General features: G+C 43.1%; 1 protein-coding gene across 1 annotated transcript; it reads left to right on the forward strand.

Moving 5' to 3' along the window:
- Window positions 1-22,231: 22,231 nt before the first annotated feature.
- LOC141083075 (receptor-interacting serine/threonine-protein kinase 3-like) lies at window positions 22,232-52,600 on the forward strand. Its single transcript, XM_073567246.1, has 10 exons — window positions 22,232-22,455; window positions 30,760-31,090; window positions 36,721-36,860; window positions 44,431-44,480; window positions 44,603-44,761; window positions 46,333-46,439; window positions 46,822-46,882; window positions 47,498-47,592; window positions 48,764-48,818; window positions 49,968-52,600. The coding sequence occupies exons 1-10, from the start codon at window positions 22,322-22,324 to the stop codon at window positions 50,186-50,188; spliced, it is 1,353 nt and encodes a 450-aa protein (XP_073423347.1). The 5' UTR covers window positions 22,232-22,321; the 3' UTR covers window positions 50,189-52,600.
- Window positions 52,601-72,089: the final 19,489 nt, after the last annotated feature.

Genomic DNA, 72,089 nt, shown 5'->3' on the forward strand with positions numbered 1-72,089 from the left:
CTCCAGCCCTGTCCTCATCAACACCCACACCTGTGTTAATGGAGCAATCACTGAAACGATGTTAGCTGGTCCTTTTAAGGCAGGGCTGCAATGATGTTGAAATGTGTTTTGGGGGATAAAGTTCATTTTCTAGGCAAATATTGATTTTGCAAGTAATTGCTGTTAAGCTGATCACTCTTTATAGCATTCTGGAGTATATGCAAATTGCCATTAGAAAAAATGAAGCAGTAGACTTTGTAAAAATTAATATTTGTGTCATTCTCAAAACTTTTGGCCATGACTGTAGTTTTTGTACTGTATCTGTGTTGTAGGCTTGGTGCTCTTACTGCTTCTATGTAGTGTGACAGAGTCACTGGAACAGTGTATGAAGGGAGATACGTGTCACTGCGTTTACTACAGTCAGTGATGTAGAACCAGATTGCTTTTGCCTCCAGCACGCTGTGCTGAGAGGGTTAGTTTTAGGCCGGGGTCACACTAGCGAGGAATACGGACGAGTGAGAGGCGCTAAAAGCACGCATTACACACGGACAAATTATTCTCTATGGGTTTGCTCCCAACAGCTGTATATTTCTCGTCTGTATTCTACGGTCCGTGCCAATCGCAGCATGCTGCGATTGTCAGTGTACTACGCCCGTAATACGCCAATGCAAGTCTATGGGTGCGCTAAAAATATGGATTACACACGGACCACACATGTGACTTGCGAGAAATACGCACCCGGTGTCCTTTAGAAAAGCCGGCAATTCAGTGCGCTATACAGTAAACTCACACTGACAGGTTTAATAAAGAAAGAAAGAATAGATATAGACACACATATATATATACATACATGTCATTGTGACAAACATATATATATTTATATTTCGCAGAGTTCTTCATAGCAGAATAGCCGCTAATTAAATTGCCGGCTTCTATCAAATCCTTCCCCACCCGACATGAAATGACACATGGTTTACATTTAGTAAAGCATTTCATTTCATGTTTTTTAATATGTCCCTGACTAATAATTAGATGAGGGTTTGTGTGCAAAATTTGGGAGATGTAGTTGTTATTTAAAGGGGTTAATTCATTGTTAAAAAATGCGTGGGCTTCCCTTTGCCCTATATTGGTGGCGAGTGGGTTAATCTAACAAAGGGTTAATGTCACCATTCGATTGTAAGGTGACATTAAACCTTTGTTAGATTAACCCATTCGCCACCGCTACAGGGCAATGGGAAGCCCACGCATTTTTTATAAACGAATTAACCCCTTTAAATAACAACTACAACTCCCAAATTTTGCACACAATCCCTCATCTAATTATTAGTCAGGGACATATAAAAAAACATGAAATGAAATGCTTTACTGAATGTAAACCATGTGTCATTTCATGTCGGGTTGGGGAATGATTTGATAGAAGCCGGCAATTTAATTAGCGGCTATTCAGCTATGAAGAACTCTGTGAAATATAAATATATATATTGATATATGTTTATCTCAATGACTTGTGGGTATATATATATATATATTTATATGCATTCTATGTGTCTATATCTATTATTTCATTTCTGTTATAAACCCTGTCATAGGGCTCCATCATATGTCCATTTTGCAAGGCGGCGAGAAAATCTCGCCATACGGATTACATACGGATGCAGACATGCGCAAAATACGCAACCACACCTTGCTTACGGATGACCTACGGAGCACTATTTAGGGGTCATTCATCCGTATTACGCCTGTAAACTACGGACCGTATTTTGCACCGGTTAGTGTGACCCTGGCCTTAAAGTTACAATGGGCTGGTTTTAATGGAGCATAGTGTGGGAGGAAGGGTGCTCACCATATCCCCTCTTGCAGAGCCAACACCGGCATATGTACTAGCAGGAACTGTGGTGATGTCAATGTCATGTAATCATCACATAGTCTTGGTTCAATACCTGGACATGAGAGACAGTCTGTGTGTGTGTTGGGAGAGGGAACACTCTCAGGTGGCTCTAGGAGGAGCGAAGGACATTGCCAGGTGTCTGCAGGTGGAACCTGCAGAGAAAAGGATTCTGTTGCACTTTATTTTTTTTGTTTGTTTTCCGTTAAGCCAGGAAATCTCTACTTTTCTTTTCTGAACCCTGCCTTGGTCTATGCTGACTTTAATAAACCAGCAGGTGTTTCACTATCAAAGTGTTTCTGTGTCTACCTGAAGAGGCAGCTAAGCGTATCAACCTCTCACAGTAGTTACGGTAGTTTGGTTCTCTCTTTGTAATGACCATCAGTCCTGATATAGTAAGCTCGCCTTAATGATGAATTTCATAGTGTAAACTCAATAAGGATAGGATGCTGCTCATGGGCCACTGCTGTGTGCTTACCCCCAGGCCAAAATTTGCCAGCCATCCTCTGAGGGTTGGAGTTAGAATTGGGGGGTTTCCACTGTTTGGGCACATCAGGTGCTCTCCAAACGCAACATGGCGTCTGATCTCAATTCTAGCCAATTCTGCATTGAAAAAGTCAAACGGTGCTCTGCTATGCACCCAAACAGTGTTTTACCCCCACATATGGGGTATCAGCCTACTCAGGACAAATTGCAAAACAACTTTTGGGTCCAGTTTCTCCTGTTACCGTTAGGAAAATAAAAAATTGGGGGAAAAAATATCATTTTTGTGGAAAAAAATATGATTTTTTAATTTTCACGCCCGGGCATTATAAACTTCTGTGAAGCACTTGGGGGTTCAAAGTGCTCACTACACATCTAGATAAGTTCCGTGGGGGGTCTAGTTTCCAAAATGGGGTCAATTCTGGGGAGTTTCAACAGTTTAGGCACATCAGAGGCTCTCCAAACGCGACATGACACGCGCAGACCATTCCATCAAAGTCTGCATTCCAAAATGTCACTACTTCCCTTCCGAGCCCCGACGTGTGCCCCATACAGTAGTTTTCTCCCACATATGGGGTATCAGCATACTCAAGACAGATTGGAAAACAACTATTGGGGTCCAATTTCTCCTGTTACCCTTGGGAAAATAAAAAAAAATTGGGGACTAAAAGATAATGTTTGTGGAAAAAATATGATTTTTTTTATTTTCCCCCCCGGGCGTTATAAACTTCTGTGGAGCACTTGGTGGTTCAAAGTGCTCACCACACATCTAGATAAGTTCCATAGGGGGTCTAGTTTCCAAAATGGAGTCACTTGTGGGGGTTTTCCACTGTTTAAGTACATCAGGGACTCTCCAAAGGCAACATGACACCAACTGTTGTGAATTCTCTCTCTGGCTTCCCTCTGGTGATTATTGAAGATAGTGGAGCTGGTCAGATTGAGAGTTCTTTTTCTGGGCTCCCTCTGGTGGTTAAATGCAAAACACCTTGGTGGCAAAAGCAATGCCAATTGGCAAAATGCCAAAAATCCCCAGCAAGGGAAACAAAATACCCACTCAAACAAGACGTGTATAAGGAGAAAAAAGAGCTAGTAGGCAAAAAAGTCTAAAAATATATCATTTTATTAGGTGAATGATCAGGACTTACAATAATTACATGTATAAAAATAATGAGAAAGGGGAGAAAGCGGTGCGGTGTGCACGCGAAACGTGTGTTGGGGTTCTTTACCCGGCCCTGGGGTCTTGTCTACTGCCCTTTACATCACTGGTGAGTCTCTTTTTTCGGTCTCCTATTTTGGCATTGGCTTTTATGAGACGTTTTCAGCGCAGTTAGCTCATTATAGCTTTTACTTGCACATGCATACTGCTACCAGCCTACGCCTCATATGCCAATTGCCACAGACATCTAAATTATCTACCGTTCTGAGTTCTCTCCTTGCATTTATACCTCCTTGTAATGTTATATACTGGTTATTAACCCCTTATTAGGCTTTTGGCATTAAATGCATTTTTGGGCATTGACATCCTCCCAGTGACGCACCTGGATTATCCTGCTATGGTCTCATTATTTTTATACATGTAATTATTGTAAGTCCTGATCATTCACCTAATAAAATGATATTTTTTAAGACTTTTTTGCCTACTAGCTCTTTTTTCTCCTTATACACATCCCTCTGGTGGTTACTGGAGGTAGTGGAGCTGATCTGATTGACAGAGGCTTGCCACCTGATAATGAGGAAGACGATTGGAGATCTGGGGTTTCTGATTGGGATTTAAGACAGCCAACTCCCTCTATCCCTGCTTGTGATTTTCTTCCTGTGCCTCCTGAGGTCTGATGTCTCCTGCTCTTTCCCTGCATGTTCAGCTAAGTGGTTCATTTGCTATTCTATTTGCATTTGATCTGGTTTTGTTTATCTCTGCTTTGTGCGGGTCAGCTAGCTCCGGCTGGGGCTGTGCTGAATCACCACACATATGTTACTGCATGTGCCAGTTTGTTTTGTCCCCTTGTATATTGGTCTCTTTTTGCTTTGCTTTCAGAATATACCAGAGTGCTGATATAGTGGGGGCGAAGTCGTGCGACATCAGTGTATTTGTGCATCAGACGTGTTGGACTTTTTGCAGGGTTTTTTGCGTGATTGCAGACAGTGTCTTTCCTTTCCTGTCCTGTCTAGTCAGTGTGGGCCCCATCGTTTGCTCAGTCTATTTTTCTGCCTGCGTTTGTGTTTTCATCTTGTCTCACCGACAATATATGTTTCGGGGCTATCTATTCCTTTAGGATCTGCTCCGGGGCAGTTTAGATTTCCCCTTTCTTGCTTTAGGCTTAGTTAGCTCTCCGGCTGTGCCGAGGCGTCTAGGATCATCGTAGGTAGGCTCCATGGCTACTGCTAGTTGTGTGGACAGGATCAGAGGTCTGCATCTGCTTAGGTACCAACCTCTCTGGTTTTCTGTGGCTTAGCCTGGCCTGCTATCCTCCTCAGTGACCCATTCATAACACCCACAGTCTGCATTCCAAAATGTCACTACTTCCCTTCCGAGCCCCGACGTGTGCCCATACGGTAGTGTTCTCCCACATATGGGGTATCAGCGTACTCAGGACAAATTGGACAACAACCTTCGGGGTCCAATTTCTCTTGTTACCCTTAGGAAAATAAAAAAATTGGGGACTAAAAGATCATGTTTGTGTAAAAAATATGATTCTTTTATTTTCACGCCCGGGCGTTATAAACTTCTGTGAAGCACTGGGGGGTTCAAAGTGCTCACCACACATCTAGATAAGTTCCTTAAGGGGTCTAGTTTCCAAAATGGGGTCACTTGTGGGGGTTTCCACTGTTTAGGTACATCAGGGGCTCTCCAAAGGCATACATTAACTTACTTTTCTCAGTTCAGATTTGTTTTTTATTCATTTCATTGTGCATTCAGTGCATATATGGGTGTGACCGCCCTCTTTCTGAGCTGGGAAAGCCATCCAGTCTGGCTTAAGCTGTTACAAGTGGTTCAGCCGCTCGACCCTTATTCACATTCACGCCACTTGGCAAGTGAAAAGGTTTTAAATACTAGAGTAGGGACTGTCCCACAAGGGTTGCCGTGACGTGGCGGGATGGCTTGTACATTATTTTGATCAAAATTATGTTTACTAAATACCCTTATTATTATTATTACCTTTATGCATTATTTGCAGTATATTTTTTACTTTTAGTTCAGGATATTTGTGTTTTTTGCTTTTTGTTTTCTCTGGTTAATGGTCATGTGTTAATATGCACTTACATTGTGCATACACATTAGCTTACTTTTCTCAGTTCAGATTTGTTTTTTATTCATTTCATTGTGCATTCAGTGCATATATGGGTGTGACCGCCCTCTTTCTGAGCTGGGAAAGCCATCCAGTCTGGCCTACACTGTTACTAGTGGTTCAGCCGCTCGACCCTTATTCACATTCACGCCACTTGGCAAGTGAAAAGGTTTTAAATACTAGAGTAGGGACTGTCCCACAAGGGTTGCCGTGACGTGGCGGGATGGCTTGTACATTATTTTGATCAAAATTATGTTTACTAAATACCCTTATTATTATTATTATTACCTTTATGCATTATTTGCAGTATATTTTTTACTTTTAGTTCAGGATATTTGTGTTTTTTGCTTTTTGTTTTCTCTGGTTAATGGTCATGTGTTAATATGCACTTACATTGTGCATACACATTAGCTTACTTTTCTCAGTTCAGATTTGTTTTTTATTCATTTCATTGTGCATTCAGTGCATATATGGGTGTGACCGCCCTCTTTCTGAGCTGGGAAAGCCATCCAGTCTGGCCTACACTGTTACTAGTGGTTCAGCCGCTCGACCCTTATTCACATTCACGCCACTTGGCAAGTGAAAAGGTTTTAAATACTAGAGTAGGGACTGTCCCACAAGGGTTGCCGTGACGTGGCGGGATGGCTTGTACATTATTTTGATCAAAATTATGTTTACTAAATACCCTTATTATTATTATTATTACCTTTATGCATTATTTGCAGTATATTTTTTACTTTTAGTTCAGGATATTTGTGTTTTTTGCTTTTTGTTTTCTCTGGTTAATGGTCATGTGTTAATATGCACTTACATTGTGCATACACATTAACATACTTTTCTCAGTTCAGATTTGTTTTTTATTCATTTCATTGTGCATTCAGTGCATATAGGGGTGTGACCGCCCTCTTTCTGAGCTGGGAAAGCCATCCAGTCTGGCCTAAGCTGTTACAAGTGGTTCAGCCGCTCGACCCTTATTCACATTCACGCCACTTGGCAAGTGAAAAGGTTTTAAATACTAGAGTAGGGACTGTCCCACAAGGGTTGCCGTGACGTGGCGGGATGGCTTGTACATTATTTTGATCAAAATTATGTTTACTAAATACCCTTATTATTATTATTATTACCTTTATGCATTATTTGCAGTATATTTTTTACTTTTAGTTCAGGATATTTGTGTTTTTTGCTTTTTGTTTGCTCTCCAAAGGCAACATGACACCGCAGACCATTCCATCAAAGTCTGCATTCCTAAATGTCACTACTTCCCTTTCGAGCCCCAACGTGTACCCATACAGTAGTTTTCTCCCACATATGGGGTATCAGCGTACTCAGGACAAATTGGACAACAACTTTTGGGGTCCAATTTCTCCTGTTATCCTTGGAAAAATAAAAATTGTGGACTAAAAGATCATGTTTGTGGAAAAAATATGATATTTTATTTTCACGCCTGGGCGTTATAAACTTCTGTGAATCCCTTGGGGGTTCAAAGTGCTCACCAGACATCTAGATAAGTTCCTTGGGGGGTCTAGTTTCCAAAATGGTGTTATTTGTGGGGGGTTACCACTGTTTAAGCACATCAGGGGCTTTCTAAACACGGCATGGCGTCCAATCCCAATTCCAGCCAAAAAAGTCAAATGGCGCTGCTTCCCTTCCGAGCTCTGCCATGCGCCCAAATAGTGGTTTACCACCACATATGGGGTATCAGCGTACTCAGGACAAATTGCACAAAACCTTTTAGGGTCCTGTTACCCTTGGGAAAATAAAAATTGGGGGTGAAAAGATCATTTTTGTGGAAAAAATGTGATTTTTTTTAATTTTACGACTGTACATTATATACTTATGTGAAGCCCTGGGAGGTTCAAAGTTCTCACCACACATCTAGATAAGTTCCTTGGGGGGTCTAGTTTCCAAAACGGTGTCATTTTTGGGGGGCTTCCACTGTTTTGGCACATCAGGAGCTCTCCAAATGCGACATGGTGTCCGATCTCAATTCCAGCCAATTTTGCATTGAAAAAGTCAAACAGCGCTCCTTCCCTTCTGTGCTCTGCCATGCACCGAAACAGTGGTTCCCCCCCATATGTCAGGTATCAGCGTACTCAGGAGAAATTGCACAATAACTTTTGCAGACCAATTTCTCCTGTTACCCTTGGTAAAATAAAAAAAATTGGACCTGAACTAATTTTTTTGTGAAAAAAAGTTAAATGTTCATTTTTTTTTAACATTCAAAAAATTCCCGTGAAGCACCTGAAGGATTAATAAACTTCTTGAATGTGGTTTTGAGCACCTTGAGGGGTGCAGTTTTTAGAATGGTGTCACTTTTGGGTATTTTCTATCATAGACCCCTCAAAGTGACTTCAAATGTGATGTGGTCCATAAAAATAAAATGGTGTTGTAAAAATGAGAAATCGCTGGTGAACTTTTAACCCTTATAACTTCCTAACAAAAAAAATTTTGGCTCCAAAATTGTGCTTATGTAAAGTAAACATATGTGAAAAGTTACTTATTACGTTTTTTGTGTGCCATATCTCTGTGATTTAAGGGCATAAAAATTGAAAGTTGGAAAATTGTGAAATTTTCAAAATTTTCACCAAATTTCTGTTTTTTTCACAAATAAACGCAAGTTATTTGATTGAAGTTTTACCACTAACATGAAGTACAATATGTCACGAGAAAACAGTGTCAGAATCAGTGGGATCCATGGAAGCGTTTCAGAGTTATTACCTCATAAAGGGACAGTGGTCAGAATTGTAAAAATTGGCCCTGTCATGATCGTGCAAACCACCCTTGGTGGTAAAGGGGTTAAAAACATGTAAGCTGTACACACACTGATTGTATTTGTCACTGACATCTATGTATCTACCTATTCTATTTGTATTTACTGTATGTAATCCATCTCTTCTATCTTCTCTTCTATCTATGTATTGCTGGCTTTTCTTCTATCTGTCTAAGCTATATATATACATATTGTACAGTCATGGCCAAAAGTTTTGAGAATGACACAAATATTATATTTTCACATGATCTGCTGCCCTCTGGTTTTTCTGTGTGTTTGTCAGATGTTTTTATCACATACAGAAATATAATTGCAATCATATTATGAGTAACAAAAGGTTATATTGACAGTTAGAATGAGTTAATGCAGCAAGTCAATATTTGCAGTTAGAGTTGAGCGAAACGGATCGAACAATTTCAAAAGTCGCCTACTTTTGGCAAAGTCGGGTTTCATGAAACGAAACCCGACCCTAGGATGAGGTCGGCCACGAGGTCGGCGACTTACGCGCCAAAGTCGCGTTTCAAAAGTTTGTTTTGCGCTCTTTTTCAGCCAATCAGGATCCACGGACACTGTGGGCAACGTGATGACATAGGCAGGGGTCACCACCATCTTTCAGAAGGTCATGCAAGTGATTGGCTTGCTTTGGTGGGCGTCACAGGGGTTATAAAAGGGCGTGCACGCCGACCGCCATCTTACTTCTGCCGATCTTAGCATAGGGAGAGGTTGCTGATTCTGTAGGGGGAGCATTAGGCAGGGAAGAAGAAAAAAAAACTGCTTCTGCTGCTAGCGATTTTGCCTGTGCAACACACCAGTCACTGTGTGTGCAGTGCAAGGGGATGCTATATTGTGGTAGATCATTGGTATTGGTTGTTAGGCTGCCTTCTAAGGCTTCCTGACAGCTGCATTGCTGTTTCCCCACTGCTCTGCAAACTGCTTTTTTAAAAGCAATCCCAATTTTTTTTTTTGTCATGCTGAGGTACTGAGCGTGCATTTATTCACACCATACAGCGGTGTACGCTCCTCACACAGTACCGTGTAACGGCTGTTATCACAGCCACAGTGAAGCTATCTGTGTGTCACTGTGGAAGGATAAGTGGAGGACTTGTTCCATTCTTACAGACCTACACTCTAGGGAGATTCCTATTCTGCCCAATTCTACAATTCACTTTTTTCACACCTGTGCCATCGAGCCTGTGACATAGCGCTCTGATATTCAGTGGGCCTCACACAATCCAAAAGTGTCCAGTGTCCACAAGTGTGTGCAGAAATTCAAAATCTCCCTTATCCTGTAGTCACTTTTTTCACACCTGCTGCATCGAGCCTGTGACATAGCGCTCTGATATTCAGTGGGCCTCACACAATCCAAGTGTCCAGTGTCCACAAGTGTCTGCAGAAATTCAAAATCTCCCTTATCCTGTAGTCACTTTTTTCACACCTGTGCCATCGAGCCTGTGACATAGCGCTCTGATATTCAATGGGCCTCACCCAATCCAAAAGTGTCCAGTGTCCACAAGTGTCTGCAGAAATTCAAAATCTCCCTTATCCTGTAGTCACTTTTTTCACACCTGCTGCATCGAGCCTGTGACATAGCGCTCTGATATTCAGTGGGCCTCACACAATCCAAGTGTCCAGTGTCCACAAGTGTCTGCAGAAATTCAAAATCTCCCTTATCCTGTAGTCACTTTTTTCACACCTGTGCCATCGAGCCTGTGACATAGCGCTCTGATATTCAGTGGGCCTCACACAATCCAAGTGTCCAGTGTCCACAAGTGTCTGCAGAAATTCAAAATCTCCCTTATCCTGTAGTCACTTTTTTCACACCTGTGCCATCGAGCCTGTGACATAGCGCTCTGATATTCAGTGGGCCTCACACAATCCAAAAGTGTCCAGTGTCCACAAGTGTCTGCAGAAATTCAAAATCTCCCTTATCCTGTAGTCACTTTTTTCACACCTGTGCCATCGAGCCTGTGACATAGCGCTCTGATATTCAGTGGGCCTCACACAATCCAAAAGTGTCCAGTGTCCACAAGTGTCTGCAGAAATTCAAAATCTCCCTTATCCTGTAGTCACTTTTTTCACACCTGCTGCATCGAGCCTGTGACATAGCGCTCTGATATTCAGTGGGCCTCACACAATCCAAGTGTCCAGTGTCCACAAGTGTCTGCAGAAATTCAAAATCTCCCTTATCCTGTAGTCACTTTTTTCACACCTGTGCCATCGAGCCTGTGACATAGCGCTCTGATATTCAGTGGGCCTCACACAATCCAAAAGTGTCCAGTGTCTGCAGAAATTCAAAATCTCCCTTATCCTGTAGTCACTTTTTTCACACCTGCTGCATCGAGCCTGTGACATAGCGCTCTGATATTCAGTGGGCCTCACACAATCCAAGTGTCCAGTGTCCACAAGTGTCTGCAGAAATTCAAAATCTCCCTTATCCTGTAGTCACTTTTTTCACACCTGTGCCATCGAGCCTGTGACATAGCGCTCTGACATTCAGTGGGCCTCACACAATCCAAAAGTGTCCAGTGTCCACAAGTGTCTGCAGAAATTCAAAATCTCCCTTATCCTGTAGTCACTTTTTTCACACCTGTGCCATCGAGCCTGTGACATAGCGCTCTGATATTCAGTGGGCCTCACACAATCCAAAAGTGTCCAGTGTCCACAAGTGTCTGCAGAAATTCAAAATCTCCCTTATCCTGTAGTCACTTTTTTCAAACCTGCTGCATCGAGCCTGTGACATAGCGCTCTGATATTCAGTGGGCCTCACACAATCCAAGTGTCCAGTGTCCACAAGTGTCTGCAGAAATTCAAAATCTCCCTTATCCTGTAGTCACTTTTTTCACACCTGCTGCATTGAGCCTGTGACATAGCGCTCTGATATTCAGTGGGCCTCACACAATCCAAGTGTCCAGTGTCCACAAGTGTCTGCAGAAATTCAAAATCTCCCTTATCCTGTAGTCACTTTTTTCACACCTGTGCCATCGAGCCTGTGACATAGCGCTCTGATATTCAGTGGGCCTCACACAATCCAAAAGTGTCCAGTGTCCACAAGTGTCTGCAGAAATTCAAAATCTCCCTTATCCTGTAGTCACTTTTTTCACACCTGTGCCATCGAGCCTGTGACATAGCGCTCTGATATTCAGTGGGCCTCACACAATCCAAAAGTGTCCAGTGTCCACAAGTGTCTGCAGAAATTCAAAATCTCCCTTATCCTGTAGTCACTTTTTTCACACCTGTGCCATCGAGCCTGTGACATAGCGCTCTGATATTCAGTGGGCCTCACACAATCCAAAAGTGTCCAGTGTCCACAAGTGTCTGCAGAAATTCAAAATCTCCCTTATCCTGTAGTCACTTTTTTCACACCTGCTGCATCGAGCCTGTGACATAGCGCTCTGATATTCAGTGGGCCTCACACAATCCAAGTGTCCAGTGTCCACAAGTGTCTGCAGAAATTCAAAATCTCCCTTATCCTGTAGTCACTTTTTTCACACCTGTGCCATCGAGCCTGTGACATAGCGCTCTGATATTCAGTGGGCCTCACACAATCCAAAAGTGTCCAGTGTCTGCAGAAATTCAAAATCTCCCTTATCCTGTAGTCACTTTTTTCACACCTGCTGCATCGAGCCTGTGACATAGCGCTCTGATATTCAGTGGGCCTCACACAATCCAAGTGTCCAGTGTCCACAAGTGTCTGCAGAAATTCAAAATCTCCCTTATCCTGTAGTCACTTTTTTCACACCTGTGCCATCGAGCCTGTGACATAGCGCTCTGATATTCAGTGGGCCTCACACAATCCAAAAGTGTCCAGTGTCCACAAGTGTCTGCAGAAATTCAAAATCTCCCTTATCCTGTAGTCACTTTTTTCACACCTGTGCCATCGAGCCTGTGACATAGCGCTCTGATATTCAGTGGGCCTCACACAATCCAAAAGTGTCCAGTGTCCACAAGTGTCTGCAGAAATTCAAAATCTCCCTTATCCTGTAGTCACTTTTTTCAAACCTGCTGCATCGAGCCTGTGACATAGCGCTCTGATATTCAGTGGGCCTCACACAATCCAAGTGTCCAGTGTCCACAAGTGTCTGCAGAAATTCAAAATCTCCCTTATCCTGTAGTCACTTTTTTCACACCTGCTGCATTGAGCCTGTGACATAGCGCTCTGATATTCAGTGGGCCTCACACAATCCAAGTGTCCAGTGTCCACAAGTGTCTGCAGTAATTCAAAATCTCCCTTATCCTGTAGTCACTTTTTTCACACCTGTGCCATCGAGCCTGTGACATAGCGCTCTGATATTCAGTGGGCCTCACACAATCCAAAAGTGTCCAGTGTCCACAAGTGTCTGCAGAAATTCAAAATCTCCCTTATCCTGTAGTCACTTTTTTCACACCTGTGCCATCGAGCCTGTGACATAGCGCTCTGATATTCAGTGGGCCTCACACAATCCAAAAGTGTCCAGTGTCCACAAGTGCCTGCAGAAATTCAAAATCTCCCTTATCCTGTAGTCACTTTTTTCACACCTGCTGCATCGAGCCTGTGACATAGCGCTCTGATATTCAGTGGGCCTCACACAATCCAAGTGTCCAGTGTCCACAAGTGTCTGCAGAAATTCAAAATCTCCCTTATCCTGTAGTCACTTTTTTCACACCTGCTGCATCGAGCCTGTGACATAGCACTCTGATATTCAGTGGGCCTCACACAATCCAAGTGTCCAGTGTCCACAAGTGTCTGCAGAAATTCAAAATCTCCCTTATCCTGTAGTCACTTTTTTCACACCTGCTGCATCGAGCCTGTGACATAGCACTCTGATATTCAATGGGCCTCACACAATCCAAGTGTCCAGTGTCCACAAGTGTCTGCAGAAAATCTAAATCTCCCCTGTTCTATAGACACCTTGTACCTTGTTTTACATTACTATATAGTTTGTTGGATTTTGTCTACATTTCTACCAAAAATGAGGAAGGCTGGTGGAAGAGGCCGTGGAATTGGGCGGGGGTTGGCAGCTGGTAATGATGGTGTTGGTGGTGGATCTGATGGTAGTGGCAAAAGCAAAATAGGACCGAATGCAGGAGGTGTTGAGCCTGCGTCATCGTCTGGCTCCATAAGGCTTCGAAGGCTTAGTTTTCTAGGAGTTGGCAAACTGCTTTTAACGCCAGAGCATCAGGAAAAAGTTTTGTCTTACATTGCTGACTCAGCCTCCAGCTCTATCGCCTCCTCTTCTGAAGTTGTAAAAAGTAAAAGCACTGAGTCGTCAATGGAGGCTCATGTTCATGAACCACACCTTTCCTTGTGTCCTTCACCCCAACCAAGATTGAAGGATGACGCAGGCCATACTACTGATTACTCCATGGAGCTGTTTTCACATACCATGCCTGGATTATCAAGTGAAATGGTGAATTACCCAGGCCAAGATGAATCTGACATGGAGTGCACTGATGCACAGCCGCTGATAGATGATTCTGCTGGTACATTCACTCAGAGCACTACATTGTCCTCGCAGTGTACAGAGCCAGATTCTGACCCTGATGAGACTCAGGTGCCCCTTCCCGCACACTATACCACCATACACGGTGACACAGAGGAAGGTGCACATGACATTGAAGAGGAGGTGATGGATGACCCAGTTGTTGACCCAGATTGGCATCCATTGGGGGAAGAGGGTGCTGCTTCCAATAGCTCAGATGAGGAGCATCCACAGCAGACATCAACATCGCAACAGCTGTTATCTGGCAGGCCCGGAGCACTCCAAAGACAGGTTCCAAAAATCAAAAGAGTTGCTGGACAGCTTGTCCAGAGGGTCAAAACATCACAGCGTGCTAGGCCGCAAAATGTCTGCCAAAGTAGGAAGAGTGCAGTGTGGCACTTTTTTGAACAAAATCCTCATGATCAGGCCAAGGTTATCTGTAAGAAGTGCGCAAAGACCTTTAGCCGAGGGAAAAATCTGAAAAATTTGAATACCAGTTGCATGCTTAGACATTTAACCAGCATGCACTTGCAAGCGTGGACACAACACCAAACCTCAAGTGCCACATGTGCAACTGATCAAAAGAAGGTAGTCAGCAACGCTACATTGTTTCCCCCACTGTAAGCCCACCGGTTAGCACAGCAGCAAATGTTGAGGTGTCGTTGCAAGGCCACAGCAGTCAGGGAATCCCACTGTTATATCAACGAAATACTGAATCTAGGCCATCAGAAAGAACACCAACTCCATCACCATCATCAACCCTCTCTCAGTCCGCCCTGTCCACCGCTACTTCCACCATATGCAGCTCTCAAGTCCAGCTCACCCTCCCAGACACTATGAGTAGGTCAAGAAAGTACTCAGTCTCTCATCCACGTACACTGGGTTTGAACGCCCACATTGCCAAACAAATCTCGTTTGAGATGATGCCCTATCGGTTGGTGGAAAGCGCAGCTTTCCGCGAACTCATGGCCTATGCAGTACCACGCTATGACCTACCCAGTCGCCACTTCTTCTCTCGCAAAGCCATCCCAGCCCTCCACCATCATGTGAAAGACCGCATTGTCCATGCACTCAAGCAGTCAGTGAGTGGAAAGGTGCACCTCACAACTGATGCATAGTCCAGTCGGCATGGCCAGGGCCGTTACGTGTCCATCACTGCGCACTGGGTTAATGTGGTGGATGCAGGGTCCACAGGGGACAGCGGTGGTGGGACAGTGCTGCCTAGCCCATGGTATAGGAAACAGTTGGCTGTAGGCGTTCCACCCTCCTCCTCCTCCTCCTCCTCCTCCAGAAGCGAAAGCTCGTCCACAGAGCGCAGTCATACGAGCACTCCATCTGCAGCTGCCACTGTTGCACACGAGGTGTCCACCTATCGAGCAGCTAGTGGAAAGCGTCAGCAGGCTGTGTTGCAGATGATGTGTTTGGGAGACAGACACACCGCCGAGGTGCTGGCCGAGTACTTGAAGCGACAAACTGAGTCATGGCTGGGCAGTGTACATCTTGAGGCAGGCAAGGTAGTTAGTGATAACGGCCGTAATTTTGTGGCAGCCATAGCCCTTTCAAAACTCAGCCACATACCTTGCTTGGCTCACACCTTGAACCTGGTGGTGCAGTGCTTCCTCAAAAATTATCCGGAGTTAACAGCCCTGCTCCATAAGGTGCGAAGACACCTGTACACTCCGTTCGTATGCAGAAGCTGCAGCGATTGCTCCACCTTCCCAACTACCGCCTCATTATCGACATTGCAACAAGGTGGAACTCCACCCTACACATGGTGGAGCGGCTGTGCGAGCAGAGGCAGGCCATAATGCATTTGTGGGAGGATACACGGCCAGGCACTTTGAGAGCAGACATGGAGTTGACAGGTGTGCAGTGGTCGAAGCTGAAAGACCTCTGTAAAGTCCTTCAGTGTTTTGAGGAATGCACACGGCTGGTAAGCGCAGACGACGCCATCCTAAGCATGAGCATCCCACTTATGCGTCTGCTCATGCAAACTTTGATGCACCTTAAGGAGCAGGCGTCTGCAGCCAATGTTGACGAGGAGGAAGAGGTGGAGGGAATCCTTGATGACATTCAGCCATTTTCTGCTCAGGGACCTCTCCTGGACGAGTTGGAGGAAGAAGAGGAGGAGGAGGAGGATGATGATGGGGATGATTACTTAGGGGAGGAGGATGCATCTCGTGGGGCAAGTGAAAATGTTGGCGTGGCAAGGTCTGGTACAGGGTTTGTGCGTGACTGGAGGGATGTGGATTTGCCAGAAAGTGCTCCTCCAACGAGCACTCGCAGTGCATCATTGACACCGGTAACATTGGCCCACATGTCAGATTATGCCTTGCGGATCCTAAAAAGGGACCCCCGCATTGCCAAAATGATGAACGATGACGACTACTGGTTGGCCAGCATCCTGGATCCACGCTATAAAGGCAAATTACAAAACATCATGCCACAGGAGAACCTTGACCTAATATTGGCTAATAAACAAGCAACTCTGGTAAATCGGTTGCTTGAGGCATTCCCAGCACACAGCAGCGGTGATGGTTCTCACATGAGCCGTACGGGCCGGGGGCAGCTTGGCAGAGGTGTTCATGGTGCACACAGCAGAAGTGGCGTTGGAGACAGGGGTTTCATGACAATGTTGTGGACTGATTTTTCAAGTACCGCTCACACAACTGGTAATACAGCATCGATGGAAAGTGACAGGAGACAGCAGTTGTCAACTATGGTTACAAACTACTTTTCCTCCCATATCGATGTTCTCCCACACAGGTCATTCCCCTTTGACTATTGGGCCGCTAAACTGGACACCTGGCCTGAATTGGCACAATATGCCTTACAGGAGCTCGCTTGCCCAGCTGCAAGTATGCTATCGGAAAGAGTCTTCAGTGCAGCTGGATCAATCTTGACAGAAAAAAGGACCCGTCTGTCAACCCAAAATGTGGATGATCTAACCTTCATTAAAATGAACCATGCATGGGTTTCCAAGGATTTTGTCCCACCTTCCCCTGATGACACATAGGGTGACAGAAAAATGGCTTGCTTTGGTCCACCTCTTCCTGGGACTTGACCTATTTCGCCTTTTGCATCAGCTGAATGTCCAACATCAACATATGCCACTTTCTAAAACTCCCTAACTGTGCTACCTCCCCCCCCATGGCCGGGGTCACCACCTGGCGCACGACACCGAGTGCCGTTGCCCTGGACAGGTGGGTAGGCCGACTCTTGGATGCGGGCACTGGCACAGGGTCCCTCATAGTGCAATCAAGTGTCTCTGACGGTGGTGGTGCACACCCGCCGTCAGACACACCGCCGTACTATGAGGGGCCCAGTGCCAGTACCGACGCCCACGAGTGGGCCCCCCTTGCTTGGGCAGGGCCCCGGCATTTGCAATCTTTACCTCTCCCTGCTCCTCCGCTGTGTAGTCTGGGCCGTCAAATCCATACTGTGCCTGACACCGTCTGAGCCTGCCTCCTGATGTATAGACATATCTTTTGAATGTGTACGCTATCCATACATGTAATCCGGGGATACGGTACCCTTTCTCACCTTTGTGCAATCACTTGCAAGCCATACTGGGCCTAACACCGTCTGAGCCTGCCTCCTGATGTATAGACATATCTTTTGAATGTGTACGCTATCCATACATGTTATCCGGGGATACGGTACCCTTTCTCACCTTTGTGCAATCACTTGCAAGCCATACTGGGCCTAACGCCGTCTGAGCCTGCCTCCTGATGTATAGACATATCTTTTGAATGTGTACGCTATCCATACATGTTATCCGGGGATACGGTACCCTTTCTCACCTTTGTGCAATCACTTGCAAGTCATACTGGGCCTAACACCGTCTGAGCCTGCCTCCTGATGTATAGACATATCTTTTGAATGTGTACGCTATCCATACATGTTATCCGGGGATACGGTACCCTTTCTCACCTTTGTGCAATCACTTGCAAGCCATACTGGGCCTAACACCGTCTGAGCCTGCCTCCTGATGTATAGACATATCTTTTGAATGTGTACGCTATCCATACATGTTATCCGGGGATACGGTACCCTTTCTCACCTTTGTGCAATCACTTGCAAGCCATACTGGGTCTTACACCGTCTGAGCCTGCCTCCTGATGTATAGACATATCTTTTGAATGTGTACGCTATCCATACATGTTATCTGGGGATACGGTACCCTTTCTCACCTTTGTGCAATCACTTGCAAGCCATACTGGGCCTAACGCCATCTGAGCCTGCCTCCTGATGTATAGACATATCTTTTGAATGTGTACGCTATCCATACATGTTATCCGGGGATACGGTACCCTTTCTCACCTTTGTGCAATCACGTGTAATCCATACTGGGCGTGAGAACGGCTGGCGAGCTGTTAAGCAAGCTACAGCACCTGTGGTTTGCACACGTAAGTTTTTCATTTTTTCAGGAATGACGGTTAGGCCTAATTACGGAACTGCGGTTGACCTGCACTTACTGGGAAATCATCGTTCGCGAGTAATAATTGTAATCAGTGATCCCCATCACTAACGTTGTTCAGCGGGTTATCTGCACCTGTAAGCGACAAACGCTGGCCTTTTCAGTGTAGCGCACATGCAGCCACGGATATGTAAGGGCATGACACACCAGATATTGGCCAATATCATGTGCCAGAGCCTCACGTGTCCCTCTAGTAAGCCGGACTCGGACAGCGGGGCATGACGGAGTCTCGTTCGTTAACGGAATTAAGCTTGCAATGTGTGCATCTGTTCTGTAGCTGGCATGGTTGAGGTTGCCCGTGTTGAGTCAAATTACGCCGTAGGCTCCACTCCTGGTGGTGCCCTTCTGGACATTCCTTTAAGGTTCAGCTTTGCAACCATACTGCCCACGTAAAACAAACACTTTGCCTTCATGAACGCTGTTTGGAGGGTCATGACTCGTGGGAATAACGCCGCCCAATCAGTTAACCTGCTAGAGAGATCCTTCGTTGCTCCCAAGCATGACATCACACTCCCTAGGAGGAAGGTAATGCCACTATGGCGACCGTACTCCTGGGGGCGACACAAGTGCACTGATGCCCAGCCACTGCTCGATGAATCTGCTGGTACATTGACCCAGACCACTACATTCCCCTCGCACGCTACACGGCCTGAATCTGACCCTGATGAAACTCAGGTTACCCTTCCCATATACAGTTCCATCTTACACGGTGACAAAGAGGAAGCTGCAGATGAAAGTGCAGGTTCGGCCCAGCCGCCATCAGACACACCACCGTACTATCAGGGGCCCTGTGCCAGTGCCGTCGCCAACGAGTGGGCCCCCCCTGCTTGCTCAGGATCACAGCACTTGCAAGGTTGAAATACTGTGCAGTGAGATGGAAGATGGGGACGACGAGGAGTCCAGACTAGTACAGGGATTCCTTAGCGAGGAGACTTATTTGATTGTTTTCAATGTTGGGACAGCAATTTTTGCGGAGCACTATACTCTGGAGAATGAAAGATGGGGCCCACCATATACTGGAACATTCCAAAGGTGGACATCAGACACTGGAGCAGCATTTACAGGGCCCATTATACACTAGAGCATTAGAAATGGGGCCCATTATGTTTGGAGCATTATTTGGGCCCATAAGACAGTGGAGCTTCATCCATGGGGACCAACATATACTGTAGCATTATGTGGAGCGCATCATATACTGTTTCAAACATTATATGGGACCAATGATTCTGTATGGAGAAATAGATGGGCCTCGTCATGAGATGTAAAAAGTGAAGTATTTTTCATTGTACTATACCGCTATTTCTCTGCCGTATCGGAGCATGATGAGTTGTGGTATGTGTTAAAGGGGCGCTCTTTCGCCCAGGGCACATGAAAACCTGGAGCCAGCCCTACCCCCCCCCACAACTTTAGCCAAATAACCCCCATTTTTCAGTGCGTAACTTGTATTATAAAGTTAATTAAGGTTGACCAGCTTAAGTAAGAAGAATTGATGCTTTTGGCATTCAAATGAGCACTGTAGGTGTGTTTCCTGTCCTCCTCTCACTGCCGACTTTTGTTCCCCATTGACTTACATTGGGTTTCGTGTTTCGGGACGACCCCGACTTTTCCCTATAATCGGCCGATCTTGCTCGACCCGACTTTTGGAAAAGTCGGGTTTCACGAAACGAAACTCGACCATAAAAAAACAAAAGTTCCTCAACTCTATTTGCAGTGTTGACCCTTCTTCTTCAGGACCTCTGCAATTCTCCCTGGCATGCTCTCAATCAACTTCTGGATCAAATCCTAACTGATAGCAGTCCATTCTTGCAAAATCAATGCTTTTATTTTGTCTGAATTTGAAGGTTTTTGTTTGTCCACCCGTCTCTTGATGATTGACCACAAGTTCTCAATGGGATTAAGATCTGGGGAGTTTCCGGCCATGGTCCCAAAATCTCTATGTTTTGTTCCCTGAGCCATTTAGTTATCACCTTTGCTTTATGGCAAGGTGCTCCATCATGTTGAAAAAGGCATTGTTGATCGCCAAACTGCTCTTGGACGGTTGGGAGAAGTTGCTCTGGGAGGACATTCTGGTACCATTCTTTATTCATGGCTGTGTTTTTAGGCAAGACTGAGAGAGAGCCCATTCCCTTGGCTGAGAAGCAACCCCACACATGAATGGTTTCAGGATGCTTGACAGTTGGCATGAGACAAGACTGGTGGTAGTGCTCACCTGGTCTTCTCCGAATAAGCCGTTTTCCAGATGTCCCAAACAATCGAAAAGGGGATTCATCAGAGAAAATGCACTCACACCTGCCTGCTGCCATTTCTGAGCAAGCTCTGCACTGCTGGTAGCCCGATCCCGCAGCTGAAACACTTTTAAGAGACGGTCCTGGTGCCGGCTGGTCTTTCTTGGGCGCCCTGGAGCCTTTTTGGCAACAAGGGAACCTCTCTCCTTGAAGTTCTTGATGATGCGATAGATTGTTGACTGAGGTGCAATCTTTCTAGCTGCAATACTCTTCCCTGTTAGGCCATTTTTGTGCAGTGCAATGATGACTGCACGTGTTTCTTAAGAGATAACCATGGTTAACAGAAGAGAAACAATGATGCCAAGCACCAGCCTCCTTTTAAAGTGTCCAGTGGTGTCATTCTTACTTAATCATGACAGATTGATCTCCAGCCCTGTCCTCATCAACACCCACACCTGTGTTAATGGAGCAATCACTGAAACGATGTTAGCTGGTCCTTTTAAGGCAGGGCTGCAATGATGTTGAAATGTGTTTTGGGGGATAAAGTTCATTTTCTAGGCAAATATTGACTTTGCAAGTAATTGCTGTTAAGCTGATCACTCTTTATAACATTCTGGAGTATATGCAAATTGCCATTAGAAAAAATGAAGCAGTAGACTTTGTAAAAATTAATATTTGTGTCATTCTCAAAACTTTTGGCCATGACTGTACTGGCTTTGTAAAGGAAGAGAGGTACGTTGTCACTACGCATGCAGTGGTCAGTGATATGAAACTGGAGTGCTTTGTGTTTCCAGCACACTATGTGCGGAGAAGCCATGTACAGAGTTTAATGGGCTGGTTTTATGTGAGTACCTGCAGTGTGGGAGGGAGGGTGCTCACCATACCCTTCTTCCCTGCAGGACCTGCAGATGTTTGAGGGTCTGCAGTGAAGTTACGATCACGTGACCAACCCATGTGATAATATACCTGGACCTGTGGTTAAGTGTTCGTGTGGTGCTGTGGGGAGAGGCTGTACTTCCCACAGAATTAAGGACTGGGAGTGGTTTTCCCTAACAGTGTGCGGGAGGACCCCACACCAAGGAGGACTATATGCTATCATTTTTGTTTTGTTTTTCTGTCGTGCCCGGAGGGTTGTGTTTTGTTTTCAACACCACTGTTTATGCTGCACACAATAAACCCACTGGTGTTTTATTTGTACATGCTCCTGAGTCTACCTGAAAGCTTCTACCGAGCGTGACAAGCCCTCACAATATATATATATTGGGTTTTGACAAATATTTCCTATGAAAACGATGTGAAAATGACTTAGAGAATTGCTCTATGTAAAATGTAAAAGCTCATGTTAAAATTGCGGGAACAAAATTGGACTGACTTTGAAATCGCTAGTGTAGCTCCAGCCTTAAAATAGCTGTTTCGACGGAAAATAAAAAAAAGTAATCGCTCTTGGAATAAGGGGACGAAAAAATGAAAACGAAAAAAACTGAAAATTGCCTGGTGCTTAAGAGGTTAATTATATCCCTTCAGTTATTATTATGATCCCAATGAGCAGACAGGACTAAACAGGAGATGGGAAAATTCCTGGGATTTCCCAGGTTATCACTACTTTGTTGCACACAGTTCATTACTCGGCAGCTGCCACTTTCATTATGACATCTTACACAATAAGAGGGTTGGAAAACCCAGAGAGGCTCCGTCACAGAATCAGACACGTTGTGCTCTCGTGCGGGTGACACATCCTCCAGACTCATGTAAGATGCATCTTCTACCAACTGGAGATGTGGAGCGGTGGCAGCTGGTGGGTGCCGGGGGGTTTGGAGTTGTATATCGAGGATGGAGTAAGAGGCTGAACATGGAAGTAGCGCTAAAGATGGTCCAGGGCTCACGAAGGTGGGTAACATTAATATTACTACTGTCTTGTATCATGGATATTAATCATTACTGTTTGGTGGCCACATCTAATAATGGAATCGGGACTAACCGTAGTCTTCTTCGGATCTGTTGAACTCTTCCCTTATGTTACATGCATAAAGGATGGTGAATGGTGATAGCCAACGATCACAAAACCTTGAAGTGGTTACCAGAAGTGACATAAGCCAGAATATATGAATAGTGATATCATTTTCACATTGCTGTGCACTATGACTTTTTTTTGCCGTGGTTTCGCAGTGCTTTTTCAGGTAGATTCTGGACTACAGCACCTGAAAAAGACCTTATGTGCTCACACTCTTGGAATATTTTCTACTCCATAAACTCAGAAAGTAAAACTTACACCAAAAATCTTCAAAATCGCTCTAGTGAAAAGAATAAACTCCTCCAGCCTTCACCTACCATCCTGCCAAAAAGAATTTCTGTTTCAGCTTGAAAAGTACGTCGCCTTTGAAAAACTCAAAAAGCACTGTGTTGGCATTGCCATGCAGAGAGGAAAACATATGACTGTGCTGGTAATCTTCAGAAAAGACAATGTATTGTATGATTTCCGGCATCACGACTGCTGTGTTACTGGTGCAAACTCAGCTCTGCTACATCTGTGAAGACTGTGTGGAGAAGCGCTTGACCTTGTGCAATAACAGGAAATTCCTGCCTGAAATAGGGCGGAGCATTGCTTTTTTACAAGCTGTTTTTGGGTTTTCAGGAAGAAGAAAGGCGCTGGCACAAGATACTTTCACTTTCGAGCATGAGGGAAGAGATGAGAAAAAACACATGGCAAAAAGTGCTTGAAAGAAGGAATGCTGCTTTTGCATTGTGCCTTCAGGGCATCGTTCATATTCCGTACACTGCTCTTCTGAAAGTGAAAACTAACAAATATCAATTCTGAGACATTTTTCTTTTCAAAACTTTTATTTTGTTCCTCCGTCGTTCCTCCTGGAAATGTATTAATAAGTTGACATCTCGGTACTACCGTTACCCCTACCGTAAGGGCACATCTTTATGCCATCTGACAACACAGAATTACTAAAAGAAATCCATATTTCAAAAGAGTTTTTTTTTTCTCATGGGAAATCTATGGAAACAGAGGAGAGGTGACAGGTCCTCTTTTAACCCCTTCCTTCACTATGCTATCATTGTACAGTGAGGTAATGGTTAAACAAAAATATATAGCTGCAAAGGCCAGAATCAGAGTTAAAGGGGTATTCTCAATTCTGAAAGTATCCCCCTATATGCAGGATGGAGGATAACTTACCAATCGCCGAGGTGAAACCTACAATGATCCTGAGGACTGGCAGACAAGGAGAAAACGGAGTCCAAATATGCCAAAAATTATTAAAGTTTATTGATTTACACAAATTGATAACAATCCAAAAAATCACAAAAGAATACATGGGTAAATTTTATTTGGGTAAAGTGTGATTAAATCCGTGGGTGAAAAGAGAGGCCAGAGTGTAGGGCAGGACTAAATAATAGAGTGCAAACAAACTAGGATTTTATCCAATTTAAACGTTCATAAGAGACATTCATATAAATACCCCTACATTCAATTGTCATTTTATATAAATTAGTAGTAAAGAGATTATCAATTATGGGGGCAAAACTCCGGTGTCTAAGGCAAAAACTTTCACCATGTAGTACAATGCATAACATTAAACCTGTGGACATAGTCAGATAGTACTCACCAGTGGAATCTGAGAATAATAATATTAATGAGGTTGCTGCAATATGGTGCTGGTGTGTATGACCGCATAGATATCTTAAATATGGTGTCCGGGGACCACATGAAACAAAGAGCGAAAAATGTAAAGGGGTCTGCATACTTTCCGTACCCACTGTATCTGGGAATAATGTCAGACTATTGTGCCGGTTTTACGGATTTTTAAAAAGACCTACTAAACCAAACCAAAATTATTTTTAAAGGGAAAAATGCTAAGAAACATTTTTTCCTTCATAAATACATGCATATAACGCTAAATAAAAATAAAATAAAAAAAAATTATATATCCCCTTTAGAATATGTTCTCACAGAGCGTTTTGGCTTTAGTTTTTCCATTAACATTTATGAGGGATCTCACTCCTACATTTGAGAGGTCCCTCCCTCATGCAAAATAGTTAGCAAATAGTGGAATACATATTCCCTATCAATTTATAATGCAATTTAAAACATGTCCATTTGAATTTTGGGCTTCGCCCACCACCACACCACCACCATGTCCACCATCATGTTATTATGCGGCCCTCGCTTACAATTTGCAGAGTGCCAGCAGGTGCCATGAAACCTGAGTTTGGTAAGGGCCCTCAGGTGGCCCTATATCATACATTTGGGAGAGCTCTCACACCTACATTTGGGAGGTCCCTCCCTCATGCCAAATAGTTAGGAAGATAGTGGAATACATATTCCCCATTACTTTACATTGATATTTTAAACATGCCCTTTTGAATTTTGGTCTTTGCCCGCCAGCACCACGTCCACCACCATCTCATCATTATGCGGCCCTCGCTTCACATTTTCATAGGGCTAGCAGGGGCTGTGAAACCTGCCTCCGACATTAGAGAAGCAAATTTCGCCTTTTATGGTGGGTCAAGAAAGGTGCACAGCCAGAATTTCATGGTGGATATAATGGTTGATATAACGATAATGTAAAGTGTCATGTATTTTTTCCTATTATCACACCTTCCAGACCATTCCAGAATCTGCTATTCACATAATGAACTCTGCTATGCCAGTGGTGAGGGTTGACCCCCCTGTTCTTTTCCCTTTTGCCTGTCATGCCTGCAAATTTCTGCTCACTCACAGCCTGACACTGTCCACCCCCTTGCGTCCCCCCAGCCTGCACACACACTCAGTGTAACCTGAGATACCAGTGAGTGATTTCCCTCCTCCCAGCAGGGAGCCACTTTGTCTTTCCACCATGTGAGGACTTCTCATAGACAATAATGAGAATCTAATCATTTGGTCATAAAGCAATGTGAGGTTGTGATAGAAAAATAAAAACTACATATCCTGGATGTTCTTCGACGGGGACTATTTACCCTGTGTTTTTCCAAATTCTGGCTCCTCCCACCAGCATGGTTTTGCCTGAAATGATCTAAGTAACATGTGAGTGCCTCTTTTCTTCTGTTAATCCTCTTTTTATTTGTAATTGCTGTGTACATAATTTAATTGTCTCATATTGTAAAATCTTGTTATTTCTTCTGTAAGCACTGCCTATGTTTTGTGAGTAAAATATAAAATTATTATTTGCGTCTCCATGTTCTACACCGAACTTTTACGTGCCTGAAGTAATTACGCTACTAATTTGGGTTGCCTTCGTACCCTTTTATTAATTTAAATATTGATAGAGAAATCGGAAGCTGGTGGTAGCGAAGTGTGCTCTCGGTTAGGTGGTCTAGCTGGCAGTGACAGAAGGGGTTTTATAAGCTGATTACCTGGCTGAGACCAGAGCCTTTATAATTCCCTCGCTGCGGCGGGCCTAATAGCCATTGCACAAGTAGCCCGTCTGGCGACTAATTATCCTAGGTGCAGTTCCCTGACTGACCTGAGGGTAAAGGGGGTGCCAGAGAGCTGCAAGTTCCAAAGCGGAACTGGAAAGTGGGATATACATAAATCCCAGAATTTTATAACTCATTGTTGGCAGCGGTGGGATAACTAAAATAAGCCCCCATGCGGTAAATTGATAGGTTGAGACTAGCTTGCTTGTTTTTCTTCACATTGGGCAGTGGTGGGATAACTAAGATAAGCCCCCTGTGATAGCCGTGTGTCACACCCCTTTTCCTGACAGTGGACAAAATCTCTTTCATGCGAGGGTCTTAGGAATGGCATCTGGACATGAACTCTGCCATGTGTGGCAGGCTACAAACAGTCATCGTTCAGTGTCCTCACCAGGAAGAACAATAACCATTCTCTCTTCCTCACGACACATAGCCTCTTCCTCCTCCTCTTCAGGCCATCCATGCTGGGCAGGCATGAAGCTAGGATTGGGAGTCCCTGCTGTAGCGCAGAGCAAAAATTCATGTTCCTCCTGCTGCTCCTCCTCCTCCTATTCCTCATTATCACCCAGTGTGGCCTGAGAATACTGTGTGAGGTTGTGCTCTGGCATTCAAAGCCTCCTCTTTCAGATTCTGCAGCGAACGTTTTAATAGACATAGAAGCAGGATAGTTACACTCATAATAGCCTCATCAGCGTTCACCATCTTGGTGCAGTACTCAAAGTTTTGAAAAACCTCACATAGGTCAGCAATCCACACCCACTCTGCAGTTGTGATGTGTGGGGGATGAGTGTTACTTTGATGGGCATTGAGAATCTGGAATTGAGAGACTGCCCTCTGTTTGCCAACATATGGAAGGTCAAATTAAAGCGTGTGGACAGGTCACAAATCAGTCTTTGATGAGGCAAATTAAAAGAGCTGCTGCAGCGAAGTTAGACCATTGAATGTCTGAGATGACTTTCGAAAACGGCGTACCTTGGCAAGAAGGTCAGATAAGTCAGGGTATGTTTTAAAAAAATGCTTTACAACCAAGTTCAGTACGTGGGCCATGCTTGGATCGTGTACCAGCTTGCTGAGCTTTAAAACCGCCACCAAGTTACACTCATTATCACACACAACCAGACCTGGTTGGAGGTTCAGCAGGGAGAGCCACGGATTGGTCTGTTCTTTGGCTGCGTTGTGAGCTTTATCACCTAAACAATTGAGCTTCAGCAGAGCGTGCTGCCACTTCGTCAAGGCAGTGCTGCAGATTTCACAGCTGGGGAGTGACGGTTAGGCTAATTCTGCTGAGGATGACAAGGAGGAGGAGAGATAGGAAGTGGAATACGAGGACACTGATACCCTGATGGAAGTTGGGCCCCCTATTCTTGGTGTGTGTCACGGGGTCCTTCTCCGATACCACACAATCAACAGAGTGAGGGAAGCGTGAACAATCCCAAGACGTTTATTACAGGCAAAACTAAAAGGTCCATAAACAATCCATCACGCTGAGGATACAATAGTCCAGAACACGAATGCAGTTCAGTAACAGGATGAATGTCCAAGGAGATAAGAGTCCAAAAATCCAGCAGACAGAGGATAAAATGGGTCCATATGCTTCCCCTTCTCTCTGACGTGCCGTCTTCACACGATCATCACCACACAGGGTTTGACTTGAGCAGCTCCTGTCTTCCCCAGCACCCTCCTTCTGTTCAGGGTTAGTCAGACAGGCTGGGGCGGTTTTCAGGCCTCCCAGATCTGAAAAAGGTGCTTTGGGGATTAAGGCACCACAGGGGGTCATCAAGAGGCATAGATACAGTCAGGCTGCAGACAGTAAGTGAGGTAATTCAATTATCAGACTTTTGGAAGGTAATTGAGACTCTAGACAATATGGGGAATACACAGAATGATACAGGGCAACAAGAGAACACTATGGAAATGCATAAAATATAAATATACACAAATGATACCCACATTACATATCACATCACAGTGTGTGTAAGATGTGTGATGTCCCAGCCAGACTCTGTCCCAGACTCCACCAGGTTAACCCAGTGTGCCATCAGGGAAACGTATCATCCCTGTCCACAAGAACTTGTCCATATGTCTGTTGTTAGGTGCCCCTTCCCTATGCGTTGGCCAGAGCATGGCTGATATTGTGTAACGCATGCTTATGTAACGCGGGGACGGCACACCCACCGGGAAAAAGTGTCGACTGGGAATCGAGAAACATGGGGCTGCCACCGCCAAGAGGTCGCAGAAAGACTCACTTCCCACAAGTCAAAACGGCAACATTTCCAGGGCTAGAAACCTGGCAATGTGACTGTTTAGTATTTGGACCTGTGGGTGGGTGGCTGGATATTTCTGTTTTCTGGTAAATGTATGGGGCAGAGACAACTGAACTCTGCGTTGGGACAATGAACTGGATGTGGTTGCTGACTGTTGTGTGTGTTCAACCGCTGGTTGTGGGCAGGAGGCATCAGCGTCTGCTTCATGGTAAGCAGATTCAGAAGACCGTAACACAGGGGAAGGGGCAGTGGTTTCATCCTCAGACACAGATTTAGTACCCAGGCATTCTGCCCACCTACTGAGGTGCTTGGCTGCCATGTGCTTTTGCTGGTGGTGCTCAGGTTGGCAGTGTTCTTAGCTTGGTTAGGCAGATGCTGCAAATTACAGTTGTTTTATCTGAAGGAATGTCAGAAAAAACTGCCATAACAGTGGAACAATGCACCCTTGGCCTGTTATCTAGCCGAGTGGGAGGGGCTCAGAAGAACAGTTGACCGAGTTCTACCTCTGGTCAAACCACAACCTCTTCATGCTTGTTTTCTTGCTACAGATCCATCCCTTTCTGCACTCTGCATGCCAGGTTGGATCAGTGGCCTCATCATCGACCACTTCGTCTTCAATTCCTCAATCTGAGTTGCGATTTGAGGCTGACCTAAAGGCAACTGTGTGTCATGGTTATCCTCCACCTCTTCAGACATGAATTGACCTTCCCCAGCATGGCTTTCTCCTGGCCTTGGGTGCTCAAATGTTTGGGCATCAGTGCATTCCACCTCCTCATGACCCTCTTTAATGGTGCACGTTGAGAGGCCTGACAAATTACAAGGAAACGTAAATAGTTCCTAGAGTTGCTAGCATTGAGGTCATATGTCTCCTGGGACTCTTGATGGTGTGAGGAAGGAGGATCAGGTTGAGGATTCAGAGGTCAAGCCTCTTGGCTACTGAGACAGGACCATGTGGAAGACTTTGTGGTGCTGCTAGTCAACACACCGCAGCCTTTGTCTGCCAATCAACCCACAACATCTTCGCACTTCTCTGACTTCTCTGAAATCGTTAGTGGTGTAGCGCGCTGACCAAATTTTAACAGGAACCTATATCGAGATACAGTCACCTTCTGATCTGTCACACAGCCTTGGCGGGCACCACCCCATCCATGTCTCTTAACATCACCCTTTCTCATCTTGAATGTGTTATGCTTATGAAACAAAAATACTGGCTTTATTTTTTACAAGTACCCTTAGAAAGGTCTTATGTACAAATTCACTGTATCTAGCAATGTGTGGCTATTTTTTTGGAGATCATAGCTTGTTTATTCACGGCAACAGCAGACTGACGTAAATTTCAGGTAAATAGTCACATTTGCATATCTTTACATACCTTGCACAAGTCGCACAACTGCTAGATATAGATAGATTATTTTTCAAACCAATAGAAAATTAGGATTTTTTTTAGATTGCATTGCTGACACACCCCAAATGCAGAGTAATGAAGATTATTGCCCCTGCTAAATTGTCACGTAAGATTACCGGTACCCGGATTGCAGCAGCCGCACAACTGCTAGATAAAGATATGCTATTTTTTAAACAAATATATTTTTATGGGGATTTTTTTACATCGCCTTTATGAGACACACCAACAGCAGACTCAGGGAAATTTATGATAAAAGGCTGCGGTCCGTGATATTTCAGTTTTTCTTTTTTAATAAATTTGCAAAAATTTCTACATTTCTGTTTTTTTCAGTCAAGATGGAGTGCAGAGTGTACATTAATGAGAAATAAAAATGAACTCTTTTTACATTTACCAAATGGCTGCAATGAAACAAAGCGTGAAAAATTGAAAGGGCTCTGAATACTTTCCATACCCACTGTACCATATGTGAGTCAGAAAGGCACACAGGCATCTTCTTCATGCTGTTCCCATTTAGTTTTAGCTCTTTTCCACCCATTTCAACTTTTTTCTCCTGCCCCCATACCTGATTGTTGGGTCCAGCAGAAAAATATTCGGCTTTCCCATTGTCTTGCATTGGATTCGTTATTCAGTATGAATACATGGATATTAGAAATTATTCGTGCCGATTTTCCCAAATCCAAATATTTCAAGATTTTCTTATCACTATTCTTCATTCCTTTACTTTTTTCTACAATTTTAATGTTGTAGAGTTTCAATGGTATTGATGATTTGCAATGACCTGTGGAAAGACATTAACATGTTCTTTACACCACGTGAACGATGTAAAAAACAATCTATAGACATGTCGGCATATGACCCTTTGTTTAAGGGATGGCTATTTGGCTCCGGTCAATAGCTATGTCAGCCCCTTCCTCTGTTTCTGCATCAGCTGTAATGGAGAAGGAGGCATGCACAGCTACTGAACTGAGCTAGAAAGCCCTCATTATTTGCATTACTACTCACTTACAGACAGGGGTTTGATTTTGGGGCAGCGATCATAATGAAAGTATAATTGTACAATTCCAATATGTATTACTATATGCACTATTTGCTTTTATCCAGGTCCAATTGGAATAAACTTATAAAGGATCTAAAAAAGGAACAATGCATAATGCAGAAGGCGAGCAGCAACCCTCACATACTCCAACTTATTGGTGTGTATGGGAATCCTGAAGATGATCTTCCTGAATATGGACTGGTCATGAAGTACATGCCTAATGGCTCTTTACTGTCGCTCTTTGAGAAAATCCCTGAAGTCCCCTGGGCCTTGAGGTTTCAAATTTTTCACCAGGTGGCTCTGGGTATGAACTGCCTCCACAGCCTTGACCCACCAATCATCCATCGAGACCTGAAACCGAGCAATGTACTGTTGGACAAGCACTTAGATGTACAGGTAATTAAGGTCATTACTCAACTACAAAGCATTATTGGCATAGAAAAATATACATTAGCCAAATTAATGCATCTGAACTGGAAGTACTCATACAAGTAACCAATTAGAAAATTGCTGAGTATACACCTCAAATGCTTGGTTTCTTTGAGCTTAAAACACATAATAAAATTTGCAAAGGTTTGGGAAAATAGATAGACTTTCCATATTCTCAGTTAACAAATCTCCTGAGAAGCCTCTTGTGCTCTGCCAGAAAGGGAGGTGGTTGTGTAGACAAACTCAACTATATAATAAGGATAGATATATTGTACTTTTCGGATTATAAGACACTTCGGATTATAAGATGCACCCCAAATTTTGAGAAGAAAAATAGGAATTTTTTTTAATAAAATGGTGGCACTTCTTATAATCCATACATCTTATTGCTTACCGGGGGTGGTGGCTGCGGTGAAGTGGGGTCCCAGGGTCACTGCTGGAGGAGGTAGGAGTGGGGTGCTGCTGCAGGCCACAGGCTGGGAAGAGGGGGTGTTCTGATGTGCGGCACACCGCTGCGGGTGTCTGGTGCTGCTGTGGGTGTCCAGCGCTGCTGCGGGTGTCTGGCGCTGCTGCCCGATTAAGCTGCAGGTGCCCCGCGGTGCTACGTGGATGTCCGGTGGTGCTGCTGCGGGTGTCTCCAGTGCTGCTGTTGCCCGGCAGTGCTACGGGTGTGTCCGGCGCTGTCGCCTTGTGCTGCGGGAGTCTCCGGTGCTGCCGAGGCACTGCCGACATTTTGTGAAAGGCCAGAGCCCCGGCAGCTCCATGGTTTCCTGTGAGGAGGACTCCGGGAAAATGGCCACCGGGGGTGGCACTTGCATAGATGGAGATATCGGCACCAAGATCTCGGGAGATGAGATTTCAGTGTTGAAATCTCATCTCCATTTGGAGCCGTGTAGAGAGAAGAGGGCCAAGGTCTGAAACCTGAGGTGCCTCAACAGTGAGAGGAAGCGGAGATGAAGTGGAGCCAGCAAACAAAACACTGAAGGAGCGATCAGAAAGATAGGAAGAGAACCAGGAGAGGGCAGTGTCCTGAAAGTGAGCCTGTCACCCCCCGCAGGCCTTTTTAAGTAAAAGAGCCACCTTGTGCAGCACTAATGCTGCATTCTGTCAAGGTGGCTCTTTTATTTAGGGTACCTTGCACCGCCAAAATAATGGTTTTTAAAATTGGTCAGACATACCATACATGTATTCTTGGTTACCGTCGCCCTCCTCTGTCATGACGCCGGCAGGCCAAAGATCCGGCCCCACAGTCGCTTATGGTTTATTCACACTGCGGGGCTGGGAATCTCGGGCGCAGATAACTACTGCGCATGCCCGGATCTCAGGCCTGCCGAAGTCATGACAGAGGATGGGTGACGGTAACCAAGAATACATAGTACAGCCAACGCAGGCGCCAGGATTTGAAAATAAAGATTTGGAGGTGGAGACACAATGCAGGAATACATGACTCACGTATGTGAGGCATCTTTGTCAGATGGGGAAAGGCCTGCCCCCCTGACAAATATCAGGTATGTCTGACCTATTTTAAAAATCGATTATTTCGGCGGTGCAAGGTAGCCTAAATAAAAGACCCACCTTGACAGAATGCAGCATTAGTGCTGCACAAGGTGGCTCTTTAACTTAAAAACGCCTGCGGGGGTGACAGGTTCCGTTTAATGCCTAGTGACTGGAGCCTAGAGAGTAGGAGATAAGGGTCAACAGTGTAGAAAGCTGCAGAAAGGTCAAGAAGAATGAGCAGAGAGTGGTCACCATTACATTTTGCTGTCAGAAGGTCACTTTGATGAGTGCAGTTTCTGTCAAATGTAGGGGGCGGAAGCCTGACTGTGAAGGGTCTAGGAGTAAATGAGTGGAGATGTAACGGGTAAGGCAGGAGTAGACAAGGCACTCCAAGATTTTAGCGATGAAGGGGAGATTGGAGACTGGTCTGTAGTTATTTGTGCAGGATGGATCGAGAGCGGGTTTCTTTAATAATGGAGTAAAGATAAAGTGTTTGAAGGAGGATGGGAAAATGCCCGAGGATAGGAAGAGATTAAAGATTGTAGTAAGGTGAGAAGTGACTACTGGAGAGAGAGACTTCGTCTTCAGTGATGGGATCAAATGTGGAGAGTGAGCCAGGGGAAATGCAGGGAGGGATGGGAGTCACGGTACCTGGTGGCTGGGAGGCCAGGTCATCAGCACAAATGTCTGTAATAGGGGCTTGTTTTTTTGGAATGAGGAGGGAGTGAAAGGTGTCAAAAAGTTTCTTGGGATTGTTGGATAGTAAGGAGATCAGGTTGGTGTAGTAGGTCTGTTTGGCGAGGTGAAGGGCAGAGTCATAGATTCTTAACATAAATTTAAAGTGGATGAAGTCTTCTGGTGTGCGACTTTTCCTCCATAAGCGTCAGCACTCCTAGAGCATCGCTGGAGAAATAGAGTTTGTGATGTGAGCCAGGGCTGTTTTACTCTATGCTTGGAGGTTGTGATGGTGAAGAACGCTATTGGGTCAAGGGTGCTTCTGAGAGTGTCATTGTAGTGGTGTACAGCAAGATCAGGGCAGGAAAAAGAGGAGATTGGGGACAGTGATGAGTGTAGGGTGTTGTGAACTCATTTTCTGGTTTACCTCTGGCTTCTAGTGAGGGTGGTGGAGCTGGCTGTGTGGACAGAGGAGTCGTGAGTTCTCCATCCGGGCTCCCTCTGGTGGTGACAGTAGGTAATGAAGCTGATCTAAATGGCAGAAACCTGCCTCCTGAGGAGGACTGTGGTTGGACATCAGGAGTCTCCGACTGGATTTAAGACAGCCGACTCCCTAATTCTGTGCTGGTGATTTTCCTGCTCTGGGGTTCTAGTTTCCAGTTCTGTTCCTGCCTTCTCAAGCTAAGTGTGCTCTGCTATTTTTCACTTGAGATTTGGTCTGGTTTACTCGGTTTTTGTGGTCAGCCAGCCCCCGCTGGGGCTGTGCTGAATTTCCATTCTTATGTCTCTGTTTATGCCAGTTTGCTTTTTGTCCTTGATCAGATTTGTCTCTTCTTTGCTCTGTCTTCAGACTATACCAGAGTGCTGATATAGGGAATTGAAGTCTAGCGACTTCAGGGTTTTTGTTATCAGAAAGTGTTGGACATTTTTTGGCAGGGTTTTTGTGCGTGATTGCAGACAGCATCTTTCCTTTCCTGTCCTTTCTAGTTAGTGTGGGCCCCATCGTTTGCTCAGCCTATTTTTCTATCTGTGTTTGTGTTTTCATCTTGTCTCACCGACAATACATGTTTGGGGGCTGTCTATTGCTTTGGGGTCTGCTCTGGGGCAGGTCATAGAATCATAGAATCATAGAATCGTAGAGTTGGAAGGGACCTCCTGGGCCATCTGGTCCAACCCCCTGCTCAAAGCAGGATTCGCTAAATCATCCCAGTCAGATGTCTGTCCAGCCTCTGTTTGAAGACTTCCATTGAAGGAGAACTCACCACTTCTCGTGGCAGCCTGTTCCACTCATTGATCACTCTAACTGTCAAAAAGTTTTTTCTAATATCTAATCTGTGTCTCCTCCCATTCAGTTTCATCCCATTGCTTCTAGTCTTTCCTTGTGCAAATGAGAATAAAGTTGATCCTTCTACAATGTGACAGCCCTTTAGATATTTGTAGACAGCTATTAAGTCTCCTCTCAGTCTTCTCATTTGCAAACTAAACATTCCCAAATCCTGCAACCTTTCCTCATAAGACAGGGTTTGCAGACCGGTCACCATTCTGGTCGCTCTTTTCTGAACTTGCTCCAGTTTGTTGATGTCTTTTTTAAAATGTGGTGCCCAAAACTGGACACAATATTCCAGATGAGGTCTGACCAAAGAGGAGTAGAGGGAAATAATGACTTCACGTGATCTAGACTGTATGCTTCTGTTAATACATCCTAGAATTGCATTTGCCTTTTTTGCTGCTGCATCACACTGTTGACTCATATTCAGTCTGTGATCTATTAGTATACCCAAGTCTTTTTCACATGTGCTGTCACTTAGCCCTATTCCTCCCATTCTATATATGCTTTTTCCATTTTTATTGCCCAGATGTAGTACTTTGCATTTCTCCCTGTTAAAAACCATTCTGTTAGTTGCTGCCCACTTCTCCAGTTTATTTAAATCTTTTTGAATCCTCTCTCTCTCTTCTCTAGTATTAGCTATCCCTCCTAGCTTTGTGTCATCAGCAAATTTAATCAGTTTACCCTCAATTCCTTCATCTAAATCGTTGATAAAGATGTTGAACAATACAGGGCCCAGGACAGAGCCCTGCGGTACCCCACTTGAGACATTCTTCCAACTGGATGTGCAGCCATTTACGACCACTCTTTGGGTCCGATCACTAAGCCAGTTATGAATCCACCTAACAGTTGCCTTGTCCATTCCATCCAGATTTCCCCTTTTCTTGCGTTAGGCTTATTCAGTTCTCCGGCTGTGATGAGGCGTCTAGGATCATCGTAGGTACGCTCCACGGCTACTGCTAGTTGTGTGGATAGGATCAGGGGTCTGCAATCCGCTTATTTACCAACCTCTCTGGTTTTCTGTGGCTTAGCTTGTTTTTGTTTTTCCTCCTCGGTGACTCATTCATAACAGTAGGGAATCTGAAAGTGTATGAGGGTTAATGGTTTGTAGATTTCTGAATGTGTGATAGGTAGGAGTGTGCTGGGATGGGCCAGGATTTGTGAGAGTGAAGAATAGAATGTTGTGGTCAGAGAGGGGAAGAGGTGAATTATCTAGGTAGGAGATTGAACAGAGAAGGTCAAAGACCAGGTCAAGGGTGTTACCGTCTTTGTGTGTCTCGGAGGTTGAGAGCAGTGAGAGGCCTAGAGAAGTGGTTAGTGATAGAAGCTGGGATGCAGATGTGGAAGTTGGGCTGTTAATGGGGATGTTGAAGTGTCCCAGGATAAGGGTTATTAGTTCTGAGGACATGAAGTGCGACAGCCAAGCCGAGAAATGGTCAAGGAAGTGGGTGGTTGAGCTTGGGGGCTGATATATGACCGCTACTCTGAGGGAGTATTGTAAGCATTATAAGACACACACCCATTTTCCCCCAAAATTTTTTGGGAAAAAAGTGATTCTTATAATCTGAAAAATACAGTATATACAAGGTAATATTAAACATACAGAATATCAAAAGAAGCATGACATCATTAAAAAACAATAAAAGTAAACTTGCATATCTGCTGTAGGTCCTCGTTGTCTAGACCCAGGTGGACATGAGAGAGTAGATGTGTTATAGTTTCAGTTGGAGCCCACTGAATCATTTTGACATTCCCTTTTGTAGCCTCTTTGTAAACAGTTGGACAAGCCTTACCAGTGATCTTGAGATCAACGTTTTTAAATGTCTTTGTCCAAGAAGAACTGCCTATGTCCTGTGCCACTCCTTAGTCTCACTAGTATCAAAAGGCTAGATCAGAGCTCAAAATAAGACTTTTAAAATGGTAGAAAAACCCCCCGTAAAATGCTCCCATTTCAATACAACTATCCTCAAAAAATAATATCATATTGTTTTGATATGTCTCACTTGATGATCAGTATTTGGGATATGGAATCCTTACTAACCCTAGCACCAAATATTTTCTGTTGGATACAGCTTGTAAATTTATCTTTTTTCTTAAGATCACAGATTTTGGATTGTCCAAGATTGTTGGGGTTACTAGTTCTGCAACTCCATCGTTTGCTGGAACCTGGTCATACATGGCACCAGAAGCTCTGAAGGACATCAATTATCGTCCAACTAAATCTTATGATGTTTACAGGTGAGAGATCAATGATTTCCTGACTGTTAAAAAACACATCCTTTCAATCTTTGCTTTTTCACATTAAATTTACACATTTGGCATCTTTAAGAGGTGCTTACAAAAACTAAAAACTCGACTTAGCATTAAAATGTTTCCTTATAGTTTTTCTCTTGTACATTTACATGCTTAGGGTCAAAGATTTTTCAGTTTTTGAGACAAGAATAATAATTCTTACCATTACACTCTCTCCAATGGTTTTGTATTTTTTCTCACTGGATCATAAGCATTTATGTCAAAATTTTCAAAAATAAGTCAATAGATATTGAAATGCCCCTTTCATTGGATTCTATAGGAAGTATAGGAAGAAGTGCCTCGAAAAAGTATTCATACCCAGTAAACGTTTCCACATAAAAAAATAGTCCAAGCTCTGAATATCTCATGGAGCACTGTTGAATCCACCATCGAAAAATGAAAGGCGTATGTCGCAACCTCAAAACTACCAAGACATGGCCGTCCACCTAAACTAACACTACAATGAAATAGAACACTAAGGGCTCATTCTCACTGTAGATAAAAACTGACGAGTGCAATCCGATACAAAATCGGATTGCACTCAGACCAAAGTTATTCAATCGTTGACATCTCATTTGCGATTTTTTCTCAGCTGAAATCGGACTGAGAAAAAAATCGCAGCATGCCAATACAAGTCAGTATGTGCGATAAAAAATCGGACAGCACTCACACCATGTGATTGCTGTCCGATTTATACGCACCGGTGTCCTTTGAAAAGCCGACAATTCATGTCCGGCTATTGTAAAATCACAATGACAGCTCAGGAAAGAATAGATAGAATATATGTATACACATAAAATACATAGATATATACATGACATAAACACATATATATATATATTTATAATAGCTAGATAGATAGATAGATAGATAGATAGATAGATAGATAGATAGATAGGCAGCACTCAAATTAAATGTGAAAAAAGTGGATTCTTTACTGATCCTCAGATGGCAACGTTTCAACGGTGACCCGTCTTTGTCAAGCCATAGACAAAAACATAGATAGATAGATGGATAGATAGATAGATGGATAGATAGAAGAAAAGCCGGTAATTCATATGCAGCTATACAGTAAAATCACACTGACATGTTAGAATGCAAAAGATATAATACATGTATACACATAGAATTAATTCATTCAGCAGTGGTTTACAGAGGGGCCGGTCGCATTAGCACCACTTCCCTTTGTAAACCAGTTAACCCCTTCTGATGGACATGTATTTAATTAATAAATGATTATTTCTATGAACAAAATGGCGTAGGGTCCCCCTATAATTTATAGATAGCAACAATATACTATGGTAATTGCATTTGTCGCTGACTATTGTCACTCCGAGCAGCCTCACTGACGTCCCTGGCTGACCTGCGGTGAACAGATGAGCATGGGAAAAAATGCAGAAACTTTCCCACGCTCATTAGTTCATCTCCGGTCAGCCGGGGAGGCTGCGCAGAGATGAATTAATTCATTCAGCAGTGGTTTACAGAGGGGCCGGTCGCATTAGGACCGGTCCCCTTTGTAAACCAGTTAACCCCTTCTGATGGATTGCAGCTGAGGATCTGACTGACCAGCGGAGAGGTAAGGATATTGTTGTTTTTTATTTTCTTGTTTTTTACAGATCCATGGTTTATTTTATTGGACTAGTAGATGAATAAAAATGTGGTCAAAAACTTGGTGTGTTTATTTCATTAGAATAATTTTTAATTAAAGTGTGTGTGTATTTTTTTTTTATCCTTTCCTATTCTAGGGTTAATAATGGATCTGTGTCTTATTGACACCTCTCCATTATTAATTGGCTTAATGTCACCTTCCAATAGCAAGGTGACATTAACCCACTAATATTAACCCATTAGCCACCGCTACAGGGCAATGGGAATAGAGAGGCTAAGTGCCAGAAAAGGCGCATCTTATAGACCAAATGGTCAGTACTTTAACACTAGGACTACTGGTTTAGTCATTTTGACTACTTGCACTTTTTATTTCTCTTCTGTGACTATATTTTTCTGAATTCCGGCTTGAGACTCGGTGACTTTTCCTCAAATAGGATGTGAAAAAAGATTTTGTGACAATAAATAATTTTGGTGAAAAAATTGCGCTTTTTTCAAAATTTACCTTTAACTACTAAAGGTAGTCATTTTGACTACCTACTATATTTTGCTGTCCTTTTGTCACTAAATGTTGCGGTAAAGTTTTGTGTATAATTTTTTCACTGTATCTTATTTACCCTGATGTTCATATAGATGTAGTTCAATTCAGATGTCAACTTTTCACATTTTCCTTGTGTTACCTGGTTCTATTACTGTGTAATGCTGAACCGAAAAGAGCTTGTTTGTAATACTGTAGGCTCTTATCTTATGCTAAAGAAGGGTGTTGTTTTTCTCTGGTCCTAGCAGTAGACAGTAGTTTGGATAGTAAGTTTACTTTCAGTTCAGCTGAAGAGACAAAGAGAACACATGCAGACATAAGAGCTCAAAAAACTCATACAAGTATATAGCAGATACAACATTTTATTGTCATATTATTCGATTATTTTGTACTGTATAGTGTGAAGCAGCAATTTTTTTGGGGGAAAAACTATATTTGCATATGGCTTGATGTTATTAGTTATAGTTTACAGCTAGAAAGAATATTTGTTTATCTGCAAATGGGCAATATGCATGAATATAGCAATAATGCAATGTAATGGTTTATGACGCGAAAACGATAAAAATTACGTGTTTTTTTTCATTTTTCTTTTGTTTATGATCAACCATGTTCACATGCAGTAAAATTCTGGGAAAAAATGTATAAATTAGCTAAAACATCAAGACTTTTATAGGTCCAGTCAAAAATGAACGAACATTATATTTGTATAGTGATAGCGAACAGAACAGCAGGGATATGTTACTGGTGATTCTCATTGTAGGCTGTGTTATATGAATATATACTGTATATATGTCCAGGACTGCTATTTTCTGTTGTAGTTTTACAATGATCCTAGCAATCAAAAGTTGTAAAGGACCCCCTGCAAATACACCACAAGAACATGTACTAGGAGATGGCCTGTTCACGCATTTGAAAATACCTTAGACTTAGCGGGTATAAATGCTTGGATAGTATACAAGGAGATGACCCCCAAAAAAATGTCACGCAAGGCATTTTTGCAAAAGCTTGTTACAGATTTGAGTGGTCCTTATGTTATATCTAGGGGAAAGGGTGGCATGTCCCAAGTTGCTACATCTTCAGATGGGATGCTTCAAAAAAAATTTTGCCAGATAAAAGAAAAATGCAAAAATAATAGATCTGTTGGCTATTGTATGACTTGCCGTAAGTCTTTGTGTGGGCAATGTACCGCCGTAAATGAAAGACTATGCCTGAAATGTGAATCAACAAATGTTTAGAAGGTCAATTATGCCGTACTTTTTAGGAGGAGAAGGAAAATGTAGAATTTGAGCTGAATCTCAATAAAACTTTATTATGAAGTACAACCGGTATCGACCCAATGGCCTTCTTCAGGTACTGAGGAGAAGGAGCACTGACAGACCTAGTAGTCATTTTCTCTGCTTGTTGTTCTTGAGTTGTTGTTTATATGTGTGCACTTTAACCCCTTAACGACCGCCGATACACCTTTTAACGGCGGTAATTAGGGGTACTAAAACCACAGCGCCGTTAATTCACGGCGCTGTGATTTAAGTGAATAGCGCCCCCCAGTGTCGGATTTTCTCCGGGGTCTCGGCTGCCAGGGGTAGCCGAGACCCCAGAGAACATGAATCGGTCGGTTTTTACCGACCCCCGCTTTTGCGATCGCCGTTATTAACCCTATAACGGCGACCGCAAAAACAAAAAAAAAGCCGCGATTTTACATTTAATTTCTCTCTCCTCTGATGTGATCGCACATCAGAGGAGAGAGAAATAGGGTCCCCGATCCCCCCCCGGTACCTCTCCGTGGCCCTCGTCCCCTCCCAGTGGTCCCACGTCCCGCCGGCATCCTCCGATGGGCACCGCGATCTTGAAAATGGCGGGCGCATGCGCAGTGCGCCCGCCGGGAATCTGCCGGCTCCGGCTCGCAGATTCCATTCATTATTTTGATCACTATGATAAACGATCATAGTGATCAAAATAAAAAAATAGTACATAACCCCCCCGTTTATCACTCCCTTATATAGGCCAATATAATGAAATAAAGAAAATATTTTTTTTTTCAGTTTTCCATTAGGGTTAGGGTTAGGGTTAGGGTAGGGTAGGGTTAGGGCTAGGGTTAGGGTTAGGGCTAGGGCTAGGGTTAGGGTTAGGGTTGGGCTAGGGTTAGGGTTAGGGTTGGGCTAGGGGTAGGGTTGGGCTAAGGTTAGGGTTGGGCTAGGGTTAGGATTGGGCTAGGGGTAGGGTTGGGCTAGGGTTAGGGTTAGGGTTGGGCTAGGGTTAGGGCTAGGGTTAGGCTAGGGTTAGGGTTAGGGTTGTGCTAGGGTTGGGCTAGGGTTAGGGCTCGGGTCACGACTAGGGTTAGAATTAGGGTTAGGGCGAACTAGAATTAGGGTTAGAATTAGGATTAGGGATTAGGGTTGGGATTAGGGTTAGGGTTGGGATTAGGATTATGGGTGTGTTGGGGTTAGGGTTGGAGCAAGAATTGAGGGGTTTCCACTATTTGCCAACTTTGGGGGTCTAAAAATTGGGGCCTAAAAAATCACTTTTGTGGAAATAAAAAAAGACTTTTTATTTTCACGGCTCTGCGTTTATAAACTTTTGTGAAGCGCTTGGGGGTTCAAAGTGCTCACCACACATCTAGATAAGTTCCTTAGGGGGTCTAATTTCCAAAATGGGGTCACTTGTGGGGGGTTTCCACTGTTTAGGCCCATCAGGGGCTCTGCAAGCGCAACATGATGCCCGCAGACCATTCCATCAAAGTCTGCATTCCAAAATGGCACTCCTTCCCTTCCGAGCTCTCCCATGCGCCCAAACAGTGGTTCCCCCCCACATATGGGGTATCGGCGTACTCAGGACAAATCGCATAACAACTGTGCGGGTATGATTTCTCCTGTTACCCTTGTAAAAATAAAAATTTGGGGGAAAAAAGATCATTTTTGTGGAAAAAAAATGGATTTTTTATTTTCACGGCTCTACGTTATAAACTTCTGTGAAGCACTTGAAGGTTCAAAGTGCTCACCACACATCTAGATAAGTTCCTTAATGGGTCTAGTTTCCAAAATGGGGTCACTTGTGGGGGGTTTCCACTGTTTAGGCCCATCAGGGGCTCTGCAAGCGCAACATGATGCCTGCAGACCATTCCATCAAAGTCTGCATTCCAAAATGGCACTCCTTCCCTTCCGAGCTCTCACATGCACCCAAACAGTGGTTCCCCCCCACATATGGGGTATCGGCGTACTCAGGACAAATCGCATAACAACTGTGCGGGTATGATTTCTCCTGTTACCCTTGTAAAAAATAAAAATTTGGGGGCGAAAAGATCATTTTTGTGGAAAAAAATAGATTTCTTATTTTCACGGCTCTACGTTATAATCTTCTGTGAAGCCCTTGGGGGTTCAAAGTGCTCACCACACATCTAGATAAGTTCCTTAATGGGTCTAGTTTCCAAAATGGGGTCACTTGTTGGAGGTTTCCACTGTTTAGGCACATTAAGGGCTCTCCGAACGCAACATGGCATCCGATCTCAATTCCAGCCAATTCTGCGTTGAAAAAGTCAAACGGCGCTCCATCCCTTGAGAGCTCTGCCGTGTGCTGAAAAAGTGGTTTACCCCCACATATAGAGTATCGGCGTATTCAGGAGAAATTGTACAACAAATTTTGTGGTTGATTTTCTCTTTTAACACTTTTGAAAATAAAAAAAATTGGTTCTGAAGTACATTTTTTGCAAAAAAAAGTTAAATGTTAATTTTTTCCTTCCACATTGCTTTAGTTCCTGTGAAGCACTTAAAGGGTTAATAAACTTCTTGAATGTGGTTTTGAGCACCTTGAGGGGTCTAGTGTTTAGAATGGTGCCAATTTTGGGTATTTTCTGTCATGTACACCCCTCAAAATGACTTTAAATATGATGTGGTCCCTAAAAAAATGGTTTTGTAAATTTTGTTGTAAAAATGAGAAATCGCTGGTCAACTTTTAACCCTTATAACTTCCTAACAAAAAAAATTTTGCTTCCAAAATTGTGCTGATGTAAAGTAGACATGTGGGAAATGTTATTTATTAAGAAATTTGTGTGACACATCTCTCTGATTTGAGGGCATAAAAATTTAAAGTTTTAAAATTGCAAAATTTTCTACATTTTCGCCATATTTCCATTTTTTTCATAAATAAATACAAGACTTATCGAAGAAATTTTACCACTAACATGAAGTACAATATGTCACGAAAAAACAGTCTTAGAATCAGCGGGATCCATTAAAGCGTTCCAGAGTTATAACCTCATAAAGGGACAGTGGTCAGAATTGTAAAAATTGGCCTGGTCATTAAGCTGCAAACTGGCTCTGTCGCTAAGGGGTTAATAATAAATGATTGTAAAACGTCTATTATTATTGTTTTACTTTGTTTACTTTTGTTATTTCCTGTAGAAAAATATGAAAAATCAGAACGAAAACATTCCAAAGCATTACTGTTGGATCTCACAATAATAATACATTAAAAAAAATATAATTATTAATAAATAACCACAAATGAAACTCTAAAAATAAACGAAAACAAGTCAGTAGTCACAATGACTACATTCAGTAGTTCTTGTCGGGGTCACGAGTCCAGTAGTCCTAGTGTTAAACTAGTATTTGTAAGACAAAATCAGAAATGGAAAAATCAGAGAAAAAGAATAATAGAAACATTTTCACCACTTCTGCATTTTCTCCTACTCCTGGTTTTGGCTTACAAATACTGATGTAAAATACTGAGCCAATACTAAACATGTGAACGTGGTATTAGTCGTACACTCCAAAAACATGGAATATATGGAAGAGAGGCAAGAATAAAGCAATTTTTATAACAAGACATAAGGAGTCCAGTTTCCAGTTTGCAAAAAGCAGTGTGGCTGACTCAGCAAGCATGAGGAACAATGGGCTCTGGTAAGATGAGACAAAAGTAGAACTTGTGGAGCTAAATGTAAAACGCTATGCTCTCTATCCAATCTCACTGAGCTAGAGTTCATTTGCAAAGAAGAATGGGCAAAATTTTTAGTCTCTAGATGTGCAAAGCTGGTAGAGACAGACCTGAAAAGACTTGCAGCAGTAATTGAAGCAAAAGGTGGTATTGACTCAGGGGGGCTTAATACAAATGCACGTCATAGTTTTCGAATTTATATTTTTAAGATAATTAGAAAACAATTTTATCATTTCAATAACACTTCTCAAACACTTGCAACTTTTGTGTTGGTATCACATAAAATCCCATACATTTAAGTTTGTGGGTGTATCATGAAAAAAATGTGGAAAAGTTCATGGGGTATCAATAACTTTTCAAGGTACTGTTAGACAGAAGTTCATCTGACATTATTAATAACTAATAATGAATATGTGATATGTATCTATTATTTTTTCTGAATTGCAGCTACGGAATCTTAATGTGGACATTGTTCTCATGTGAAGAGCCATACCAAGGTAGGTTCCAGTATTCAGATTCAGACAACATAGCACATTCATAGAAAATACTTCATTCCTTTATTTTTTTGTTGACACAATATACAACAGGTTTCAAGTTAATTTGTCTCCCTCTATTACAGGAAGAGATGCAGCTGATATCCGGCGCTTGGTGGGTGAAGGTCAAAGACCTAGAATTAGCGATGTAGATGAGTACAGTGAGGTCAAAATGGTGACTGAAGCTAAAGATTTAATGATTAGATGTTGGAACCAAAATGCAGAGAACCGACCCAGTTTCCATGGTAAGTCCGAAAATGTAATTTACCCACACTGTCAAGCTAAACTTTAGGGTGTAATTTAGACGACTTAATAATATCTATGGTCTTTTTACCCATGTTTAGTTCATTAGTCTTGTTCTAAAATAAAATAAAACAAAGGAAGGAGTTTTCTCAGGTAGCACAGTTGGGTCAAGAGATACAGCGGGCAGGAGCTAACCTGGTCAAAATCGGCATGTTAGGCACAATCTAACCAAAGTGAGGATTAGTATAAGGAGTTCTGGGTGCTTGGTTTCAGCCAATGATGCTTTCCAAGCAGTATTGTGGATAAATAATCAAATTTAACAAAATAAAACACTATTAAACATAAGCAGATTCTTAGACATGTACAGTCCATAATCTAATAATGTCCATCGCATGAGTAGAGAAAATCACCTTTCCTTTTCTAGACACAGTGAGGTGTATTTGATTGAAGTTTGACATGTGTCTCAATTCTCGTAGTCTTTTTTTTTGTTACTTAGTGATTCTTACCGATATTCATGGAAAATTGCTAGTATGGCACTAATCAAATAAATGGTCCCCTTTTTTAAAATTTTGCTTTGTCCCCCCATATTTTGGTGAGCATTGATTTTCATTTCTGAAGGTAGCCTTCGTCAGGCTTCTTTTTTGGAATACTTAGATTTAACAACCTGATCTTAGATATACTCAGCAAAACAAGAAGTTGCTCATAGTAGCGGGAAATGATGCATAGGAGTGCAGTTTGGATCATCAGATCAGTACTATATGATATAAATAACTTGTCATATGGGATTGTGATCATGTGCCATCAAATACTCAACAATATTGTGAGGTACAGGAATCTGGGGAATTGGTTTGCTTTGAGAAGACAAAGTACCAAGGATGAAGAGTTTTCGAGACTGAGTAGGTAGTCAAGACGTGGAAAAATATACTGGTGCTGAGGGAAACCCCATTTACAGGATGCTGAATCACACTGACTGGACATATAACTTTATTGCAAAGTCAAGGTGTGATTAGCTGTTAGAACATCTTAAATTTAGAGTAACAACCAACTTCAATATTTGCTTAACATTGGACCTCCTCTTTCGAGTTTAAATCTTCAGGGTAATTCATTGATATCAATGAGTTCTCCTATCTAATGGGAATATTGAGCGTAAAAACAAACTTGTCCTACATAACAGAGGTAAAGAGGGTGGATATTGCATCTCATTATAGAGGTCTACTGTTCTTTTAGAAGATCATTTTTTAGTGCAATTTTTGGTGGTCAAGGAGGTTATGCTAAATATTAAGGGACATTAATCTTTCTTACAAATAAGATCTTGAAATGATGAATGAATGAATGAATGAATGAAGCATGATGCTATGGATTCTGACAAGTAGGAGGACGTTTCCTGGCTCCACTTGTATGGCCACTGGACAAGGGTCCTGCAAAACTATTATCTAATCTCAAATATTGAGTAAAAAAATAATATTTGTTGCTCATGTTGAAGACACCACCATAAAGAATTAGCACTGTTTATTGCCAAAAGTTCTTCATTTTGTAATCTTTCTCTTCCATCCATGTTTTTTTCTCTCGTAAGAATGTACTGTGTTCACTGCAATGATGTTTGATGAATATAAAGATGAAGTTATCGATGCTGGTCGAAGTGTTGAAAATCTTCTCAGTAAGAAACCTTTCCAAGATGAGGTACAATCTATTGTTGGTTCAGTTGTATTTGTCAACTTCTCAGCCATTGGTGGTTTCTCTCAATTTGTACATTTTTGTTTGATCATTTGATTTACATCAAAGTTGATAGAAGCTAGGTTTGATAAAGACTCATCATCTAATGATATTTTACTAATGAAAATAAATTCACATATTATTTTACAACTGTAGACTTCATGCACACATATGCTATAGATGGTTGTAGGCTCAAGTACATCTACTAGTCTAGACTAGTTCCTTTTTGTTTTATACACAGATAACACTCTTTTGGAAGTAGCTACATTAATATACAGAATAATTGATAACTGTAATGTAATTACATATGGGTAAAAAAAAGTCCTCTAATCTAATTTCTCATTTTTAGTTACTAGATACATTCGAAACCTTAGAAGATCCCAGCCTTTCTGCGGAAAGTTTCATCAGAGGTCAGTTCAACTACTTTGGGACTCAGTGGAGACCACCTTTCATGGTTCTTTAACTTTTACAACTTGGAAATAGATGCACCAAAACCTAACTACCACCCCTCTGAATCCAATAGTTCCATAGATTGACATGTATGTGATTACCCCTCTAAAGTCTACTTTTTATACTGTAAGGAAGTGCACTAAAAGAACACCATGGCCCTTGAGCAAAAAGATTATGAGGACACTGGTGCAGCGCTCATGTTGGTACTTCGTGCCAGCTGCACCAGAGTGGTTCAAACATGTTTGGCTGAAACTTGAGTGCCAACATACTGAGCACCTTTTGTGATTATTTGACGTCATGACATCAAACAAGGCCAAGTCTATAAGGCCTCTTATAATGTCATGATGCTGTTTGTCTCATTTGATCACAAGAAGTGTTCAGAATGCTGGCATTTGAGTTTTACAAAGTTTTTTTTTTCTCTAAATAATAGGCATCTAGGCCTAGACTGTATCCTGGTATCAAAATTCTGTCCATTTATTGCATGTATTAAGAACTTCATTGTAAAATCTACTATTGTGCTACAACACCCAAAAATTATATACTGAGTTCTGCTAATAATAGATTACGTATTTTAGCTTTCAGAGATGATCTTCAAAATAATAAAGTAATAGAGGAGCCAAAATTGAGAAACGAAAAAGCAAAAGATGAAGAACCTGAGAAAGACAATATGGTGCGTTCTTTATGGCACAAGAGATTTTCTAGTAGGGGGTTGTCTGAAACAGGATGGGTGGGGATGAACCCCGATCAGGCAACATTCAAAAACTGACTGCACAGAATTTCCAGGGAAATTCAATTCAGAGAAGTTTTTCTCCACAAATGGAATGCCCCTTATTACGCACTGGGGTCATACATCAGTAATATGTAAGACCCCTCCACTGTCTCACGTTCGGTTCTCATTACTTTTTATCACTGCCACTAGCACTAATTTTCTGGGGCCTCTTCATGCTGGATCGGAACTTCTAGCTCTGATGAGGCTTGAGATGGTTCTGTATCGAGATATGTGTCGTGACTTTGTGTGGAAACATCCTGGGCCTCATTAGAGCCAGAAGTGCTCGGGCCAGTATGAAGAGACCTGGGGATATCAGTGCGAGTGGCGGTGATAAGAAGATGAGATGAGGACCAAACAAGAGATTGTGTGGAGCTGAAGGGCTGGAGACGTGATGGGTAAAGTATGTTTTTTTCTAACGATTAAATGGCACTCTTTTTCTGAATCCGTGTAAAAGTGAATTCCAAAAAAATCAGCATTTGACAAATTCAGATTTTGTAATGTTCGAGTAGAATTCAACTGTCTTATATATTTGCTCATCTCTAGTGGAAGGCCCATCATTTATCCTATAAGACATGTAGACACAATATCAGGATCCTGACAGCGCCGGCGTACAGCCTCCGCTGAGCAGGGACTCACCCGCACTGTAGGGACCCCTGGGGACCAGAATAGCCAGAAAGTGTAGGTGCACAGGACCTAGGTCCAGTGAGCATTAAACAGCCGCCCTCTGCCAGGGAGAGGCGGAATAATTAACCCCCAATCAGACCAGGACGGGCCAAAGCGAAACCCCGTCCTGGATCATGACACACTCCATGTCCAATCCTTCCCCCTTTGTTGGTAATACTATACCTCAAATTTACTTCTAATAGTCTCTTGGGGGTAACACCTATAATATGATATCTTTCAGTAGGTTATCACTACGGCCTATACTGTATTGATTAAATTCCTTTTGGATATCAAAAACATAATTTTGTTCGTAACATATTTGTTTTAATATTTTCCAAGGGCTAAAATGCATAATAAAGTTTTATAAAAAAAATTAGCAGATGCTTACTCTAGCCCTTTTCTTTTTCAGGATCCTCCTGAGCCTCCAGAAGTCATACACGCGAACAAAGATATTTCATCAACAGGTTGTTAACAATCATATCATAGATAAAATCTAAAGTCAAGTGCTAAATTTCAAGAATAGGTATCTGCCATCAAAATCACTAAGCTAAGGTGAAACAATCACTGTGTGACTGCAAGCATAAGATAGTCATTGAAGACTATACACATCACATAAAGGGTATTTATTGAAAATGTAATGTTGGTGGGTGTGGACCCACTGTGCCACAGCCTGGACTTACCCTGGAGCCGTGTAACTAAGTGAATACTGGTCATTTACTTGAGCCTCTGATGGTGAGGATAGGCTGGGCTGCCTGTAGACACCAGGTGCCACTTCAGGGCACTCCCTGGGTCTGCAGCAGCTGACCAGAGGGTCAGACACAGATATGAGGTACAGGTGGACAGAGTCAAAGACATGGTCAGACAATCTGGGGTCAAGGCAAGCAATTCAGGTTCAATGTATGTAGCTGAGTTCAGGAAAGGAAAGGCCAAAATAAATGGGAAGGCAAGACGGGTCAAAAAACAGGTTAGATAATACAAGACAGTACCTTACAGGAATCTGCACAGAGATTGATCTAGAACCTTAGATTAGGCAAGTAGTGGTGGAAGGAGCTGCCAAACCCCCCCCCCCCCCCCCGCTGCTTGGGGATAGGCCAGAGCATCTCCCCTTTGCAGAATAGGATGGGGTTAAATGCCTGCAGGAAGTGGCTGTGCCTCTGTTTAGCCAGGTGGAGATTCACCATCAGCAGGGGGGATGCAGCAGTGTTGGAAATGCTACAAGATGCAGTTCAGAGAGACAGCCAGCCACTGGGGAGAACACAGCAATGACCACAATGAGTAGAGCTGCGCGTAGCGCCTATGCGCGTCTCCGGCATGACAGAGAATCTCTTCAAAAGACCACCCATTTAGGAAGATATAGCCAAAATTTTCAATGTCTTTATGTACCATGAGTATTGGCTTTTCTCTTTAAAAGGACCAATAGTGAAGACCACTTTTGACTTAAGATGGGAGGTCATCCCAGTGAGGTTTAACTATATTATGTGATGTGTGGACAGTAATTGCTACATAGTCTCACTGTGAAGCCTGTCATGGGTGGCTGTAGGTTTGCTCCAAAAAGCTTGTAGACATTGTATGTGCTTTCTATATTTATATGCTAATGTTTGGTCTTTTTTCAGAGCTTGTAGTGAATAACATTGTGACAGTTGTCAAGGAATCTGGAGAGTATAACAAGATAAAGAAGATGATTGATAATAATGAAATCTTGCCTAAAGAAATACAGGAGCAATTGAACAGCAACCAGAGTTTGAAGGCGTTAGGGAACATCGCTGGGAAAGCCCTACTTACCAAATATGTAAAGAATCCTGACAAGATTTTATCTTTACTCAAAAAATTCTGAGCCGTGACAATTAAAATTCAAGCATAAATACAGACTATGGACACTTCCAAGGAACCAATTTAATGGGACACTTGATTACTGATGTTCTCTATTAATGAAGCTCAATAGATCTTTGTGTGCTGTTACATACCGACCTACAGTATATCATATGGCAAAACACAAAGACAACTCTAAAGATAGGATGGTCCCAAACATTCAGAATACCTGCTAGCATTCCGAAAAATGGAATTCTTTCAGTCACTCACCTATCCTACAAGGAAATGGGAAGAGAACCTTGCCTTTGTGGATGCTGATTCTTATGAAATATGTACTGGTATCAATCAGATCCAAGACTAGATGATTTTTATAATAACTTCTCATGTCTATAAGACCTTGGGGCAAGATTGGTTCTACTCGGTAGAGAAAGGTAGAACAAATATTTTACTATTACCAATACGATGTTCCTCTAATATTCCCTTACGTGAGAGCGCTACATTTCCACTGAACCACCAGACTGAATCACTTGCCACCAGCTTTGCTATGCTTTTGTATACCATGAACTTAACAGTTCCAGTATTTTCTGCAATGCCATAATTTTGTGACACAATTTCACATTGCTTAGTCCACTACTGAGCCATCTTCACTGCAGGCCTTGCTTCAGACACCAAGCCACTTGGCACAGGAAAATTCTCATATGTCAAAAAAATGGAGGTTCTGGAACTAAGGCCATCACCATTCGCTACAACAAAGCTGTGAAATTATTCTTTAGGGTGCATAACAGTTTGGAAGATAGCCATAGCCACTGCTAAGAAGATTATGGATGCCTTTAAAACCAATCCCACTGATAACATGCTTACATAATTCAAGTTCGTCCTTCATAATGAACTGAGTATCTCACTTCCGCCTACCTTTTCCGAGATTGGGCCTCTCCAAATTTGACAATGCTTTCAAAGTGTTTCAAATGTTGGCAAATTCGACATTGACCTCCCCGTGTCTTTTTGGTCATCTTTCAGATATTGGGACTCTAGTTTTTACTTATAGAAATGTTTCTTTCAAAAGTTGACTATACTAAACCATTTGTTTTATTTTTCATTTCAGTTTTCAGTTATTTTCTACGCTGAACAATGACTTTTGCAAATTATCTAAAGTACATCTCATTTCATTCGAGTGTGGTTGCTCAATTATTTTTTCCACTTTTATAGATAACATATATCAGCTGGACTGTTCTGTCACTAGGTCGATGGGCAGTAGCTTTTTGGTTTTACAGGTTGTTGGTAAACATAGTACTTTAGTATCAGAAAGTGTAAAGGTACTGTCACACTTAGCGATGCACCAGCGATCCCGACCAGCGCTATGACGCGGTCAGGATCGCTGGTGCATCGCTAAGTGGTCGCTAGTGAGCTGCCACACAGACAGATCTCACCAGCGACATAGCAGCGGTTGGGGGTCGTTACTTACCTGTCAGATGAGGCGATCCTGACGTCCTCCCGCCCGCCTCTACGCGTCGCTCGTCGGTGCCACAGGAAGCCCAGCAGGAAGCTGATGACGAGAAACGGCCCAGGACGTTCTCGCGCGATCAGCGACAACCAGCGGGGGAGCGGTCGGTAAGTATCAGACATAGCGATATCGCTAGCAATATCGCTATAACGTCACAAAAACCAGTGAAGTTATAGCGATATTGCTAGCGATATCGCTTAGGCCTCTTTCACACTTCAGTTTTTTACAATCAGTCACAATCCGCCAGGTTTTGAAAAAAACGGATCCTCAATTTTCTTTTGAGGATCCGTTTTTTTTCCTCATTGACTTCCATTAATGGCAGATTGTGACGGATTGCTGTCCGTTGCATCCGTTTTTTTTGAGGATCCGCCAAAAGTTGCTGTCCGTCACCATCCTCAAAGATTTCAAAACGGAGCTTGCAACGTTTTTTTCTCTGGCGGATCCTCCAGACACTCATTTAACCCGAAATTCTTTCTGGGTGCCGGACAAAAAAAAATTCTCTCTTCTCTCATCTTTCCTCATTTTCAGGATCCGTCTGAAAACGGATCCTGTGCCATCCGTTCACATCAGTTGAGAACGGATCCGCTTGTCTGAATTTTTGGCGGATTTGAACTGATGCAAAAAACTGAAGTGTGAAAGAGGCCTTAGTGTGACAGGCCCTTAACTTAAAGATCGTGGGTCACAATGCAATATCATTAACTATTAGTCTTTAGAACTAGTCTTCCTGCATGAGCAAAAGGATATTTTGGCCTCAATAGGATCCAAGAACCAGGTGTAACTGCAACCCCTGAACTCATATTCATTACACTTTTGATGTGTACAGCTCTTTATTATACTTATCACTTGCCTTTTGTGGAGAGCAGTTTAGTTAGCATTATTTTCAGATAAAAGCTATTCTTGTTTTTTATCATAAACAAAAACAAGCAAGAAACAAAAACCGACCATAAGTCCACAGTATTAAGACAAAATAGTTCAAAATTTATTGGTATCACAGGTGATCAATGTAAACAATAAAATATTTGTATGCTAAGGGCTAATATCCAGTATACATATGGTTGGTTGATGTGAAAACACAACACTAAAATGTGTAAAAAAGATCCAAAAAATCAGAAAATCAGACCAATATGTCTCAAAAACATCTTATATAAAGTGCACATATAAAGTGAAGACCAAGTGTGCCAAAAGTACATTTAAGAAAAACATATGTATATATAGAACAATCACTAAGTACATAAAAAGGTAAAGTGCAAGTGCTAAAGACACCACAAGGTGTCAGTGTGCCACATCATATACTACAGGACCAAGGAGGAAACATATCCAAGGGAAATAATGAATATATATCACCAGAATTATATAATAACTTACACAGTAATGTGCTCCTGGACTCCTGGATAGGTACCCTCCCCAATGCGCGGTTCGGCACGCTGCCTTCTTCAGGGAGTGGCGCCAATAGGAGAGTGGGAAATATTGGTAAGAGCCAATCAGATAGAAAGGTGTGGTGTAAGTGACCAATAGTTACTAGAAGACGCTTAGACAGGTATTTCCTGTACAGCTCATTTCCGGTCATGCGCAATAATGTGTTCAGTTCACATCTCCTTGGATGGCTTCATGATACCTATTAGCACGCCCCTTTCACTCCTATTGGTTGCTTGCACCACACCTTTCTATCTGATTGGCTCTTACCAATATTTATACCTCCCACTCTCCTATTGGCGCCACACCCTGACGAAGGCAGTGTGCTGAAACGTACGTTGGGGAGGGTGCCCATCCAGGAGACCAGGAGCACATTACTGTGTAAGTTGTTATATAATTCTGGTGATATTCATTATTTCCCTAAGATATGTTTCCTCCTTGGTCCTGTAGTATATGATGTGGACACACTGACACCTTGTGGTGTCTTTAGCACTTGCTCTTTACCTTTTTATGTACTTAGTGTTTGTTCTATATATTTTTTTTCTTAAATTCAGTTTGGGCAAACTTGGTCTTCACTCTATATGTGCACTTTATATAAGATGTTTTTGAGACATATTGGTCTGATTTTCTGATTTTTTGGATTTTTTTTTTTACACATTTTAGTGTTGCATTTTCACATCAACCAGCCATATGTATACTGGATATTAGCACTCTTTTTAGGGTACAAATATTTTATTGTTTACGTTGATCTCTTGTCATTATTGATTACCTGCGATACCAATAAATTTTGAACTATTTGTCTTAATACTGTGGACTTATGGTCGGTTTTTGTTTCTTGCTTGTTTTTGTTGGTTTAATTTCTGACTGTTCAATCATCTGCAATTGTCCATTTTATCAGCCAGGAATTATACCACTTGGTTTCTGATTTATTGTAGTTGGGTAACCCTATTGGTGCACATACAGTTGGCTGTGTTCTGATAGAGTCCCTTTTTGCTGTTTTTGTTTTTTATAATGTTCTGAATATCTCTCCATGCAGAGAGCAGTTCCTAGTCTAATTTTGATATCGGGTGCAAGACCAGCACCATATATGGCCAAAATAAGGTCCTTGAGTTTGCATCTTGTTATATTATGTACTTTTTTTCCTTAGTGTTTACAGCTTTTTTGCTTTTGGGACAATTTTTATTAATATGAATTTTTGTAAATTGTTTAATTAAAACCTTATTATCAAGGTATTAAAGAGTGAAAACATTTGCCTCTATCGTGTTAATTTTCTTAGCAAACACGGGTTCCTATTAAGTCTACAGGAAATCAAAGGAAAACTAAGATCGGTTGAGAATATGTATAAGGATCGCAAACATAAAGACATTCACAAATTGCATGAAAAATGATTGTTCGCTATAGGGCTGGTCCTAAACATGAAAGTAGGCAAAAAGATATGAGGCTGTGAAAATGTGATTTAGGTTGCTAGTATATCTAATAGTAGTATTGATTTTCTTTAATTTCTTTATTATTTATCTTTATTTAAGAAATAAATCGTAAAAAAGAAGATAGAAGTATACAAATAGTAATTAGTAGTACTCAAGAAGAATGAAAACAGCTTTATAAATCCACCCCTCATGCCCCACCACAACACTGAAAGAAAAAGGAAATACAATAGATCTAAATAGTCTACATATAGAATTTAACGGTTAATTTTTTTTTTCTTTAAAAAGGAGTCCACCATTCCTCAAAAAAATAGAGAGCCCGCTTAGAACAGATCTCTTTAGCCAGTGCTCCAATACCAAAGCAGGACGCTCACGCTCTCTATCAACACTGAGGGCAATTTTTTTCTCTTAAAGGGAATCGGTCACCAGGTTTTTGCTACCCTATCTGAGAGCAGCATGATGTGGGGGTAGTGACCATGATTCTAGGGATGTGTCCCTTACTGGGGTGTCTGCTGCAGCTTTGATAAAATCATGCCACGGCGCTTTGCTTGACAGCGCATCAATGCAGAGCCGGCTGTCAGTGTCTGGAAGTGCTTCTAGCTGGTCTCAGTGCACTAAGTTGTGACTGGACTCGCCCCAGCATGCCTTTCTGGCTGAAAGCCGGATGGCTCACAGGTGTAATAAAAGTTAATTTTCCCCCGGGAGCAATGCTTTCAGTACGGAGGCCAGGAACCTTTCTTATGCTAATTATCTGCAGCTTAACCCTATATCGGCAGATAGTGTTATCCGACATGACAGATTCAATCAGACATCTTTCACAGCAGCATTAAGTTGCTCCAGAAGTATTGCAATATATAGTACAATAGATCAAATGATCTCGGGATCAAGTCTGATATTAGGCCTAAAAGATCAAGTGTTTTTAAATATTGCTTACTAGAGTTACCAAAGATTATATTTCCAAATCGTGGCAGAACCCCCATAGAGGAAGAATGTTGCAACATTATTTGTACTAAGGGAGTTTGGCAGCATTATTGTGGGATGTATGCAAACTACTGTTTTTTATGTTTGTTTTGTTTCGGGCTATTGGTCCTCGTCAGTGCAAAGTATTAGATCTGATTTGGCTAGGTGAGAGGCTCTGGACTGAGGTCTAAAGGGTAAGGTTTCTCCTTGTGGAGAGTGACATACCAGCTCTTATTGCACGGCGAATAAGCCTCCTTACCTTGACAAGCCAGAGCTGGCATGTCACTCTCCACAAGGAGAAATGTTACCCCTTAGACCTCAGTACAGAGCCTCTCACCTAGCCAAATCAGTTCTCATACTTTGCACTGACGAGGGCCAATAGCCCGAAACACCGTGTCTGCAAATTGAGATTCTGATTTGGCTTTTATCCTAAGTCATATTACAAGACTCGTTAAAGGGTTGTGACTTGTAGGATCGCTACTACCAATAGGTTGCGCTGTAGAGTAAAAGTCCTCTTTCTCTCTGAAGAGGCAATTTGCATATTAAATTTCCCAGAGGAGCAATGCACGGCGAATAAGCCTCCTTACCTTGACAAGCCAGAGCTGGTATGTCACTCTCCGCAAGGAGAAACCTTCCCCCATCTCTTTAAGTAACTGTAAACATCTTGCTTATAGAAGTTGACAGATTGCTCCAAAAGCCACTTTGTGACTTCATAAATTAGAGTCTCATCATCTGGAAAATGCTTGCCCTTCAAAAATTATCATTATTAATTATTATAGCGCCATTTATTCCATGGTGCTTTACATGTGAGGAGGGGTATACATAATACATACAAGTACAGTAATCTTAAACAATACAAGTCACGACTGGTACAGAAGGAGAGAGGACCCTGCCCGCGAGGGTTCACAATCTACAAGGGATGGGTGAGGATACAGTAGGCAAGGGTAGAGCTGGTCGTGCAGTGGCTTGGTCGATCGGTGGCTACTGCAGGTTGTAGGCTTGTCGGAAAGGTAGGTCTTCAGGTTCTTGTTGAAGGTTTCCATGGTAGGCGAGATTCTGATATATTGCGGTAGAGAGTTCCAGAGTAGGGGTAATGCGCGGGAGAAATCTTGTATGCGATTGTGGGAAGAGGAGATAAGAGAGGAGTAGAGAAGGAGATCTTGTGAGGATCGGAGGTTGTGTGCAGGTAAGTACCGGAAGACAAGGTCACAGATGTATGGAGAGCAAAGGTTGTGGATGGCTTTGTATGCCATGGGTAGGGTTTTGAACTGGAGTCTTTGGGTAGTGGGAAGCCAGTGCAAGGATTAACAGAGGGACAGGCCGGGGAATAGTGGGGAGACCGGTGGATTAGTCGGGCAGCAGAGTTTAGAATAGATTGGAGGGGTGTGAGAGTGTTAGAGGGGAGGCCACAGAGCAGGATGTTGCAGTAGTCAAGGTGAGAGATGATGAGGGCATGGACTAAGGTTTTTGCAGAACCTTGGTTGAGGAGTTGAAGTCGGCAGGAAGTGGAAAGGGCTTGGATATGTGGTTTGAAGGAGAGATCAGTGTCAAGGATTACCCCAAAGCAGCGAGCTTGTGGGTCTGGGGAGAGTGGGTAGCCATTTACTTTAATGAATAGGTCGGTTGGGGGTTCGAGTGAGATGGGGAGAAAGATGATGAATTCTGTTTTGTCCATATTAAGTTTTAGAAATCTAGTGAAGGATGAGATAGCAGACATACATTGTGGGATTCTTGTTAGTAGGGAGGTGATATCTGGTCCAGAGATGTAGATCTGTGTGTTATCAGCATAGAGGTGATACTGAAAGCCATGAGATTCTATGAGCTGTTCAAGGCTGAAGGTGTAAATGGAGACAAGCAGGGACCCTAGGACTGAACCTTGACACCGACAGATAGGAGGCGAGGTGAGGAGGTGGTGTGTGAGTGGGAGATGCTGAATGTCTGGTCTGTTAGGTAAGACAAGATCCAAGATAGAGCCAAGTCTGTGATGCCGAGAGATGAGAGGGTCTGTAATAATAGGGAATGGTCCACCGTGTCAAAGGCAGAGGACAGGTCCAGGAGGAGGAGGACAGAGTAGTGTCGCTTGGCCTTGGCGGTTAATAGGTCATTGGTGACTTTAGTTAGGGCAGTTTCAGTGGAGTGGTGCGGCCGGAAGCTTGATTGTAAGCGGTCGAAAAGGTAGCAAGAAGAGAGGTGGGCGGACAGTTCAAGATGGACGATAGCTAGATACGGGGATAGGTCAAGAGAGGGCTTTTTGAGGATAGGTGTGATTGAGGCATATTTAAAGTTTGAGGTGAAAACACCAGTTGTTAGTGATAGGTTGAAGAGATGGGTTAGTATTGGGATGAAGACTGTGGTTTGTTTGGGATAAAGTGGGATGGGATCGGGTTAAGTGCACAGGAGGTGAGATGTGATCTTGAGAGTAGAGTGGAGAGTCGATCTTCTGTAATGGTGGAGAAGTTTGTTTTGGAGGAGGAGGGCTGGGCAGTTAGGAGAAAGGGCTCTGGGGGTTGTCAACCAAAACTGTCTCTGATGTTATCAATCTTCTGCTTGAAAAATTAGGCAAAGTCTTCAGCTAAGATGTGTGGAGAGGGAGGAGGTGCCAGGGTACGAAGGAGAGAATTGAAGGCGTTGAATAGCTGTTTAGGGTTGTCAAACAGGGAGGATATGAGAGATGAGAAGTAGGTTTGTTTTTCTGCAGCGAGCGTGTCCTTGAAAGTAGTGAGGGACAGTTTGAATGCGATGTTGGAGTTTGATCTTTTTCATCTTTGCACAGCAATTCTGGAAGCCCGTCTCAGTTCTTTGGTCAGGCTGATGTGCCAGGGCTGTCTGTTGCTTTTGCGAGTTTTGGTATGTGTGAGAGGGGCAACCGATTCCAGAGATGCAGCTATTGTGGTGTTATATAGAGCAGCAGCGGCATCCGTATTGTGTAGGGAACTTAAGTCTGTAAGAGGGAAGAGGGATTCAGACAGTGAGTATAGATTGAGGTGTTTAAGATTTCTGCGAGGGTATGCAAGTTTGTGGTGTGGGGATTGTAGACCTGGAGAGGAGAGGGAAGAGAATGTAAGTAGGTTGTGGTCAGGAAGAGGTGAGATAGAGAGGTTAGATAGGGAGCAGAGGTGGGTGAAGATGAGGTCCAATGCATGGCCATCTTTGTGAGTGGCTGCAGAAGACCATTGATTGAGGCCGAAGGAGGAAGTGAGAGATAGAAGTTTAGTGGCAGCTGAAAGGGAAGTGTCAGTGGGAATGTTGAATTTGCCATGATGATAGTGGGGATGTCAGCAGAGAGAAAATTAAGTAGCCAGGTGGTGAAGTGGTCAAAGAAGGTGGTGGCTGGCCCTGGGGGGCGGTAAATGACAGCCAGTTGGAGGTTGGAGGGGGATTAGATGCGCATAGAGTGCACCTCAAAGGAAGGGAGGGTAACAGAGGGTGGCACTGGGATTGGAGTGAAGGAACAGTTATCTGACAGGGGAACCCAACTCCTCCACCATGCTTGCTGCTGGGGTGGGGGGTGTGGGAAAGGTGGAACCCACCATACGAAATTGCAGCAGGAGAGGCTGTGTCAGAGGGGGTGAGACAGGTTTTGGTGATAGCGAGGAAGGAAAGTTTGTTAGTAATGAAAAGATCATGGATGTAGGAAAGTTTGTTGCAGACAAAGCAAGCATTCGATAGAGCTCCTGTTAGTGGGACTGGGGCGGGGGCTTGGCGAATGGGTATAAGGTTAAAGAGGTTACGGAATGTTGTGATAGAGCGTGGATGGGAGGTAGAAATGACAGTGGGGATGTGGTGAGTAGGACCAGGATTTGGAGCAATATCACCGGCAGTGAGGAGCAGAGAAAGTGTTAGCAGGTGGGAGCAGGAAAGAGCATGAGGGGGCTGTGTTTGGAGACAGAGGATTGTATGTTGAGTAAAAGTTCTGAGGAGGAGATGAGATGAGATGGATGAGGAGGATGGAGGGAGAGATGACTAGTTCTTTACTTGGTGTAAGGATTGGGGGTTAATAAAAAGTAAAGGATTATAGGGGTGAGAGTGAAAACTAACAGAAACATTGTTTACAGTGACTATCCCGTTACCTTTAGTTCCCTTCTGGATTAATTCTGGAGATAGAAATTTCATTCTCCAGCAGAACTTGGCATCTGTCCACACTGCCAAAAGTACCAATACCTGGTTTTAAAACAACAGTATCACTGTGCTTGATTGGCAGCAAACTCACCTGACCTTAACCCTATAGAGAATCTATGGAGTATTGTCAAGAGGAAGATGAGAGACAGCAGATCCAACAATGCAAACGAGCTGAAGGCTGCTATAAAAGCGACCTGGGCTTCCAAAACACCTCAGCAGTACCACAGGCTGATCGCCTCCATGCCACACCACATTAACGCAGTAATTGCTGCAAAAGGAGCCCTGACCAAGTATTGAGTGCATTTACAGAACATACATATCAGTAGGCTATGGCTAGGTTCACATTGCGTTAATGCAGTCCATTCAACGCATAGCGTTGACGGACTGCATTAACGCTAATGTCATATTGTGATCTCGTTTAGCGATCACACTAGCGCAGCTTCCCTATCTGTGGTAGCGGTGACGGACCCCCCAACGCTGCAGACCGCGTCCGAGGGTCCGTCACAGAATGACGGCACATCGCGAACGCATGCCGATTATGACATGCGTTGGCGATGCGCTCATCCATTGCAGTCTATGGGTGCGTTAACGCATCCATTACATAGCATTAATGCCGCTATGTAACGGATGCGTTAAATGCTACCCACAAACGCAATGTGAACCCAGCCTAATATTTAGGATTTTGACCCCTTTATCCCCGAGGGTGGTTTGCGCGTTACGTTAATGACCGGGCCAATTTTTACAATTCTGACCACTGTCCTTTTATGAGGTAATAACTCTGGAACGCTTCAATGGATCTTGGCGATTCTGAGAATGTTTTTTCGTGATGTATTGTACTTCACATTAGTGGTAAAATTTCTTCAATATAACTTGCGTTTATTTGAGTAAAAAAATGGAAATTTTGCAAAAAATTTTAAAATTTTCCAATTTTCAAACTTGTAACTTTTATGCCTTTAAAACAGAGAAATATGTCAACAAAATAGTTAATAAATAACTTTTCCCATATGTCTATTTTAGATCAGCACAATTTTGGAACCAACATTTTTTTGTTAGAAAGTTATAAGGGTTAAAAGTCGAACAGCAATTTCTTGTTTTTACTACAAAATTGACAAAACCATTTTTTTAGGGACCACCTCATATTTGAAGTCACTTTGAGGGGTGTATATGGAAAATACACAAAAGTGACACCATTCTAAAAACTGCACCCCTCAAGCTGATCAAAACCACATTCAAAAGTTTAGTAACTCTTCAGGTGTTACACAGGAGCAGAAGCAACGTGGACGGAAAAAATTAACATGTAACTTTTATTCACAAAAATGATCTTTTAGCAACAATTTATTTTCACAAGGGTAAAAGGAGAAAATGGACAGAAAAAGTTGTTGTGCAATTTCTCCTGAGTACGCTAATACCCCATATGTGGGGGGGAACCACTGTTTGAGCGCACGGCAGAGCTGGAAGGGAAGGAGTGCCGTTTGACTTTTTCATACCAAAATTGTCCGGAATTGAGATTGGATGCCATGTCGCGTTTGGAGAGCCCCTGATGTGCCTAAACAGTAGAAACCCCCAACAAGTGACCCCATTTTGGAAACTAGACCCCTTAAAGAACTTATTTAGATGTGTGGTGAGAATTTTGAACCCCCAAGTGTTTCGCTAAAGTTTATAATGCCCGGCCATGAAAAAAAACACTTATTTTTCCACAAAAATGATTTTTTTAGCCCCAAATTTTTTATTTTCCCAAGGGTAAAAGGAGAAATTGTTGTCCAAATTGTCCTGAGTATGCTGGCACCCCATATGTGGGAGAAAACTACTGTTTGGGCACACGTCAGGGCTCGGAATGGAAATAGTGACGTTTTGGAATGCAGACTTTGATGGTATGGTCTGCGGGCACCATGTTTCGTTTGCAGAGCCCCTGATGTGCCTAAACAGTAGAAACATCCCACAAGTGAACCCTTTTTGGAAACTAGACCCCCTAAAAAACTTGTCTAGATGTGTGGTGAGAAGTTTAAACCCCCAATTGTTTCACTAAAATTTATAATGCCCGGCCATGAAAAAAAACAAAACATTTTTTTTTCACAAAAATGATTTTTTAGCCCCCAATTTTTTATTTTCCCAAGAGTAACAGGAGAAACTGGACCCCAAAAGTTGTTGTCCAATTCGTTCTGAGTACGCTAGTACTCCATATGTGGGAGAAAACTACTGTTTGGGCACACATCGGGGCTCGGAAGGGAAGTAGAAACATTTTGGAATGCAGACTTTGATGGACTGGTCTGCGGGCGTCATGTTCCTTTTGCAAAGCCCCTGATGTGCCTAAACAGTAGAAACCCCCCACAAGTGACCCTATTTTGGAAACTAGACCCCCTAAGGAACGTATCTAAATGTGTGGTGAGAACTTTGAACCCCCACGTGTTTCACTAAAGTTTATAATGCCCGGCCGTGAAAAAAAAAACATTTTTTTCCACAAAAATGATTTTTTAGCCCCCAATTTTTTATTTTCACAAGGTTAACAGGAGAAATTGGACTCCAAAAGTTGTTGTACAATTTGTCCTGAGTAGGCTGGTACCCCATATGTGGGAGAAAAACATGTTTTATGAATATGGTGATTGTGTCAGTACTTTATTTTTAACTGTTTGTGTGTGTGAGAGAGTGATTGGTGTAAACTTAATTGTCTGAAAACAAAAAGCTAAAAGAAAAAAGCAACCAGGGAGAAAAAAATGTCTGTGAAAAGAAAAGTGTAAAACGGCAGGAACGAGCTCTGATGAGTGAAGTGCGTCACTTATCAAAGTTCGGCAGCTCCTGGATGTGCGCACGGAGGTTGGGAAGAAGAATTGTGTCTAAAACAGCAGGCACAAGCTCAAATGAATGAACTGCATCAGTAATCAAAGCTCGGCGGCTGCTGGATGTGCACCCGGGGGTGGCCCAAAGTGGGGTGAAAACAGCAGGCACAAGTGCGAATTGGTGAACTGCCTTACCAATCAATGCTTGACTGATACTGGATGTGCGCACAAAGGTGGCACAAAGGGGGATGGAGGGGGTAAAAAGAGGAGGAAGGGGAGAGAGCCTAGGATCAGTGCTCTTACAGCTCCGATCCTAGGCAGGTCTCGGCGCAGGTGTGCCCTGCGATTGGTGCGATTGATGTGATCGGCGATCGTGCCAATCGGGGTCCAGGCACCAGCCTAAGATCGGTGCTCGATCCTAGGCTGGGACATTATTGTTTCAGGCAATCTGATTGGCTGAAATACTGAGAAATGCTGCAACAGACAATCACAGCGATCGTGGGTGCGGAAGTGCGGCGGCGACACCATCCAGGATGATGGCACCATCTACCCACAGGTAAGATGGTGCTGGAATTTTAATGCGATCATGGCAACTTCGGTCACAGTGTCGCATTAAATAAATTACGTAATATTCCGTCTATGGTCAAACAGGTCCAGGTCACATGGACGACGGAATATTAGACCGGATGTTAAAAAGAAGTTAAAATCATTTTTTCAAGCTGGTGTTATAAAGTATTCTAATTTAGTGACATAATGACTTTTGGGTTTTCATTGGCTGTAAGCCATAATCATCAACATTAACAGAAATAAACATTTGAAAGAGATCACTCTGTTTGTAATGACTCTATCTAATATATGAGTTTCACTTTTTGCATTGAAGAACTGAAATAAATTAACTTTTTGATGATATTCAAATTTTGTGAGATGCACCTGTATATATATATATATATGCATGTACTTATAGTATGATTGTGTATATCTGCGGTGTGTGTGTTTTGTATATATATATTTATATATATATACTGTATATATACAGTGGGTACGGAACGTATTCAGATCCCTTTAAATTTTTCACCCTTTGTTTCATTGAAGCCATTTGGTAAATGCAAAAAAGCTCTTTTTTCTCATTAATGTACACTCTGCACCCTATCATGACTGAAAAAAAACAGAAATGTAGAAATTTTTGCAATTTTTGAAATATCACATGGTCATAAGTATTCAGACCCTTTGCTCAAACACTCATATTGAAGTCACATGCTGTCCGTTTCCTTGTGATCCTGCCTGAGATGGTTCTTCTACTCCTTCATTGGAGTCCAGCTGTGCTTAAATAAACTGATAGGACTTGATTTGGAAAGGCACGCCTGTCTATATAAGACCTCACAGCTCACAGTGCATGTCAGATCAAATGAGAATCATTAGGTCAAAGGAACTGGCCAAGGAGCTCAGAGACTGAATTGTGGCAAGGCACACATCTGGCCAAGGTCACAAAATAATTTCTGCAGTACTTAAGGTTCCTAAGAGCACAGTGGCCTCCATAATCCTTAAATGGAAGAAGTTTGGAACCACCAGAAGGCTTCCTAGACCTGGCCATCCAGCCAAAATAAGCCATCATGGGAGAAGAGCCTTGGTGAGAGCGGTAAAGAAAAACCCCAAGATAACTGTGGCTGAGCTCCACAGATGCAGTAGAGAGATGGGAGAAAGTTCCACAAAGTCAAGTATAACTGCAGCTCTCGACCAGTCAGGCCTTTGTGGCAGAGTGACTTGATGGAAGCTTCTCCTCAGCGCAAGACATATCAAAACCTGCATAGAGTTTGCTAATAAAACACATGAAGGACTGCCAGACTATGAGAAATAAGATTCTCTGGTATGATGAGACGAAGATAGAACTTTTTGGTGATAATTCTAAGCAGTATGTGTGAAGAAAACCAGGCACTGCTCATCACCTGCTCAATACAATCCCAACAGTGAAACATGGTGGTGGCAGCATCATGCTTATAGGGATGTTTATCAGTTGCTGGGACAGGACAACTTTTTGCAATTGAAGGAAACATGAATGCGATGAAGTACAGAGATATCCTGGATGAAAACAACCTCTTCCAAAGTGCTCTGGACCTCAGACTTGGCCGAAGGTTCACCTTCCAACAAGACAATGACCCTAAGCACACAGTTAAAATAACAAAGGAGTGGCTTCAGAACAACTCTGTGACCATTCTTGACTGGCCCAGACAGAGACCTGACCAAAACCCAATTGAGCATCTCTGGAGACACCTGAAAATGGCTGTCCACCAACATTCACCATCTAACCTGACAGAACTGGTAAGGATCTGCAAGGAAGATTGGAAGAGGATCCCCAAATCCAGGTGTGAGAAACTTGTTTCATCATTCCCAAGAAGACTCATGGCTGTGCTAGCTCAAAAAGGTGCTTTTACTCAATACTGAGAAAAGGGTCTGAATACTTATAACTAGAGATGAGCGATTTTGCCTTTTTTAGGGTCGAGTCGGGTTTCATGAAACCCGACTTTCTCAAAAGTCGAGTCGAACGAAATTGGCCAACTATCGGGAGAAGTCGAAGGTCCGACCGAAACACGAAACCCAATGCAAGTCAATGGGGAAGCAAAGTCGGCAGGGAGTGGAGGACAGTAAACACACCTACATGCCGGACTGCTTTTTTAAAGTGTGCGAAAACTCTCTCTCTCTCGCTCCCTCCCTCCCTGGATGCTGCACATGTCATCTCGTTGCCCACAGTGTACATCCTTGCTCAGTGGCTGGAAAAAGTCACGTGCAAGCATTCTGGGAAATCCGACTTTGGCGCTCGTTTTGCCGACCGCATGGCCGACTTTGCCATAAGTCGGAGACTTACGAATCTGGCCAACCTGTTCCGCTCAACTCTAGTTAAGACCATGTGATATTTCGGCTTTTCTAATAAATTTGAAAAAATGTCTACATTTCTGTTTTTTTCAGTCAAGATGGGGTGCAGAGTGTACATTAATGAAAAAAAAAACTTTTTTGAATTTACCAAATGGCTGAAATGACACAAAGAGTGAAAAATGTAAAGGGGTCTGAATACTTTCCGTACCCACTGTATATATACTGTATATATATATATATATATATATATATATATATATTTATAGCTCTGGAAAAAATTAAGAGACCACTGCAAAATTTTCAGTTTGTCTGATTTGTCTTTTTATAGGTACCGTATATACTCGTGTATAAGCCAAGATTTTCAGCCCATTTTTTTGGGCTAAAAGTCCCCCTCTCGGCTTATACATGGGTCATATACCTGGCGGTCAGCGGGGGAGGGGGAGCGGGGGTGTCAGAGATCATACTTACCTGTCCTGCCGCGGTCTCTGCAGCCTCGCTCGCTTCTCCACTGTCTCCCTTCCTGTCTTCAGTGGTCACGTGGTGCCGCTCATTATCACTCATGAATATGCGCATATTCATGAGTGGTAATGAGCGGTACCACGTGACCGCTGAAGACAGGAAGGGAGACAGTGGAGAAGCGAGTGAGGCTGCAGAGACCGCGGCAGGATGGGTGAGTATAGCGATATTCACCTGTCCCCCGGTCCATCGCTTCTCACCGCTGTCTCTGCTGCATCCTGTGTCAGTGACGTTTAGGCAGCAGGGGGCGCGGTGACATGATTAGTGCGCGCCGCCCCTCTGCTGGCTGAACAGTCACTGACACAAGAAGCAGCAGACAGCGGTGATGGACCCAGGAGAGGTGAGTATGGCGTTGGTTTTTTTTGCAGCATATAGGGGCATATTCTATGGAGCATCATATGGGGGCATAGTCTATGGAGCAGCATATGGGGCAATGTTCTATGGGGCAGAATGTGGGGGCATATTCTATGGAGCAGTATATGGGGACATATTCTATGGAGCAGCATATGGGGCATATTCTATGGGGCAGCATATGGGGGCATAGTCTATGGAGCAGTATATGGGGGCATATTCTAGGGAGCAGTATATGGGGGCATATTCTATGGAGCAGAATATGGGGCAAATTCTATGTGGCAGCATATGGGGGCATATTCTATGGAACAGCACAGGGCCGGCGTCAGCACCCGGCATACCCGGGCAAGTGCCGGGGCCCTGGCAAGACGGGGGGGCCCACTTGGCACCTGAACAAGTTTTTTTTTATTTATAAGTCCAGGGTCGGTCCCCCGCTCTCTGCCCTCTGCCTTCTGCTCTCCGCCCTCCCCTCTCCGCCCAACATCATACTGACTACCATCTCTTTTCCTGTGAGAGCGCGTGGTCCACATGTTACCGCTCATTAAGGTCATGAATATGGATGCCACTCCTCTCCCATAGGTGTGGTGCCCATATTCATGACCTTAATGAGTGGTACCAATTGACTGCGCGCTCTCACAGGAAAAAGTTACCGGCGCCTGGACTCAGGTGAGTGGCGTTGAGAATGAGCGGCGGCGGGGCCAGGGGGAGAAAGAGAGGGGGGCCTGGGGGAAGAATGAGCCCAGCCCCCGGGGGAGATGAGAGTGAGCCGGGGGGAGAAATAAGCCCAGCAGGGGAGATGAGCCCATTATTCTCTATGGGGTATTATATGGGGCCCATTATCCAGTACAGAGCATTATATGGGGCCAATTATCCTGTTTGGAGCATTATATGTGGCCCATTATCCAGTATGGAGCATTATATGGGGCCCATTATCCAGTATGGAGCATTATATGGGGCCTATTATCCTGTTTGGAACTGTATATGGGGCCCATTATCCTGTATTGAGCATTACATGGGGCCCATTATGCAATATGGAGCATTATATCGGGCCCATTATCCAGTATGGAGCAATATATTTGGCCCATTATCCAGTATGGAGCATTATATTGGGCCCATTATCCTGTTTGGAGCATTATATGGGGCCCATTATCCAGTATGGATCATTATATGGGGCCCATTATCCTGTATCAAGCATTATATTGGGCCCGTTATTCTGTATGGAGCATTATATTGGGCCTGTTATTCTGCATGGAGCATTATATTGGGCCCATTATTCTGTATGGAGCATTATATGGTTTCCATAATTCTGTATGGAGCATTATATGAGGCCCCTTTTCTGTATGGAGTTCTGTATGGAGCATTGTATTGGGCCCATTATTCTGTTTAGACCATTATATGATGCCCATTATGTAAGGAGCATTATACCCTTTTTCTGTATGAAGCAATATATGGGGCTCATTATACTGTATAAAGCAATATATGGGGCACATTATTCTGTATGGAGCATTATATGGGGCTCATTATACTGTATGAAGCAATATATGGGGCTGATTATTCTGTATGAAGCATTATATGAGGCTCATTATTCTGTATGAAGCAATATTTGGAGTGCATTATATTGTATGGAGCATTATGAGGCCCATTATTCTGTATGAAGCAATAGTTGGGGCTCATTATTCTGTATGAAGCAATATGTGGTGCCCAATAAACTGTATGGAAAACTATGTGATGCCCAGAATACTGTATGGAGTTCTACACTGTCCGGTCTTACATGAAAACTTTTGAATCCCCACTAGGGCACGCACTGTGCTCTGCGAGGATTTGCTGGTTTCTGAGCTATTGTAGAATTTACAATAGATATCACTCATGTAATGTAAGAAGTGATATCTTTGGCATTGTACTATACCTATATTTCTTTGCCGTATCTGTGCATAATGAATTGTGGTACGTGTTAAAGGGGCCCACTGAGACGCTTTCGCCCGGGGCCCACAAAAACCTGGAGCCGCCCCTGCAGCATATGGGGGCATAGTATATGGAGCAGTATATGAGGGCATAGTCTATGGAGCAGTATATGGGGGTATAATCTATGTGGCAGCATATGGGGGCATATTCTATGGGGCAGTCTATGGGGGCATAGTCTATGGAGCAGTATATGAGGGCATAGTCTATGGAGCAGTATATGGGGGCATAGTCTATGGGGCAGCATATGGGGAGCATAAACTATGGAGAACCATATGGGGGCATATTCTATGGAGCAGCATATGGGGGCATAAACTATGGAGCAGCATATGGGGGCATAAACTATGGAGCAGCATATGGGGGCATAGTCTATGGATTCCTCGGCTTATACACAAGTCAATAAGTTTTCCCAGTTTTTTGTGGCAAAATTGGGGGGGGTCGGCTTATACACGAGTATATACGGTATATTTTTTAGTAAAATGGAAATTGCTTTTTTATTCTATAAACTACTTACAACACGTCTTCGAATTTCCAAACACTAAAATTTGTATTTATTTTCAGAAAATGAGAAATGATCAAAATAACAAAAAAACGCAGTGCTTGCAGACCTCAAGTTCATAATTTTAGAAACCACAATACTAATGTTTTAACTCAGGAAAAGTTCAGAAATGAATATTTTGAGGAATAACCATGATTTGTAATCACAGCTTTCATGCATCTTGCATGAAAAGACGTCCAAAGCGTATGTGGACACATACACTTACATGACTTGAGCCCTGCCTCAAGGAGCCGGTTACGAACTGTTCTTGCCGTGCACTTCACCCCACCTGCCATTCCTTTTGAAGGTCACTTGATGTCATCCTGCGGTTGCTGAGTGACATTCGAATAACATGGTCATCCCAGTCAGTGGAGAGTTGCTTATACCCTCTGCTGGTCTGTATCTTTGATGTCGACAATGTCTGCTGCTTGACCTTGTTCTAATGGACTGCCGTCTTAGAAATTTTAAGGATGGAGGCAACATGACGCTCAATGTATCCCTCTGCTAGTAAAGCCAGAATTGAGCTCATATTTTCCTCACTCATGACTTCTTTTCAACTCCTTTGGCATGGTTAAAATCTATTTTTTCATTCCTATTACTTTTGGGATATTACTAGCACTTGTTTTGCCATCCAGCTTGCCCTACTGCAAGAGGATTGTGAACACCACAGCAGGCTTTTATCCTTTCCTTCGTTAAATAAGATTTTGTTCAGGTGAACTGATCACCTAATCAGAAGCACATTAAGTAGAATGAGGTGTACTCTGATTGGAATTCAACCGACAATGGAACGGAATGGCTGTCAGACATGTAGAGAAGCTGATTTTTATAAAACTGTGCAGTGGTCTCTTAATTTTTGCCAGAGCTGTATATATATATATATATATACAGTCATGGCCAAAAGTATTGACACCCCTGCAATTCTGTCAAATAATACTCAGTTTCTTCCTGAAAATGATTGCAAACACAAATTCTTTGGTATTATTATCTTCATTTAATTTGTCTAAAATGAAAAAACACAAAAAGAATTGTCCTAAAGCCAAATTGGATATAATTCCACACCAAACATAAAAAAGAGGGTGGACAAAAGTATTGGCACTGTTCGAAAAATCATGTGATGCTTCTCTAATTTGTGTAATTAACAGCACCTGTAACTTACCTGTGGCACCTAACAGGTGTTGGCAATAACTAAATCACACTTGCAGCCAGTTGACATGGATTAAAGTTGACTCAACTTCTGTCCTGTGTCCTTCTGTGTACCACATTGAGCATGGAGAAAAGAAAGAAGACCAAAGAACTGTCTGAGGACTTGAGAAACCAAATTGTGAGGAAGCATGAGCAATCTCAAGGCTACAAGTACATCTCCAAAGACCTGAATGTTCCTGTGTCTACCGTGCGCAGTGTCATCAAGAAGTTTAAAGCCCATGGCACTGTGGCTAACCTCCCTAGATGTGGACGGAAAAGAAAAATTGACAAGAGATTTCAACGCAAGATTGTGCGGATGTTGGATAAAGAACCTCGACTAACATCCAAACAAGTTCAAGCTGCCCTGCAGTCCGAGGGTACAACAGTGTCAACCCGTACTATCCGTCGGCGTCTGAATGAAAAGGGACTGTATGGTAGGAGACCCAGGAAGACCCCACTTCTTACCCTGAGACATAAAAAGCCAGGCTGGAGTTTGCCAAAACTTACCTGAAAAAGCCTAAAACGTTTTGGAAGAATGTTCTCTGGTCAGATGAGACAAAAGTAGAGCTTTTTGGGCAACGGCATCAACATAGAGTTTACAGGAGAAAAAAAGAGGCATTCAAAGAAAAGAACACGGTCCCTAAAGTCAAACATGGCAGAGGTTCCCTGATGTTTTGGGGTTGCTTTGCTGCCTCTGCCACTGGACTGCTTGACCGTGTGCATGGCATTATGAAATCAGAAGACTACCAACAAATTTTGCAGCATAATGTAGGGCCCAGTGTGAGAAAGCTGGGTCTCCCTCAGAGGTCATGGGTCTTCCAGCAGGACAATGACCCAAAACACACTTCAAAAAGCACTAGAAAATGGTTTGAGAGAAAGCACTGGAGACTTCAAAGGTGGCCAGCAATGAGTCCAGACCTGAATCCCATAGAACACCTGAGGAGAGATCTAAAAATGGCAGTTTGGAGAAGGCACCCTTCAAATATCAGGGACCTGGAGCAGTTTGCCAAAGAAGAATGGTCTAAAATTCCAGCAGAGCATTGTAAGAAACTCATTGATGGTTACCGGAAGCAGTTGGTCACAGTTATTTTGGCTAAAGGTTGTGCAACCAAGTATTAGGCTGAGGGTGCCAATACTTTTGTCTGGCCCATTTTTGGAGTTTTGTGTGAAATGATCAATGTTTTGCTTTTTGCTTCATTCTCTTGTGTTTTTTCATTTAAGACAAATTAAATGAAGATAATAATACCAAAGAATTTGTGATTGCAATCATTTTCAGGAAGAAACTGAGTATTATCTGACAGAATTGCAGGGGTGTCAATACTTTTGGCCACAACTGTATATATATACATACATGTGCATAGAGTATATAGTATGATTGTGTATATCTGCGGTGTGTGTATATATAATATATATATATACTGTATATATATATGTACAGTATATCTATATATAATGGGCTAAGCGTCACTCTGTCTGAAGTCTTTAGACTGTGCAAGCGCAACGCGCCTGAGCAGTCTGGCTCCAGACCGAATGAGGCATTCAGCGGTGAGGAGTGTGTATGGCGCCGGAAATAGTGGGACGCGTACACACTGCATATCGCTATCTCCGGCGCCATACTAACATACTTACCTGACCGAGAGGAGCGTTGCCGCGGCGCTTCTCTTCGGCCGTAGACCGAGGCAAGAGTGCGGCTGGAATCGCGCATGCGCGTAGCGCGATCCGGCGCCATTTTACTTAAGACCCATTTGCAGTGTGTCTTCAGCAATGTGGCGCCGGACAGCACTATGGGCATGCGCGTACTCCGGCGCCGGCCTCCAGCAGAACATGACAGCGCTGGAACACAGGAAAGAAGGGTGAGTATAAATGTTTTTTTTGTATGTGTGTAGTTTAATAAGGGTGAGGGGGACCATACATATCAGGATAATGGGGTGAGGGGACCACGCATACCAGGATAGGGGGGTGAGGGGTCCATGGATATCAGGATAGGGGGGTGAGGGGTCCATACATATCAGGATTGGTGGGTGAGAGGGCCACACATACCAGGAAAGGGGGGGTGAGGGGACCATGCATACCAGGAAAGGGGGGTGAGGGGACCACGTATACCAGGAAAGGGGGGTGAGGGGACCATGCATACCAGGAAAGGGGGGTGAGGGGACCACGCATACCAGGAAAGGGGGGTGAGGGGACCATGTACACCAGGATTAGGGGGTGAGGGGACCATGCATACCAGGATAGGGGGTGAGGGGACCATGCATACCACGAAAAGGGGGTGAGGGGACCATGCATACCACGAAAGGGGTATGAGGGGACCATGCATACCA

The sequence above is a fragment of the Dendrobates tinctorius genome, unplaced genomic scaffold (assembly GCF_039654945.1).
Source record: "Dendrobates tinctorius isolate UK_male_01 unplaced genomic scaffold, ASM3965494v1 ptg000019l, whole genome shotgun sequence".
NCBI classification, from domain to species: Eukaryota; Metazoa; Chordata; class Amphibia; order Anura; family Dendrobatidae; genus Dendrobates; species Dendrobates tinctorius.

Coding starts and splice junctions, on each gene's coding strand:
- LOC141083075 (XM_073567246.1), top strand. CDS start 22,322: ATGCATCTTCTACCAACTGGAGATGTGGAGCGGTGGCAGCTGGTGGGT. Junction 44,481..44,602: donor ATGTGAAGAGCCATACCAAG/GTAGGTTCCAGT, acceptor CCTCTATTACAG/GAAGAGATGCAGCTGATATC. Junction 47,593..48,763: donor AACCTGAGAAAGACAATATG/GTGCGTTCTTTA, acceptor TTTCTTTTTCAG/GATCCTCCTGAGCCTCCAGA.